The sequence below is a fragment of the Platalea leucorodia genome (genome assembly GCF_965183815.1).
Source record: "Platalea leucorodia genome assembly, chromosome: 18".
NCBI classification, from domain to species: Eukaryota; Metazoa; Chordata; class Aves; order Pelecaniformes; family Threskiornithidae; genus Platalea; species Platalea leucorodia.
Window position 1 is genome coordinate 2942130 of NC_138840.1, and position 71837 is coordinate 3013966.

A 71837-nucleotide genomic window follows, 5' to 3' on the forward strand; every position below is an offset into this window, starting at 1 on the left:
CAAGAGCACTTAAAAACTGTTTCAGCTCTAACACACAGTTACAGATGCTTGCAGCATCCTGCCAGCTGAACTTGTTACCAGTATTTCACCAGCTTGAGACTTGCTGGGAAAAGCAGAGCTGCTGCTCCCGGAGGGCTGCACGTTTGGTTCTTGGGGACACTGTTGCCTTGCTCTTCTGAGGATGTTCCTTGTCACAGAACCTTGAGCCAAGGCCAGAGCTGGATCCCCTTGTCCCTTTGCTGGCTCTGGAGGAGGTGCTGGCTGCTCCTCTTGTCCAGCATGACATGCTCGGGGGCTGCTTTCTGCACACACTGCTGAGACCATCGTTTTCAGCTGGAGCAGTTTTCTTTGCAACAGAAAAAGTCACCAGGCGACAGCCTGTGCTTTGCTGGAGCTTTGCCATAATTTAACACATTGCTCGTCCCTGGTGGAGGGAGGATACCAGGGATTAGCAATGCATTTGTCCAAGTCTCTATGCCACTGCAGACTGATTAGACTTGTGCCCACTTAATTACAGCATTTTACCCACCCCTGCTAGAGCAGGGATGGACCAGCACAGTCAGTTGGGGACCTCACAGGGGAGAGAGAAGAAATAATAATTTAGGGCAGAAATGTCAGCTTTTTTCTCAGCCAACATCCGTGGATCTACACTTTCTATTCAAGCTGATGACACAATCTCTGTTTTTTGGCCCCATGCTGGCCCTGCTGGCACCTGGTGCAAACCTTCAGACTTTCCCCAGCACTACTGCTCAGCTGGTTGTCCACGGCAGCCTGAACTCTATCAGTGCTCTGTTGTGCTCTGTGATGAAGCCTCTTGAGCATCACTCTTCTCTTCTTTTTCTTCTTGTTCTTTGCCAATCAAAGCAGTGTCTTGTGGACACATCCATTCTCCATGGACCCCCAAGGGTCTTGCAGAGGAACTCAGAGCAGGGAACCTCTGTGCTGACCACTTCACCTTGGCTTGAATGCCCCCCCCAGGATTACAGCTAAGGGTCTTCAGAAAATCCCCTCCTTTCCAGGTCTCCATGCTCCACAAACAGCAGCAGTAGAGCTGGGTCTTGCCCCTCACTCTCTTGCTGGGACATAGGAAATCGCAGCACCTATTGGGTTCATCAGGACTCTGGTGGGTGACTGAGACGTGGGGCAGGGACTGCAGGAAGGTGGCAGATGTGTGTGCACACTCCTCCCTGGCAGTAGGATACTTGCGGTTGTCATAGTTTTTTGGTCACGGCTCTGCCTTCCCTGGTGCTTTTAATAGTCCTCTTGAAAATACTGGCATTTGTGTGCCCATGGGTGTGCACATGCCCCTGTGCCTGCACGAGTGATGCTTTTCTGTGTGGGGATGCCATCCTCTGGACTTGATGGCCATCTGTGTTTCAGCACCAGTGAGCGTCCTGGTGTGTCTCTATGGATGGCTGATGTGTCAGACCACATTTGGCTGTGTCTGTCTTCACTGCAGTTATGCCCGAGGGCTGTCTTGCATGTGGGCTGGGAGGTTGATCCTCTTCTGTGTCCTGAACCCTGCCCACCTCCCCAGTAACAATTCCAGGTCCCTGCCATTTGCTGCTGGAATAAGAAATGGACCCATCAATGGCTAGGGCAGAGGCTGGAGGAGAAGATGATCTCTGCCACCATCTACTGAGAAATCAGAGGCACACCTTTGGGTGTTCAGGTGGCAGAGAAGGACTGATCTTACCAGCTGTCCGACAGATAGCAGTGATAATTCATATGTCTGAGCAAAGAGTTCACCATATTCCTGTCCCAGTTGGTTTCCTTGGGACCTGGAGCTGTGAAGTTAACAGGCAAATGGGAAAAGAAGAGAGCTTTTATCTCAAAGGAAGGTTCCTCACTCTTTGCAAGGGCTCTGTTTACACATGCCCCTGTTTCTGCACTCATCTGTAATGGGTGCAGATCGTAAGGGGCCTCTGATAGCGTACCTCTGTCCCTGCCAGCCTTGGTGCCAAGGGGCTGCAGCCAGAGCGAGGGCAGAAGAGAGGTGAGAAGGGGAGGGTTAGCGTGGCAGGTACTGGACAAGGGTGTCTGCTCACACGAGGAAACTCTTGCCTAATTCACTGCTGCCCTCTCTCACCACATGCTCTGCTGTTGTGTTGCCGTCTCCATGCATATTCTGTCTGCTTTTGCAAATATCCCAAGGCAAGCACAGCTGGGGACTGGGGATCTGCTCCAGAAAGGAGCTGGTCAATCCCGCTCCATGGGTTAACAGCTCACCACTGAGGTGCTCTGCTCTGTACAGCACCAGGCACAGGGGACGGCTGACTGCCCTACCTCCCATCTGGCTGTTCCCACCTCTCACCTCTGATCTTCAGAGGGAGCATCTCCTGACCGCAGAAACGCTCTACAGAGACCACAGGACTCCAGCTCAGGGGCCTCAGTAGCCAAGGACAGTACCCGGGTGGCCTCTCCTTCTTTGGAGACTGTAGTGGCTGCTCTGTGGAGTGCCTAAACTCTTGTCTATTTAGGGAAATGAGTGGTTTTCCTTCTTTTGTCCTTTAAGTTTCTGCCCTGTCTGCTTAACCCAAGAACTTCCTGGGCTTCCCTGGTCCAGCTCCATTCACCACCATGTTCACATGTGTGGAAACAGAGAACTCCAGTTTGGTGTCTCATGTGCCAGTGGAAATGAGAGAGGACAGAGAAGAATGAGCAGGGTCTCTGGAGAGCTGAAAAACAGGAATCACCACCCGGAATTCCCCTGTTTGTCAGAAAGGTGCCATGCACCCTATTGCTGCCCTCATCTTTCTCCTTATTAATAACGGCGATGGTGGTAGGTCTTTCCACTTTCCATCCTCACCACTTCCAGGTGTCTGCCCTGTGAGCTCAGCACCCCAGACCTGTAGGGAAGCCCCAGCCTGGCTCTGCCCACCAAGAGAGGAGACCCTGGGACACCCACACCTGTCTGTGCTCCTGCTTCTCCCATGATCTTTCTGGTTGTATTTTGGCATTGATTCTCCCCCAGGATCTACAGTAGTGGGTCACAACCACAGCCCTCATTTTCTCTGATGTCCTGGTCAGAGGACAATGTCCCAAAATGCCTTCCCATTATTGTACTTCCCTCGGCAGGGTACACCCATGTTCCTGGCACTGCCGGCTCCCACGGGGGGTGGTTTGGCTGTCGGCTCCTGACGAGGGGCACCACCCATCAGACAGCAGCCCAGCTGGTGCCAGCTCGACATGGCTGGGTCAGATTTAGGCATGGATTCAAGGCTACAAGATGCTCTCCCACTCCGTGTGACATGCTGGTTGTCAGAGGATGCAGGAAAAGGTCTTCCAGGTAGTGGTCCACAGGGAGGCAGGAGGCCAGGTGGTATTTTTGGGAGCTGCCCTTCCTGGGGACTCTTGAGGATGGTTTCACTGTTGTGTAAATACAAAATATTGAAAATCTGGAGACAGCCTCCCCAACAGAGGGTCAAGACGCTGTAAAGAAGGTGCTGTAAACTAATCAGAGCCGACATAAAGCTGCCAAGACCCAAGTTAAGCCTGCGGTGGATTTGGATTCACACTGGAGATAAAGAGGCAGCTCTCAGAGAGCTGGCCTCTGGAGCTGGTTCAGATTAACCCGGATTTTCAGCATCATTTCTTGCTATTCCAGTCCACAAATCCCAGCTGCTCTGCCAGCGCATGCTGGGATGGACCACAAAGCCCTGGAGACACATGTGGCTCTGCCACCCCTCTGCCAGCCCAGCCCAGCCTTGCCTGCCCAGCACCGAGTGCTTGCACTGCGAGCTGGTGCTGCTCTACCAAGCCACGGAGCCTTTTTCCTCCTGCCCTCTTGGCAGAAGCAGGATGGATGAGGCAGGTAGACTAAGGAGACCCGTAAGCTACGAGCCTCAAGGAAGGAGCAACACCCAGTCCCCAGACACAGCCTCCACGGGTGCGTGCAAAGGGCCAACAGCCTGCAGCAGCACTTTACAGCGTGAATCACATCCCTGCATCCCTCCGCAGCCCAGTCTCTGCCATCACCTCTGTTGTGCAGCAGCCTCTCTGCAGGGCTGGCCCTGCCCCTGCTAATATATCCCCCACGGAGAGGAAAAACCTGCAGCAGCTTTCCTGCCAGTGCCCTCCTGGCATCGTCAGAGAGACGAGGTCCCATGTGGGTAGGGGCCTGTACACACAGCGAGGCTGGCATTGACCCCAGCCCTGACGTGCTCCCTCCTGGCTGCCTGACTATGGCACCCCATGGCCATGGCACTTCTGGGGCTGCTGGAGGTGTCACAGCAGGGCTGGGACTGAGGTGAGACTGTCTCTAATTGGGAGGCTGGCACGAGGCGCCTGCCTTATGAATACCCACCCTGGCTCCCAGCTGAGCAGAAGGAGCAGATTAGTCATCCTTTCCCCCGGTGCCGAGCTGGCTCCGGGCTCCCGCACGCTGCTGCTAATGCATTGGCTCCACTTGGGCAGGCTGGGAAATCCCGATTCTGCAGCCTTTAGGCAGCCAAGAGCTGTGTGAGCCATGGGTTGTGTGTGATATAACACCTGTACCTCGGAGATGTCCCCTGGCTTTGGCCTTTCTCCTCAGGTTTGTACTGTGATACCAAAATATGATGTGAACCTGAAGAGCAAGGTGGGGAAGTACGTGGATTTGTGAAAGGGGGAACAGGAGCAGAAACAGGCTGGAGAGTGTCATGGGGGACAGGAGGGTCGCCACGTCCCAAGTATTTCTGGATGCCAGTGAAAGTGGGCTTCCTTTTCCCTGCATCCCTGTGTAGGTACCACCCTGGGGGGGGGTTACTGTGCGTCCCCAGCTGTCTCTGGAGGGAGCCTCCCCTTCCAAAATAGCCTCTGCTACTGCTGAGCTACTCAAGAAACTCCTGGCCAGAAGCATCGGGCCTCTTGGCTGAGGGCAGCTCGCAGGGCTGGAGCAGGGCATCCCTGCAATAGTGAAGCCCTGCAGCAAAAGATGCTGGGCAAACGCCTTGCTCCAGCCCTGCCCTGGGACTGGGAGATGCCCTTCCCACCTCCACCTCCTTGCTGAGGAGACACAGAGGAAGGAGACACCCTTAAAGCTTTTGGAAAGGGGAAGACAGAGGCCCAACAAGGCTGGGCAGTTGTAGGGCATGGAGATGGCTATGGCATCCATAGGTTTCACTCTGCTTCAGCATGCCTGTCCTGGAGCAAAGGCATGCTCCAGGACATGCGAAGGAGCTTCTCTGGCAGGAAGCACTGGCTAAGAGGGACCATGCCATGGCAGACTGTGTCCCAGGAGCGCTGCAACAGGATGGCTCTTGCTGTGACAGGCGACCTGCTAGAAAACCACCTTAAAATAGACTTCAGGAGGGCTTTGTCTCAGAGCCTATTATCTGCACTGAATGCCAGATTAGTGAGCAAAGCCCTCCTTGGGCTTTGAAAATGCTCTGCTAAGGAGGGATAATCATGTCATAGAGGCCTTCCAGGAGCCACCACGGAGGAGCTGGGGACAGCAGTGACCTCAGCTTTATGTAAGGGGGATCAGGGGAGAGGGGGCATGGCACCTCAGTTCAAAGATTGCTTTCCATGGCCACCCTCACCAAGGATCATCTATTTTTCCACATCCTGAGCAGCCACCACTTGTCAGAGCTGTGTGCAGGCTGGCAACACACCCCGGCATCTCCCACCCTCCCTCCCAGCTCCACAAAGCACTGCTAATTTGGCAGCGGTAAGGCAGGACGGGCATCAGCAAGGCAGGACATGCCCCCAGCAGGTAGAATTGCAGCAGTCCCCCATGGCACATCTTTCCTGTGGGCAGAAGAGACAGAGAGTGAAGTGCCCCCCTTCAGCAAACCCACACAGACCCCCAGGTCTCCCACTGCATCCCTGAGCAACTCAGGGCTGCTCTCTCCTTCAGCCCCTGGCTCTGCCCGTACCTCTCGGGGGCTGCCTCCTTCCCTCATCACAGTGTGCTGGCAGGAGACCAGCCCACTCCATGCACTGCTTGGCCAGAGCACTTTCACTCCCACTGCCAGTCGATTATCAAGTCCATTAAGGGAAGGAGAAAGCAGCGTGGCTCCTGGTGCACTCTTCTTCCCCATCTCCCCCTTGGTTTCTAGTGCCAGCCTCAGGCTGACTTGTTTAGCCCAATCGTAACATCAGCACATTCCCTTAATGCTGTGGAATAAGCAGAGCAATGACTTGTGGACAGGTGGCTTTATTTCAAGTACAGGAGATCCCCCCAGTCAGATCACATAAGATGTGAGCAAGTTAGAGACAAGCTTCCACTGGGCCTTGCTAAAACCATTACTCATAACGTGCACCTAATCATGGGATATTCCTGGGCTTTTTGGATTAGGTCTCCATGCTGCATCAGGAGCGCGTGCTGGGATTTACTAGATGTTTTACAGGTTACAAGGAGGAAAAGAAGAAGCCTTTACTCTTTATGGGACAGCTTTTATGCTCTGCAGTTTCCCTACCACGTTTTTACTGCCTGCAATCCTAAGCTCCATCAATCCAGAGCGAGCACCGAGGGAAAGACTCAGGGGCTTGATGGTAGCAGGCAGCGAGCAGCAGGCACCAGGCTGCTGTGCAGGGGCACGGGGCACAGGGAGCAGAGGCTGCTCTGCATCAGGGCCTGGGAGACTGGGAAAGGGGGTTCACTGGGGTAGGGTGTGCTTGGGGGGGGCGAGGGATTCCCAACCAGAGAGTTCCCCCCCAGCACATCTGCATTGCTATTCTGCTGCTGCTTTGTAGCGTCCAGCCAGAGCTCGCTCCGGGCTCCTCAGCAGCACCAGCAACACTGCATATTGCTGTCTTGAAGAGGGAACAGGGTGTCCCAGCCCAGAGAAAGGTGAGAAAGAGTATGTAGGGAGGATGTGGAGACCCGGACTGGCTCCTCCTGCTACCCCCAATCCCACCATACATAGCTGGGCACCTCTTCAGCTGCCAGCCCACCTTTTCAGGGCTCTGGCATAGGCAAAGCTGTCAGCCTGTGCTGCCTGGCTGCTGCCACAGGCAATTACATGTTTGTGCCTGGAGCCTGCTCTGTGAATGACAGGAGGAATCCAAAGTCCAGCTGCTGGCACTCAGGGATGTTCCCAGAGAAGTGCTTTGGACAGTAAGTGACTCCACATCAGGGCCTTTGGAAGGGAGCAATATTGCTCTTCATCACCAGTCATTAATGATTAATTGCATGTATTGCAGTGAAATCTGGGGACATGGCCAGAGCAAGGGCTCCTGGGGGAGGTACCGTGCAAGCACTGTGCTGTGGTCAGTCTCCAACCCAAGGGAATTGTCCCCAGCTAAAATCCCTGTTTCACCAGCCTAGCATATCCCCCATGTCTTTCTATAGCCTTAGCTGTGGGCAGCAGATGGTTTCATGCACATCATAACATGTTGCTTCTCAGATCAGATAATTTGCTCTGCAACCTCAATGCACATATCTTATAATATTTTGTCACCCTTTATCACTGCAATTTCATTGCTATCATGGCCTAGTGAATCATTATTGATAAACTCTTAATATCAGTGCTATTCCTTCAGAGGCATGTATTTTAATGAATTTTCTTCTTACCCAGCAGTACAGCTGCACTCCGATATGGTTCAAGGGGTAGGGCTGTAGCTGTAAAGCTGAGTACATCCCACATGGTGTAGAGGTGACCGTGCTGAGCTGCCCTGTGCTTTATTATCTGGCACAGTGTGTGACTCCCTCAGTCTGGCTGCGATGTAGGGACACGCTCATGATGCTCAGGAACTCTCACGTCTGGGGATGCCTGAGTTTCCACTGCAGCTCCACACCAGCTCAGCATTGGCTGTTGGAGGGTTTTCTTTGACGTGTTTTCATGTTCTGTTTTCCTTTTCAAAGAATGAACAACTCCAGGACATTCAAAGCAGGAGGTTTGCTCCGCAATGCTTTCCTTTCACGCCCTTATTTTCTGGTGTTGCCCCTGAAATATCTCTGTAGATGCAAAGCGTATCATTGCCCGATCGACTGAGCCACCTTGACCTGTTACAGGGCAGCCACACTGACCCAGGAAGGCAACAGGAGAGGCAGAACCAGCTACAGCCACGTTTCTGACCTGAAGCTGTAGAATTGATGGATGGCTCAGCCAAGAAAAGCAGAGTTTTAGGCATGCACTTTGCTGGGACAGCAGTTCTTTGGACATGTCTGTGGAGATGTCCTCTCTGCAGAAGTCAAGGGAGCCTCCCTGGGCAGTCTGCAGCCCTGGGTCCACGGTGTGTGCTGCCAGCGAGCAGAGGGCAGCTGGTCTGCATGTATAATTCCTGGCCTGGTTTCAACTCCAGTATAAGCTGAGCTCATCCTCCTGCTTGCTATGCCCCAAGCCCCCGGTTCAGAAGGCAGGGTGCTGAGCCCTGTCTGTCTCGCAACTTGTAAAGTGGCTGTCACTCTGAGATGGTGACAGCTCGACGGGCTGGATGCACACAGCCTCTGTCTGCTCAGGAGAGCAGGGCTGGGGGCTGGATTGCAGTGACAGCTATGGAAATACAGAGGGTTAGGAGGCAGGCAGTCCCCAGCAGAGCCAGGTTTGCAGCTTTCCCTATTGTGGGACCTCCTGAGCCCAGCTCAGTATTTCTTCCCTTGCAATGCAAACTTGTCTTAGGCCAGAGCAAAGCAGTTGCTTCCTTTTGTCATATTTGCTCATAAAGAAGTCACTGAAGTGCCTGGCTCCGTGCATCTGCTGTGTGGAAATGGCTGAGGGACATGGGAAGGGATGAAGCAAAGGGTCCATCCTCGCAGCCCGAGTGGGGACCTCTGCATCTGTGCGGCACTGGAATGAGCCGTTGTATTGCTTAAAGGGTTGTGCTATAGGGCACGAATCAATGTGAGCAGGAACATGACCTCCTTGGAGCTCGGCCACGGTGCCAGGAATAAAAGGAGCCAAGAAAACACAAGTCAAGTCAACAGCCCCTCAGAGCTGAAGCCCTCCAGAAAGGTGGAGGGCAGCTGGACAAAGTTAAACAGTGCTTTGCTCTGTCTGCCAGCCAAAAGGGAGGCACTCGGGAGGTAACCCTATTCTCTAACAATAACTGGCTCTGAAGCACTTGATGGTCTTAATAGTGTTCTGCAAACTCGAGCAGAGGTGATTGTGAAACCACAGCACCAGCTCCTGCGGAGAGCTGCACTTCACGTGATAATGAACCTGTGAAAGAGATGTTTGTCACAAAGAACACAAAAAGGGAGTGAATGCAGAGAGGAGCTGTGACTAACCTAGCCTGAGTTCTGCAATTTTGGGGATGGTAAATGTGTCCTCCATGGGATGCTGGGCTGTGATGGGGAGCCAGGACACAATGTTGGGATAGACCACCCCAGACTCAGAATGAGCTCTTGAGAAATCAATTTGAGTTCACCAAGGAGAGCAAACCAGCCAGGGCAGCCAGCACTGTCGGAGGATGCGTGATGCTCAGGAGGGGGAGGTCGTGGTGAGAGTCCATGGCACACGAAGGACCTGGAGCTGATGGGTCTGGGTGTGAGACAGGGTGTGAGATATCATCCACACAAGCATGCGGTCCAGAGCTATTCCCCTCTCCCACAGCAGAGGTGAAGGTGGGCTTATTGCTCTGCTTAGCCCTGCATACACAGGCAGACTGACAGAGTGAAGATACTTGCTAAACACCATTGGAGAAAAAAAAAAAAAGACTCAATTATTCTCATGCATATAGACACAAATTAATTAACTGAGTATGTCACAGGGGGACATTTCCCATGACCTGCAGAGAAGAGTTTCAGGGAGAAATGGCTGATGATTAATGCTCTTCTGTTCGTGCTGCATCAACAGGATCCTGGGAAGGGCTGTTTGAAAAAGAGAAGGCTTTATACACCTTCAGCATGCCCGTTGGAAGACTCTATGTATTTAGGCAATTGTTTGCTGCTAGTTTTTGCCAGAATTTCACAACAATTTCTGATGGCACCGAGGCTGGCATAACCGATGTTTTCATCTGTGGAGAAACGGCAGAAAGTGTGACCAGAGTGTGAAGAAGTTTTAGAAAGAGTCAGAGCAAATCCAGCTACTGTGTTACAGCTAAGCAAGCCAAAATGCCAGCTCCTATTCTGCAAATAACCTGTCTAGAAATAAATTAACACCACAGAGGATGGGGGAAGGTGATAGCTGGGTTAAGCCCCTCACTACTGTTCTTATGTGGTGGTTTAAAGAGTTGAAAAATCAGCACAGCTAATTGATACTTCACAGACACACAGTACTATAATGATAAATGTAAAAAAGGCTTGTCTCCGCTTGCTTTTAAAGGGAATATCAGGGCAGTTCACTTACCACCAGGCATCCAGTCAGGAGTCCAGCAGCTCGTGTGTTGCAGAATGAACTAAAGAAAAGATGTGAACACACTACAACAGAAATGAAGTTCATGGCCATGGTAACTGGTATTAAAAATTTCGTATTTAATCATGATGAGCAGTGCCAGCTGAAAGCAAGGATTGCTAGAGGATAGTGTCAAATACTCCCCACACACAGAATGCACAGATTATTTTTTTTTATTTCAGCTACAAAATGCAAGATTTAGAAATTGAATGCTCACCTGGAGACAACCATTGGCTGTGGGGATCTTCCAGAGCATTAGGCAGAGCTCAGGAGAGCAAAGGCCAGGGACAGGTTTTGTACATGCCACTTTGATAGGAAAAAATCTGTCTACTCTCCCCAAAACATGGACTCTGATTGACAGTGCTGCTGCTTTGGATGAGACCCTGCAAACAGGTCGTCAGCTGTTGCCGAGTGGCTTGTACAGCATGTTCCCACCTCCTGGTCCCAATATGGGGAAAGTTCTGAGTTAATAGTTCAGGTTCTGTGTAACAGTTACATGAAAGTCACTTTTAAATTAAAATATCTAAGAGAAAGGACCAGATTGTATTACACTGGTCTCAAATGAACAGTGTCACTGAGAAGGGTGTGATGGCTTGTGCCAAAATTATATCTGTGTTTGGTGAAAAGGAAAAACAAAGCTTTGGAGAAGATGATTGGAAAAACGTCCAGCACTTGTTCATTCTTGCCTTCCTGGGGTCAGATTTACTAGGTGACACTACTGCTAGAGAGGTAACCATGCCCAACCAACCCATCTTTGCTAGGCAAGGTACACCTGAATGAATGCTGTCCTACAACAGGTGAGAGTTTATTGGACATGGATTTAACCAGTGCAAAATGAAGCCTGAGTAAGGACATGTTGTCATTGCACACTGGACGATGTAATGCAGTGGGTCTGTACCAAATAGTGCCAAAATTGAAACTAGTTCCTAAATCTAAACATGGTGTCAGGCTCTGATCCGTTTTTAACTCTGTTAAATTACAGAACAGCACCAATGAAGCATGTGTTGTCACCTGCTGACATTTTATTTAACAGATATATGAAAACAAGGATGCCTTCAGCGTTGGAAGCTGCTGTCAGAGTCACTGGGGACTTGGAGATGCATAAAGAGACAGACAAGGCAAAACAAACAGCTCAATCTGCCTCACAGCCCCAGGAGCTGGCGGTGCTCTGGGAGAGTGCCATTGTGCTCGGTGCAGCGAGGAGCCAGGATCCCCACGGCAGAGACTGCCCCAGCCATGGCACCGGGGCTGCCAGACCAGAGGTGGGCTGGCGTGTGTCTCCCTGCCTGGAAAAGATGGCCTTGAAAGCTCATGTGGGTCTAAGCTCTCTCCTCTCCCGTTGCAACCAACAGAGAAGAGCTGATGCCTCCAGAGCATCTCTCAGCACCTCTTCCAGCAGGCGCTGTAGGGGCAGGTCACTTTTCAGAGGTCCTGTTGTCTCTCCACTGTCTGTAGAGAGGGTAGTCAGCTTCATTTCTGACTTTGAATTCTAACCTAGACATTCACGCGAAGGGAGGGGAACCCACTTCCATGGAGGATGTGTAGCAGCACAAAGGACTAATTACACTGGGAATTACATGCGGGAAGCTAACACGCAGCAGGTGAGAGTGCCAGCTTGTCCTCGCTGCAGCCTCAGGGACTGAGGAGGTGTATCCACACCTCTGAGAGAGCCGTGGTGACAACTCGTGTCTCTGCGTGACCTGCCTCTGCCTGACTTCACCTGCCTTGCAACTCCTCTCTGGGGCTTTCCCTTCAGGAGCATGTTTCTGTTCTGCATGGGATGCACGTTCACGGTGTGAGAGCCCCTTCCTCCACCCAGGAACCTCCTGCTCCCAGCTCAGGTTCCTCAGTCCTATCCAACGAGGTCCTTGGAAAATGCAGCGTCCTCCTCTGTGTCCTTCTGGCCACCTTTTCCTCCATTTAACCTCAAATCCTGGTGCCAGGACCCTCCTCCGGGCTCAGGGGTGGATGTGGCCAAGGCAATGCCCCACTGGCCTGACCCTGGAGGATTTGCTGGGTTAATCACCAATGCTTTGGAGCACAGAGTGAAAACAAAAGTAAATATTTTCAAAGGTCCTATGTGAATTAGGGGCCTCTCAGCTTACCAACAGCTAGCTGTGGACAGTCATGCAGCTTCTTTTGGCTGAATAGTTTATTCACCAGAAGAAAAAAAAAAGATATTTTGCTGTGACTGAATCAGTTTTCAAAGTTCTGTAAAGTAACAAAAAAGTTGAATCATTTTAGCAACAGGAAATTCTAAAAAGTAATGAGGTTTTCATTTCCCATTTTAAATCCTAGTGTTTTCTTTTCAAAATCATTCACATTCAATAAAAAGAAAAGGTAAATAAGCTCACCTGTTCTCAGCAAAAGAAGTGTTTGGTCAACCAGTTTGTCATACTCTCAGTAATTCTTAATTCCTTTTTCAGTTTAACTAATGAAGTGAAGAATCAATTACTCTCACAGCTTCCAATCTGCAAAGATATTAAGGTAATCTGGGGCCAGATTCACAGAAGTATTAATGTGCCTGACACTGTAGAGAGGCATTTGACAGAAACCACCAAATGCGTTTTGCAGATTGTATTGTTTTGCACTTTTCTAAAGACGCTTTTCTAAAGTCTGCGAGACTCATGCTCAGACAAGGCCAGGTCCTTCCAGAAAATGTGACATACACTCTTAGTTAGACTGAGGACCTCTGGAAATCTTACGATGGGCCATACTGACAACTGTCCCTAATCATGTGCACAACAAACTCTTTTGTAGGTGCTGTTTGCTGTAACCAGAAGGCAACCAGCTTGAATCCAGACTAGGAGAGAGATCAAGCTTCTTGTCCCCTTGGTGCTGAGATCTCTGCTGCTTTCTTCACACAGAGTACTACTGCGAATTGGGATACAGGATGGGGGTGCAGACTTCATACTGGACTGTGAGAAACCACAGCTTACTGGAGTACAGCACTGGGGGAGCTCATCGGTGTTCTGGAGCATGGCATGGACTTTACTGGTGTAAGAATGCAGCATTGCATGGACTTTACCGGTATAAATATGGAGCATTGCATGGACTTTACTTTAGCACCTGGTTATGGGCTCCTCTGTTTAGATCTAGAAATGAAGAAAGGTGCATTTCTTCCTAACGCAAAGCTATCCGTTTATTATCGTCAGGGCAAGCTCTTTGCAGAAACTCAAAATCAAAAAGTGTTTATTGGCATGGTGGATGTTGCACTTGGGTTTGGATTCAGCATCATTTCCCTGCTTGTGTATTCAGAGCAGCTCTGCTGGAGCCATCTCCGTAAATCACTGTAGGTACATGGAGTAAGGGTGCAGGCAGCCAAATGGGAACTGCTTGACTGGTGAGCATGTGGGCAGGTAAAGCAGGCAGGTAACGTGTTTAACTGCAATGTATAGAAATGCGATCCTGAGTGGGAATTAGTGAGAATGCTATGGACCAGCAAAAAAAACAGATGGGGGTTTGAACTCAGATCCTGGTTCTCCAGGCCACCCTCTGACAAGCTCTTCCAGAAGGAGGTTCAGATGTTCTGCAAGGAGCATCACACAGTCACCCCCACCCACCCATGCTCATGTCCATACCTGAGCCCTTTGCACAATTTTCACACTAGTTCGGAGCCTCGTTTCCCAGGGGCTCACTTACCTGGGCCCTGCTGGCCTGCTCTCCTGAGCCCAGCCTGAGTCTGAGTTCTCCTGTAGCATAGACCCAACGGAGGGCCGTTGCCCTGAGGGAATATGGGGTCCCTGCAGATGCTGGACTTCCTGGAAGGTAAAACATAAAACCTGCCTAAAGGATGCTGAAATCAGTTCACAGAGGTTTGGCGAAGCAAATACATGTTGTGGTGTTTACCCCATGGGCAGAAACAGCCCTGCTCAGATTCTGGCTATCCTAGAAATCACTGAGAAGACCTCAACTCTTTTCTGGTCCTCACTAGCTTTAGGGGAGGTTATCCAAATGCCATTGCTATACTAGCTAGAGCCACTGAGAGGGGAAAACCCACCTGTCACCTCTGTCCCCATGTCCCTATCTATCTTGTCCTTCTCCCAGCCTTTGGGGACCCCCAGGGCAGAAGGCTTGGCTGGGGTGGTGGCTCTCCCCATGGAGCCTGTCAGGGCTTGTTATGGCTGCCGAAAGATCATCACTGACCGTGCCCCCAGTGACATTTGTGCCTGTGTGTCATTTCAGTCTCCTAAATGAAGCTGTAAAGGGGAATGGATGAGGGATGAGAAGGAGATTGCCTCCAGCCTCTGCTCCCTGCCTCTTCCCCGGCGGGCATGATGGATGGCAGGAGCGGGGAGTGGAGGCTGAGTCAGCTCCCAGGTGACCTTCGCAGAATCCCTCCCAGTCCCCATCTCCCTCGCTGTTGCGCGGGGCCGCTGAGCCTGGGCAGATTGATGGCAGCTCACGCTCAATTTCTCTGATGCACTTTTGCTGAGAGACACTCGTACATCTTCCCCACGTCGTCTCTCCATATCTGAGGTCAGGCTTTCAACAGGCAAGAAATGTTCTGAAATAAATCACCACTGTCCCTCACCCAGGGCTCTGCCAGCTCCGGGGGAGTGGGGCGAGGAGGAGAGCGAGTGGGAGAGCTGGCGTGGGGAGACCAGCATGTGCAGACCTGCACATGGGTCCAAGTGCACTCACTTCATGGGCCTTCTGCCTTGGGGGTAAGCCCACAGCAGGCAGCAGGCAGCAAAGGTGCCATTGCCCAAGGATTTCTCCAGGCTACCTATGTTTCCTCTCCCTGCATTTCTTGCACTGGGGCTCAGCATCTCTCAGCTAGGGACCCACTTGTTCTGCACATCTTTGCATGCACTGAGCATATCGGACGAGAGATGGGGTGCACCGAGCAGCACATCCTTCCCTGTGGCAGGAGGAAAAGGTATCCCAAAACTCATACACTGGGGTGGCCTGGAGAAATCCTCAGAGAGGCAAGGACTCAGCCAGGATTTGCCCCATGCCTCCTTCACTTTCCCATGCCAGGCCTGAATCTGTCCTGGGGTATGGCCTGTGTCCCCAGAGCTTCAATTTGGGGAACCCTTTGATGCTTTTGGGGTTTTGTTCCTAACACCTGGAGCTGTGCTGTTGCTGGAGGGTTGAGGGGAGCACTCCCCTTCCCAGTTCCCTGCTGCCTGCCTGCTGCCTAGGGTTTCTGCTGACAGAGATCAGCACCTCCAGGAGCTGAGCGAGAGGGTGAGAGCCTCACAGCAGTGGATCAGGGCACTTTGCTGCTGTTCTGAGCCACAGATGTGCTGGACAGGTTGCACACAGACAGACACATCTGGCCCTGCAGCTCCATCCCCTCACCTTGCTGCCTTAGCCCTAGCCTTGTTCACACACTGGGTGACAAGGAGCTTTGAAGAAACCCAAGAAATGTGTCTGTGTTGTCTCTGCACTGCAGTTCTGCTTCTTTCCAGCTTGATAATTATTTAGAAATGGGGGTGAGGGAAATAAATGGCCTTTGCTTTGCTCCAGGACCTGTGAGAGAGCCTTGAGACTGTGCAAATACAGACAGCGGTGCACACCCTCCTCTTGCTCCAGCGCTGCTGCGAAGTGAGGTGGTAAAGAGGGAAAGGTGCAATTACTCTGCACTTAAAAGTCCTTGTTTAGATCTCAAATGGTGCAGGAGGATACATCAGTGGCCTCATTTAATAGATGGGGAAACTGAGGCATGCAGAGGACAGGGAATTTCCTAGGCATTGAGGTCAGCTCCAAAACCTTTGCCCTGTCCTTCCCTCATGAGTCACAATGGCTCAGCGTGTTGCTGAGCTTCACTCCTGACATCTTGGCATGGACATGATAGAGGCAGCTCTGAAGGCTCTTCCAGAGAAGTTTGAAGCTTCATGAAGCCTCAGCCCTCCATTTTTTGGCCACCCAGAGGTGCTGCTGATGGTGGTGTCTCTGGGCCTACAGCATGACTGAGGGAGGGCATCCCCTGCTGCTCCCCTAGCTGGTATCTTCCAGCTCGTCCTCTGCTGAAGGCTGCTGAGAGTGGTTGGGATGCTGGGGTCCTTGTTGTTGGTTGGCTGTGGTCCTAAGGCAAATTGCCTGCTTAAGGGCAGAGCAGGAAACCCAGGCATACACATGGCGTGGTGTCACCTATGCATGCTGTGTGCTGGGAACTCAGCACCAACTTTACCAGCGCATGCAAAGCTGGTGGATGCAGCACACCATCCCCACCCCTGGTGCCCTGGGTATTTTGGCATCACTGAAGCCCTCTGCTCCCCTGTCTCGCTGCCTTTGGTAAAATCCCAATTTCCCGGGCAGGCATGGCACTAAGCAGCTCTGGGGGCAGCAGCAGCCCTTGCTGGTGGTATGGGTCTTGCCCATTCTGCACGGTGCCCTGGGGCATGGTGCCCAGAACAGCTCTTGCTCCTTGTCCCCAGCCATGAGGATCAGCTGCCAGCAGTTATCCTTTACACACTTGGCACCCCAGGCAGTGTGGCCATCCCTTGCCCCAATATCTGTACACCTTTCTCTGGAGATTGCACTTCTGTGCCCCCAAAATGCCTCTCAGAGCTCAGCAGATGTGCAGTGGGGCCTGGGAGTCCCCACAGGACTCTGCAGCCCCTCCCCGGACACCTTCATGCTCAAGGTCCTGTACAGGCTCCAGCAACACATCAGCCTCCCCTTCCACATCCCTGCTTCGAAAGCCCAGGTACTCAGTGGCCTCATCCCGCTCTTCCAAATGACTTCTCTTCTGCGGACAAAGTGGTGGCCATGATGGAAACTGCCCACAGCAAAGACCCTTCTACTGGGAGCAGCAAGCTGCAGTGGGGCAGGTAGGGGATACCACAGGCTGGCTGCACAGCTCAGCCTCAGAGGACGCGGAGTCTCACTGTGAACTGGCTCTGGCTTTTCCCAGGGGATCCCACCTTCCTGGGAGTTTGATGTTGCCAGTCTGCTGTTTTGAAAGCCAAGCTACTGAGCTTAGGGAGAACAGGACTTTTCTTTAATGAGAAGCCACATTCTGGCCTTTCTGATGGTGTGCAGCCAAGTTGGAAATAGAGACTGAGACTGTGCCAGAGACTCTGAACCGGAAAACAAAAGTCAGCCTTGAGCTGTGCAAGCTCTATCAGTTTTTCCAGTCATCTCAAAGCTGGGGATGGATGAGTTTTCCTCAGTCCGTCCCCAGCATAACTGTGGGTCCTAGGCCATGTAGGACTTCTAAAAATGTAGTTAAGAAGTGCTAAGGTTTATTTCACTGCCTCTTGAACATTTCCCAATTTGTAGTGCAACTGCTGGACAGAAACAATCACAGAGGGAGTAAGACTGCTTCTGGTCTGTGCTGCACTGGAGAGACATCCCAGCTGCGTTTTTGCCTCTTCTGCAAAACACAAGTGACCACTGCAGGTTGTGCAGGCTCGAGCTCTGATGGAGGCTCAGACCAGAACAACGGTGCTTTCATCACACTGTCCCTCTGCTTGGATCGTCAAATACCATCAGAGCAATGCCTTACCTGCTCCAGTGCATTTATTGTTATTTGTGTTAAACCAAGAGAGATCTGAGCCTCACAGCACCGTGTGCTGTATGACACAGTGGGAAATAGGTCCTGAATCATACTCTAAGGTCCAGTGGTTGAACTGACCAGGTTCGGTGGAGACTGACCATGATGGGAACATGGACACCCAGCTCAGCTCTTGGCATCTGCCAGGAAGGTCACTTACAGCTATGTGTGCAGAAGTCAGTGGCAAGGCTGGTATTGGGGGAAATTGTCTCCAGAACAGCAAGTGAATGCACAAGATCCCTCTTGTAATATTTTGGAATTCCAATTCAGTTCTGGAATCCAAAAAAAGCAAGTGGCAGGAGGGGAGCAAGCAGCTGTCTAGGAAGCAGAAAGCTGCAGGGCCAAACTTCATCAGCCTGCACTTGCGTTGCACACAAATCCAAGCAAGTCGAGGACATGCTGAGGAGAGTGGTACACGATATACTTCTGTGCCTGGAGCTCTTCAGAGAAGGAAGAAAGGTCAGTTGGGAGGAGGGAACATCCCTTGCTGCTCTTGAAAATCATCTCTGAACCTCTGTCAGGACAATGACTATGTCCTGAGCTGGAGTTTCAAGTTTTCCCTGCTTTGCTGGCCATTGCAGGGCTCCAGCATAGCCCTCAGAGCCCTCCCAAACCCCTGCGACAAGTCCTCCCTTTTCGCAGGAGGGAGCAGCGCCAGGCAGCGGAGCTCGTCATTGTCCCTTGAAGAGGGGACCCCGGGTGCCACAGGGTCATATGGCTCCTCAGGCAAGATGAGGCATTACCCTGAGCTGATTCTCTGTGAGAAGTCAAAGCGGAGAGACTTGATGAGTTTTTCCCAGGGGAAAGCAGGGGTAAAGCAGTGAAGGTCTCCTTCAGGAGTCTGGACAGTGCTATGCAGGAGCAGAAACACTCAGCTGGCTGCAGGGCCCTACAGATGCTGAGGCATTATCACAATGGGAGAGGTAAGGCTGGAAGGAAGCTGCTCCAAGTTCTTATCTTTGCTTTGCCAGTGACTACATATTGTATTTTCCCATCTGTAAAACAGAGAAGAAACCCATCCTCCCTTCCCTCCCAGAGTCTCTGTGAGGATTCATTCATTTATGTCAAAGTAAAAACATGCAAAGTGCTGTGGAGCTGCAAAGTCAAGCCTGATCTCCTGGCTCCTGCCATGATGCCTTTTCAAATCATGGGGCATTCCTGCTTCTTCCAAAAGTGAGAACAAGTAGGAGTGGGAAGGGATTGGGGAAGGGTCTCCCCCACCCTCCTAATGGTTTGGATCTGGGTATTTGAAAGGGTGTGACTGGCCTCAAGCTCATTTCCAGTATTGGCTTTCAAAGGGGTTTTCCAAAAACCCCAGACACTCTGTTGTTATTTTTCTGCTCCCACCCAGTGCTGAGGTGCCAGGGTGCCCACTGTGCTGTGCCTGGGCACCGCACCAACCTCATAGCACATTGCACCATAGGCAAGCAGGGCAGGGCTGTCCCTGGGCACAGCAAGGCTTCATAGGAGCTGCCAGCTGCTGCCCCACTGCGCAGGACACCACCAGTCCCGGGGAGCCCCATGCACAGCCCAGCATGTCCTTGCATGTCTCCAGCACCAGCCAGCCCTGAGCTGCACAACCAGTGTGTCCACGGGCAGCCACCACCCTCTGCTGGGTGGACGAGGACCGGTGCAGGACGGGCCCCATGCCATCGCAATCTCATGTCCAGAGCTTGGCTCGGGCAGGTCGGATAGTGGCAGTCCCTGAGCGAGCAGAGCTGGACGCTGGCACACCCCCAGGGAAAGCTCCCCAGCTCCGTCTGCCCTCCCGCACGCTCCCATCTTCGACAGCATCTCCACGGAAGCAGCCAACAGATGTGACAAACACGCTGCCTGCACGATCCTCTCCCACATCCCCTGGAGCCTGGGCTCTGCCTGCTGAGACCCCTTCACAGCCCATTAGGCAATTCAGGTTCGGGAACACGCTTCGCTCTCCCGGCGGCTGCAGGAGACGGCGGCTGCCTCCGGACCCCTCCTGTGCCTGCTGAGGGGACCGTGGCTCCCGATCACTTCCAGCTGCTTAGCTCTGCGCTGGCTGGCAGAGCCTGTGGGGAGCAGCCGGTCGATCTCCCGTGGGTCACCTGGTGACAACAGGGGGGAGAGGGAGGGGATCAGCCATTCTGTGGGGCTGCCTGCACCATGCGGAGGAGGCCAGGCTTCCACCAAGCCTTTAAGCAAGGTGGGAAGGAAAATTAATTAATTGCGCAGAGGAGGCCCTCCACGCTGCCCCAGTTTCCCAGTCCAAGGCGGTGGTGGCTGACCCGCTGTGGGCAGCGGCTGGGGTCTCTGGAGGGTCTGCCCTCAGCAGGCGAGAGGCACCAGGCACCCCGGAGCCAGATCCCATCCTCCAGAATTTCAACCAGTTGGAGGAGGGTTTTGAAGTTAGTTCAGTGAGACGCTGTGTCTCAGACCTTCTCTCAGGGCCTTATTAAAATGCAGACTGCAAATTCAGATACTGTAAACAAGGTCACTGGAGAATGAAGATCAACAGAGTGCAAGCACAAGGAATGCAGAGCATTAATATTCTGATGTGTGAGCCCGTCCTAAATATTTTATCAGGCTAAGCTTTTTTGTATTGAGGCATCCTTCCCCTGCTCTTCCTCCTCCTCTTCTGCCTGCTTCACGTCCTTTTCTCTTGCGTTCACAAAAAGCACTTTGTATTTCGGCTGAGGCTTGAAATGTATGCAAACCTTCCTCTTCCCCTCCTCTCCCCCCCCTGAATAAAACCCTCGCCCTCTTCCAGGCGGAGGGGGAGAGATTTCCTAACGGGGTTTCTTTTGTTTCTGTCAACGTCTCACTTAGGCAGCGGGTTCTGAGACTTATTGAATGCTGCCAGTGTCTTATCACCCACGTCTCCCCCTCTGCAGAAATGCAGGGATTCCCTCCCACCTCCAGCGCTCTGCAAAGCGGAGAGTAGCGTGGCAGCCGGTACGTTGTGCACACCTGTGTGCGATGTGCAATCGTCCTGTCGATTGCTCGTGAGCCGCTTCCTACAGTGGATGGTTTTGGCTTGGGGAGATGACCCAGAGGTACTTGATCTGGTGTCAGAGCAGCCATCGCAGGGTCATTGGCTTTTGCCCTGTGCCGAGAGTGGCTGAAAACCTTGTAGTCAGTGAAAAATGAACTGAAATCCAGCCTATCCTCAGCTGGTGGTGAAAAGGTGCTTCCTCTCCCCAAGAAACATGTCCCCATGCCCTGAGGCATAAGATTTGATTTTCCTTATCAAGATGCTCTCTGGCACAACTGCATATGCATCACACAGCGCTGAAAGGATCTGTGCCTTTATAAATCCATAACTGTTTTTTTTTTTTTAATTTTTACATTAGGGCCACACAATCCTGAAAGGATCCATATCATTACAAATCCCAAAATAGTATTTTTTTCCTTTTACTCCGGGTCAAGCTGGGAAATTTGGACCTTGCTATCAAGTCACCCCTCCTGCAGTCATTGCATGACATGGGAAAACCGTGCTTCAGAGAGGACTCACACCGTGGCTCTCCTGGCCCAGGTGTGGGCAGCTGTGTTTGCTGAATGTGGTAATTCAAATTAAAACTAGAGATTCAGGGAAATGTTTGCTGATCCTGAAATTTCCCAGATCTAAGTATTTATCCACATTGCCAACTGGTGGTTGCATGCTTTCCTCTGTGCTACCCACTGACCCTAAATTTATCTTGTTTGAAAAACTACAGTCATCCAATTAGCAATAATACCCAGCAAGTGGAGTGGCCAACCACACATCTCAAGTCGTACATAGCGGAGGATGGAAGTGAACAGTTTGGGAATAGTCAATTGAATGGGAATTATTCATGCAAATCGTATCACAGTCTCTTACAAATACCGAATGCACTCCAGAAAATGAGGGCATTTATGTAATGACATCTCATTAAAAAAATAATCATAAGAAATTGATTATTAATAAAATATTGAGAGATAATTAGCATTTTTTCTCAGCAGAAGATTCCAGAAAAGGGGCCACTTCTCCTTTTCAACTTCAACTCTGGCTTCCAAAGGACTTGAAAGAAAATCATGTGCATTAACCAGAGGAATCTGGCCTAAAATGAACATTTAAATGCAACATGAATTAATGGGTGAGCTTTTTAGTAGGTGAAATGTTGGAGTCTATACAAATTGACATTTTTTGATCATAAATAATAGTCTAGATCTGAAACTGCTGTATAATTAGCAGTTCTTGGATCTGCAACCATTTTGCAATTGCACAGAGTAGATTTTTTTTTTTTTTTAACTATAATGTTAGTAACACCAGCAATATTGCCCAGCTCTAAGCAGGATAATAGACAGTAAGGAGTGGATGTGTTCATGCACTAGCAACGGTGGCTGGAGGCATCATTCGGCACCTTCCCTGCACTGTCGAGAGATTTTGCTTTAACTGTGCTGACCCCTGAGAGCTGATCCCCTGGCTGCCGAGCGCCGGCGGTGGCAGATGAGAGCCCCTGCGTGGGTATGAACAGACAGGCGTGACAGCGGTAGGAAATGAAAGAAGAAAATCTGACTGTACTACACGCGTTATCTGAGCCAGAACAAGTTTCTGCCAGGAAGAACTGACGGCCCTGCTCTGCCCGGGCTCGGGTGCCGGTTCCCAGCCTTGTCCCCAGGGCCAGGGAGATGCTTCATCCCAGGATGCTCACCCGGCTGAGCCCACAGCTCCTGTGCACTCAGGTCCCAGGCAGGACATGGGGTGGTTGGGGTCTGCCCTGGGGTGTAGGGTCTTGTTGTGTAGGTGCAGCCACAGCCGGTGCCCAGGACGCTTTCCAGGCTAAGCTGTAGGGGCAAAGGATGGAGGGGGATACGGACTCTGGAGAAAGGATGGCCCAGATCCACAAATGCACATGTACCCCAAGGTCCCTAACACCTGGAGACCTTGTGAAAAGGATAGATGCTCCAACAGCTTAGACATAAATGCAGGTGAGGTCCTCACTTCTTTTCCAGAGCATGAAGCTGCTATAACTGAGCATCACACCTTGGGTCAAGCACTACACCCACATGCACAGAGCCGCACATCCACTGGACCAAGGCAAGGGAAAAGTGAAATGTGGGATTCGAGCTGCTGCAAATGATCCAACCTGCACAGCAGAACGGGACACTGAACTGTTTGGCCCCGTGTCTTGGGCATGTTTGGTTACCAAGAGCGCAGGTGCCCCCCTGCAGGCCAGCCATCGGGCTGGTTCAGTGCGCAGCTGCTGTTGAGGATCTTGGCAGCATCAGGACACAGGGAAAACCCTGACATGTTTTCACTCGCTTCTTGGCACAGCTCACTGGAAAGGCCTGAGCACGTCTCCTCTCCCTCGGTGACTGTGTGCTACGGCTCTCCAGTCCAGCCGGGGGGACCCCGGGGAATGAAGACATTTATACTGCACATTGACTGGCCTGTGCTCTCTTCTCCTTTGAAATATAGCAGCTTATTGATTTATATTTAAAAGGGATGAATGCAGCATATATCAGTATATTAGACACACTCCACACAAACAGAAAGGGCACCACTGCCTTCCCACTTGAGCAATTCATCACCTACCATAGCTCTCCCAGGGTAACAACTGAGCAGATCAAGGGGGGAGAGAGGATTTCTCGCTTGTGCAGGCTTCCCAAGCAAATTCCCCGGCATGGAAGAGAACTAATGTGGAAGCCCCCTCTCCAAAACGCATGCACTTCTGTATTGTTACCCTCTGCAAAGGTCTTTCCCTCCTGGCCTCTGGAACATCATAGTGCAGAGCTGCCATCCATGTCATGGCTTGGGGAAACTGAGGCACGCAAAAGCAACTTGCTTCTGTGCGTTGCACATTGCAAGACTGAAAAGAAATAAATATGTGAACTCAGGTCTCCTAAGCATTAAAGAAGTGGCCTGGCTGACAAACAGCTTCCCTCCAAGGGGTCCTTAGGTGGGATTCAAGCTACTGCTGCAAATCATGCAGCACAGCAGGAACGGGCACTGAGCTAGTCCAGCCCTCAGACCTTGGGCAGATTTTGTTACAAATAGCACAAACCTCCTGCCGGTGCTGATGGGCTGATTTGGAGCGTACACAACACCTTGGGCACTTGGCTCAGGGTGCTGTCATGGACAGGACAGCAAATGTCTGCCCAAAGGGTCACATTCATGCTCCAGCCCTTGGCTGTTAGGGGCTTTGCAAAGCCTCCTTGTGCCTTGGCATTATGGTGTCTGTGAAGAGAAAGGAAAGAAAGAGGTTCGCCCTCCCCAACCAGCTACAACGGGAGGGACAGGTGTCCTGCTAGAAGGCAATTCTTCATCTCCCAGGGATGGCAGGGGATGAAAGCAAGCAAAGCCCCAGAGCTCCTCAAGTGCCAGAGGCAAAGGGAACTTCCTCAGACCCCCTAACAGAGCAAGAACTCATCCTGGTAACACCACACACAAAAGTCCTCCTCCCTTCGCTTTGCCACAGGAGGCAAAGGACTACAAGCACCTTTTCCTCTCTCTTACCAGCCAGCCTGGGGCTCAGGGAAAGGGGCTGTTTCTTGGCTCCAGGCTGAGTCCCAGCAGAGCATGCTCCCCACCATGCTCACATGCATGCACCGAGCTGCAACAGCTACAGATGAAGCCCCTCTCCTTCTCAATCAGAGAGAGGGAGGCAGGGATTTCAGGTACAAAAGTGAAAATTACAGCATCTCTTTTGACTTACGAGTATTTCTGTTGGCTCTTGCTTGTGCTGGGTTTCCACTAGCAGCACGAGCGGGGTAGTTCATCTATCACATGTACCAGCTACAGAAATGACATCGGGGCAATACAAATATATTCTGGTGCATTAGCATTCGGGATAGATAAGGGCAGTAGCAATCCACCAAGAGGGCAGCTAAGTGCACCAGATAGAAGGGAAGAGGCGTAGACATGCCATGCTCACTGAGCACTTGATATCTGAGTCAAATCCAGGCTGCTGTCTTCATACAGGGGAGCATGCCTTTGATATAATATCCCCCTGAGATATGATATACACCTGTGATTATCCTGACTTGCAATTCCATGTCCCTGTGCTGCCCTGAGCCAGCTCTGCAAGCTGCAGCGTTATTTATCTGGCAATAAACGGCCTTCTGTCTGCAAAATGAGGGCTTCAGCTGGGAAAGTAATGGGCAGTTTCAGCTCAGCTGGAGATGTGCCCAGAGGTGAAATCTGATTGGGAAGGAACATTGTCCTCCCAGCTGAGCGAGATATCCCAGTGACCGGCTTTCCAAGGTGGCCAGACAAGGGCAGCCTGGGGAAGGGGAGCTGCTTCCGCCTGCCAGCGAGCTGTGCAGCCACCGCAGAGAGAAGGAGCCCATGGAGCTGAGCATGGTGGCTTTCCCTCAGCGACTGTCCCTCAGGAGGATGCTTCTCTTCATGGCTGATTAACAGGAAAGAAGAGCATATCCATGCCCAGGAAGGGTTAAAAGGACTTAGCTCCTCTGCACATTGCTGCTTCTGATGGCCACCCTCCTGCCCCAAGACATGCATCCTGATAATGCCTTCCCTGCCAGCTCCAGTCTTGCACTAGAGGGACAGATCCTGCCTGTCTTGTTTCATCCTGCAGTGAGAACTTTGCACCAAGACTGAAGAGAGGACCCCCACTGATGAGTTGCCAGTGTCCTGTCCATGGGGTGCTTCCTCCTCATTGATGGGCTTGGGCCTTATCTCTGGGAAAGGAAGGGTTAATAAATCGTCTGTGATGGGGCCAAAGGGAGAGTGAGACTTGTCTCCACCAACATGATCCATCTGGAAGTGGAGCAGCACATAGAAGGAAGGAGTGTAAAGTCCTTCAACGTCAGGGAAAGAAGGTGGATGGTGCCAGCCCTGCTAGCAAGCATCTCAGAGACTTGGTCCCCTCAGGGGACAACAGAGGCAGTTGGCAGCTGCCTCACGCAAAGACAGCTCAAGTCTGGCTCTCAGCTGCATGGCTTTTGTGATAGCCCAGCCTGTGCAAGAGGAGTGACAACAGCAACTCCACTTATAACGTGCTTTGGGATCCGTCTGTGCAGGATGCTGCAGGGAAACCAGGCACAGAAATATTATCGTTAGCATCATTATTATTATTATTATCAGTATTGCCCTGCAGCTGGTGGTGGCTGCACAGCAAAACCATCCAGAGCTGCTCTGGTGGCATTTCCCTCCACCCACCCCAACTCCCCATTGCTTTGACTAGACAGAAATTGCCCCCAAGAACAGCTCTCTTTTCTGAATGTTGGTTTCTGTTTAGTTAATTAAATGCTTTTAGTTCTAGTTTTCAGTTTTCTGCACTTTCAGTGCAAAAAGCCAGTCAATTGTAGGGGAACAAAATTATGTTCTTCCACAATTCTCAGGGAAGAGAAGTCTACGTTTTAAGTAGGTCCACAGCCATAATGACCTGTTTCCAATGCACCCACTGCCACGCTGTGGGAAAAGAGGCAGCACTGGCCCCAAATCCCCACTCACTGCCACTTTTGGTGTCACCTTCCCCCTCCAGGCAGCAAGGCTGATAATTACCTCCCATGGCATGGCAAGGGTTAATTAGCCAGCAATTGTTCAGTGCTGTGAATAGGTAAAATGCTGTCTAAGTGCAGAGCATTATGATTAATAATATCCAGCCTGCTAAAGCAAAGTGCTTAGAAGGATTCAGAAAGGATTATTCATTTATATGAATACAGAGGATATCTACAGTTACATTAAATGGGATAAAAATCTGCAGGGGACCTAAACCCTCACGCTTCAGGACATAAACCAGCCATTAGCAGCTTGGGTTGGGAAGGACGATCTCTCCGAATGCTTTAGCATAGTGTCACAGTGCTCAGCAGGAGACCCTCATTCTTCCTCGCAAGCATCTAGGACCAGCTCCTCAGCCCGATCTTGCAGAGATGAGACCAAGCCTGAGTCTATCTGGCAGTTCACAGCTTCTAGTGTTGCTCCAGTGCTATATTTTCTGGCTGCCCTGCCTGCGCTAGCCCTATGTTAACCTTGTGCCACCACTTGCTGACGCCTCACTTGCGTCCTGGACCCAACTTGGAGAGCACCCAGCCCCTGCTTTGCTCCACAACCACTGCAGCCAGCGCAGTGGGATCAATGTGGCACAGAGAGAGATGACACTGGTTTTACCACTTCACGCTCCTCTATTAAAGTTAAGGAAAGGAGGGAACCTGCGTGGTGGTATGTGATGCTGAGAGCTGGAGGGGGTGAGCTGTCTATAGAGCTGGGTGCTTGGTCATTGCTGGCTCTCTCGACCGGTCGCAGGGACCTGCACCTGGTGCTCATGCTCTGAGCTGCTACAAGCACTGGGCTCAGGGTTGCACTGAGGCAGCTACACACGCTCCAGGCTGGTGCTGGCTGCTGCTCACCTCGCTGGGGCATGGGCTATGCAGAGCCCTCTATCACAGACCACAGGACAAGTCTTGCCTCTGCTGGGCACATCTTCCACCTATACCTTGGACCTAGACTTCATCTCACAGGAGCAGTGTGAGGATAACAACCAGAAAGTGAAATGGAAACAGCTGCAGATTGAAGAGACCTCTTACAACTCAAGCAGCCCTGTTGGTGCTGATTCCCCCCAGCACCTCTGACTCCCTCCAGCAAAGAAACACAGGTTCTCGCAGTGTGTATCTGCTCAAAACACTCCCCCGCCACCAATTTATTTATTTTCTTGCTCAAACAGGAACATCTTGAGCTGAAACTCCAATTTTGCACCCACCTTCAGAAGCTGATCTGCTGTGCTTTGCTTAGGAGCTTGAAATATTTTTTCACTTTTTTTTTCTTTTTGTTGGGGCAAAAAACCTGCTAAAGGTGCAAATGGCAAAATATTGCTTAAGAATTGCTGGTTATGTGGTATTTTTGGTCTCAGTGGTAAGAAGAAAATACCCCAGATTTGATCATGGAGCATGATGAGAAGATAAGGATCACAAGAAATTAAACTCAGGAAATGCAGAAAATCATAATGCAGGAAATTAAAAGGCAGTAAATTCAAAACCGATACAAGTTTTTATACAGTGTGTGGTTAATCTGTGGAGCTTATTACCACAAGATATTAAAACAGGTTGGATGTGCATATGAACAATATCATCTGCAGTTACTATAAACACAGCAAACATTAAGCACTTTAACCCTCTTTCTACACAGCATAGACTGACCACTCTTGTGCTTGTGGTTAGCAAAGAGCTTCTTCAAGAGGAATTAGAGGGCAGTGCTGACTGACTGCGTTAGAATTAATGAAATCCTCTACCCAATATCTGCCCCTCCAGATACGGTGCTCCCATGTCTCTGCTGGGGATCCAGGCAGGAGTGCTAGAGGAGAGATGCTCTGTGCATGTCCTCTGCCCATTTGCCCAGAGGAGCTCGGTGGATCTGCAGGATCCCGGACAATGGGCCAAGGCAGCAGTAGGATGGGGTGACGAGTAGCAGCCCTTGGGTTGAACAACCTGAAAACACAGTCCTCTGGAGCTCATCTCGTTCAGACTCTGCTGAGGCTTGGCTTCACTGTCTTTGATCTTCAACAACAATCCTCTGCAACCCTGCAAGGTCTCCCACTTCATGAAGAACTGACCTCATGCCCAAGCCCACGTGCCAAAACCAGTTATATTCTGGGATGCCTTGTTTTCCTCAGACAACCAGGCCCCTGTAAATGACTCAATGCATCCCTCATCAACAGGGTTAGGTCAAGGCATTTGGGATGGCCCTCAAGACCTGGGTGAACTATGAGCCCTTCTGCTGTAGGCGGCGGCAAGGGGTTGCCCAAGCAGCACTTCCATCCCATTTTGCAGGTTAAAAGGGTCAGCAGCAGCATGCGACTTGTTCTGGGCTGGGTGCCTGAGCCCAGAGGGCTCCCTTAGACAGGAGATTACATGGACGCCCATGTATTTCTTTCTTGCTGTGCTCATTACGATAACTGAGGCCCCTTCATTTGCTGAGAAAGAGCCAAACCCAATTTGTGTCATCTCATAATGTGTACTCTAATACGTTACATTGGATCCAATTAGGTAATGGCAGCCCCAGCAGCAGAAAAGGGGGGGTCAGACTTCATCTTGGTTTGGGCTGTGCTGTCGACATTGATCCTAATGAACGCCAGGCAGAGGGGTGTCCCCCTGAGCCACTCTTTGTGATGCTGGAGCAGTTCAGGACTGGTTAATGTGCACTTAACACAAAGCGTTACCTGAAAAAGATGCTCAGCAAGAGGGAGCCGACACGGTGCAGTGTAATTTATGCCTTTAGAATAGGATCCTCCATGGGCATTACAACAACACACTCGGAAAGGACTCAGCTGCATGCTGGAGAAGAAAGGAAGGCTTTAAGTGAAGATTTAAAGAAGGGGATGGAGCATCTACAAAGAAGGGGAACACACGCCCTCCAGCTGTGGAAGAAGGCAGAAGGGAGACTGAGATAAAAGGGGAGCTTTGATCTTCCTCGATCCATCGGGCTTCGATCAGCCGTGTCCTGCTGTGCCGGGGCTGGCTGAGGGCTGGTGTGTGACTGTCTCGGTGCTGAGCTGGCTGTCATGAAAGGCACGTTCATCGCTCCCCTGGCCTGTCCCTGGGCTGGGCTCCCTCTGCTCAGCCGGGTGCTGCTCTGCCCTGAGACCCCCCCGCAGGGTCCTGCCGCCGCTCACCAGCTGTTCCCACCGGCTGTGTTGGAGCTTTGCTGCAGAAGGGTAAAAGCAACAATTTTCCCGTGCCAGAAGCTCACACTGGGCTAGCTGGGTGTCCTCATTGCTGGTTTGCAAGTATTTAAATGCACTCACTTTTCCATCTATATGCTGTTGTCAGATCCACAGGAGTTCAAGGCCATAGGAGAGGCAAAACTTACCCTGAATCCCAGGGCTTCTGCTGCCAGGGTTTTAAGAAAGACAGCAGAGTGCATGAGAATTGATGAAATGGTGGGTTTGGGCATTGCTCAAACAATACAGAAAACCTCACACGCATATTCAGATGCCCAGTGTAATACAAACCTGCCTCAGGCTCATGTTCCTACTTTGGCAGCTTGTGATGAGCTCAGGGCAAAATCTATCACTGACATGTAAGGGAGAGAGCCAGATCTCCCATTATCACAGCCTCCCAACCCAAGATGCTTGTAGCACTGGCACCTATCCATTGGACTGCAAAATCTCCTTAGTGGTAAAGAAATGAGAGCCCTGGTTTGAGCAGTGGGGGTGTCCCACTGCTCCAAGGAAGCCATTGGGAAGCTTCAAGGCCAATGGATAACCCATGATTCAGGCATCAGAAGCACATGCAAGAGAGCAAGTGACCAAAGGCGTTTTGGAATTTCTTTACAATGTTTTAATTGACCTATAGTGATGCAGGTCCTGTCCACCCAAGTGACACAATGTGCAGATGACACCAAACCCGCAGATGCTGTTCAGTGCCCGTGGGTGGCATGTTCATAGCAGAGCAGGGAACAGATGCACAAAAATCTGCCTCGAGAAGAGAGGGTCTTGCACCCACTCAGACACCTTGCCTTAATCAGGGCAAGACCATGATGCTCCCATGACACCCTTTTATCTGTATTGGTCATTTACCGCACACCAAGAAGAGGATTGAGACGCTGCTTGTCCAGCCCGCTTGCCCCAGGCACAGCAGCACTGGCAGTTTGCTGGGTCCCAGCGCTCTCTGCTGTCCCGCTGCTCCCCTGTCCTCCCCACCTGGCACAAAGTGCCTGCCTCGTGTCGCTGCCAGAGCAGCTCAGTTACACTTATAAATCCTCTTTGCAATTTCATTAATTTCAAAGCTCCCTGTTACCAGCTCCAGCCCTTAATCTCACACTCCATAAATCAATCAGCAAGGGAGCTGGGGTGCAGAGGAAATCGGCTCCATTTGCCCTAGCTGGGCAGAGTTGGGCAGCTCGTGATGAGGGACGTGGGGCTGGTGGGGAGTCTCTGTCCCCTGCCACAACGTGTCCCTTGTGCAAGCCAAGAGGCGCTGGCAGGAGCCCAGGGGGAGAAAGCAGGAACGCGTTACTGGAGAGCAGGCGTGGGTAACTCCCATGCCCAGAGCTAGCCTTGCGTTGATGTGTGGAGACTAATTAACCTCAGACTTGCAGCATTAATATTTGGAGGGTGCTTAGTCGCATCTCGTACAAACCCCATCTCACCCAGGAGTGCAGCAACGAGCGTTGCTGCAGCCAGTGAGCAGAGCTGAGCATGGCAGAGCCTTTTCAGCCTAAAGAGCCAACCCTTGGAGTTTGACACTCACCGTGGTGATGGATTTGCTCCGAAGGAAAATGCCCCTTCGGCGACCATTAAGCAGACACATTGTTTAGATTTGTGCCGAGGTGTTTTTACGTCTCATCTGAGGCTTTCAGTGAAATGAGGCCGGTGGACTCCACACAGCTCCCAGCCAGGAAGGGAAGGGCAATTATCCGCAGTGATAAACGGAGGGGATGCTGCCCAGTTCAAACCACTGCAGACCAGTGGAGACCTAAACAGTCTCCTTCCAGAAGGCAGGTGAGCAGGGCAGAAATCACACACTGCCTGCTGGCTCTGCGTGTTGTGTGCCATACATGCTGATTGGGTGAGCTGCAATTTATCAACAAAAATTAGGAGTGGGAATGCTGTTTATCTGGAGAGTGAATGAATTCATTTTTTCCTGGGAATTCCAGTGTCTGGAAGAACCTTGGAGGTCTTTTTCCCCTGTATGCCACACTGGGAGTGGAGATTAATGAATTTTGTTTCATGCAACTTTTCTACGGTGGGAACACAAGTTTGTCAACTCTGAAGTATTTTGCAAAATTATGATGATTTTGCCCAATTTTGTTTATTGGAGAAAAAACATGTGAAAACATTTAAAATGGCCAGTTTTGACATGTTCAGAATGAAATGTTTTGATTTTTTGGGTCTGAAACATTCCTCAGTTTAAAAACTCCCTTTCATTTAATTTTGAAAAATCCAAAAGCTTGATTGAAGCAAAGTATTCCGATACTGTCAAATGAAATGTTGACTCCAAACCCTTTAAAAATCAATTTGACAATAATTTGGAAAACCTTTATCTTTGTTCGAAGCTTGAATAACATTAAAAACAAACAAACAAATGCACAGTTTGCAAATGAACTAAAAGGAATCTCTTTTCCATGCAGCTCTTGTTGTAAAAAACATTTCATTTTCTAGGTTTTCAAAAAAGGCCAAAAGCTCCTTCCAAATCTGAGGAACAATCTGGCCCTTACAAAGTGAGGTGACTGTATCCTACAAAGTAAAAGCCTTGAAATGGATGTTGTGGTTAATGAACAAACCAGAAGCCACTGTGATGCGGCTGCCAGACCTGAAACAGCTCTTGGCTCCATAAGCAGGGAAATATCAGTTTGCAGCAGGGACATGGCATCACCTTTGGACATGGCTCACCGAGGCAGCCACTCAAATCCCTGCCTATGCCAGAGGTCCACATTTTTAGAAGTATGCTGGCAAATTTGGAAATCATCAGAAAATAACTCAAGGGATGGTCTGAGGTGTTGGAAACCTGTTGTGCAATGCGAGAGGAAAGAAGTGCAAGGTATTAACATCACTGTTAAATCCAAGGCAACGTTAATATTTGACTCATCTGAGTTTAGAAGTGCCTTTGAGAGGAGGAGATACCAAAAAGCCAACTGGCTAGCAGACAAAGGCAGAATATCAGCTAGCAGCTGGAGGGTACAGCCAGGCAAACTGGGAGAAGGAGCTGAGTGCCAGTATTAACAGTCAGAGAGATAAACCCCTTGAACAGCTTGCTCTGGCACGTGGTGGAGTCTCCATCACTCAAAGCTGTTCATTCACTTGGATATCTTGCTGCAGGATCTGCTGTGATCAAGCAGAAACCCTGGGCTCGAGAGGGGTGAAGTTCTCCCTCCTGGCCAGAAAATCAAACCACATTGTCTTTGCAGCTTTTCTTGGCCTAATCTTTGGAAAGAAGAGGCTAGGAAAGCTGTTTTCCCAGAGCACAGGAGAAGGTTCCTTCCCTGTCCAGCTTCCCAGCAGCCTCAAATGGGAACCACAAAGAAAAGCAAGCACACATGCAATCTCTGGTTCATTCCCAGTCCCCATGCAACTATGCCAGCCAAATCCTTCTTCCCAGGGATGTCAGTGCCCCTGACACGACACCATCCATCCCGCAGGCGTGACCCAGAGCTCTGAACAGCCTGTCTCCAGCACAGCCGCACACATAGATTGCGAGGATGAGTTCAAGGCTGCACCAGGCATCCTTCTCTGTGCACCAGCCCTGCCTTTCACCAGCACATGACTGAGCTGATGGTTCACAGACCCCCATCAGTCAGGTCACTACAGGTCCTCCAGTCAGGCTGTCTGCAGGGCAGTCAGACTATCTGTTAGGGCAATGAAAGAGGGAGAAAAAGTGGAGGAGAACGAGAGAGAAGGGGGATTGCTCTGGGGAGTTAAGGCAGGGGACTGGGAAGAGGGATGGGACTGGGAAAAGGGATGGGGAGACCCAGGGTGGCGTTCCTTCCACATCCTCACCAGGAAGCTCTGGGTGGTCCCACGCCTGACCCTGCTCACTCCTCTCTTGGTGATGTTACCATTGGTACCCCCAAAAGAAACTATTCCCTTGAGCAGTGAATACATCAGTCTGCTGCCTGGTGTCTTGCCCCATGCCCTTTGCATGCCCCCTCATGACCCAACTAGTTCACTGCAGGCAGATGTATGGGATGGGGTTGGTTTAACCCAGCTGGGAGCAAACCTGCTCTTCTGCACCCACTAACCCTGCCCAGTGGTACCAGGGAGACCCTCTGCTCCTGCTGCGGTGGTAAGAGTGAGGAGCATCCCTCAGCTTGTGCTGGGCATTGTGGCACCAAGCTGCAGCAGCACCATGGCATCTCCCATTGCTGCCACGCTCTGCTGCTCTTGGAGATGATGTCTGCAGAGAGGAGCCCCAGGGCAAACCTCCTTTCTGGGACTGCAGTCCTGACACCGCTGGTGCAGAAACAAGACTGTCGCTGTTTGTGCTCTGTGTCTCCAGCTCATTCCCAAAGCCGGCACCAGCGGCTATGGAGGAAAGTGAAGGCCAAACCTCCAGTCCTGCAGCTTCCTCCTTGTCCCAAGCAGCCCTGGGCCAAACCAGAGGAGAGAGCAGGGTAGTCCCTTCCCATGTCCACCATAACAGACAGCAGACAGGGTGCTGCCGCATGCTCTGCTGCCTGCGCTGTCCTCAGAGCCTCAAAGGTATGGAATAAAATCTGCTGCTGACCCAACATGTCAAAGAAGAGTTTCTAGAGACACATTCTCTTCATCCTGCTTTATCTATCCTGCAAGTGCTTTGGCTCCAGCAGGGTTTTCCTGCTCAGTTCCCTGCATTTGTGGGAGCCAAGTGATTTCTCACATATATGGTTGGAATTGAATAGCCTGGAGAGAGCGAAGCTTTCTGGACACCCATGATATAAGTGGTTTTAGCCTGTCTGCAGAGCTGTACCGCATGACCACCTCATTGGTCTGATTGGGCCCTGCTCTGTCTCTGTCCAGATGCCCTCTCGTCACCCACATGTGAGTGATTCTCTGTGGTGGCACCATGGGCTGTGGTACCAAGGGAAGCCATGACGCCAGCATAAAAGGAAAATCCAGCCCTGCCCCAAGGTGCTTAGGGTCAAACACACAGCACAAATGCCTGTTCCTCACCGCACTGCCCATGTCGTTGGATAACCTCTGCAGAAAATCATGTTCCCACATGCTGCAGAGTGGGTCAGGGTTTTGCACCCTGCAGGTATGAATTACTGGTGATGATCCAGCAAGTCACTTCAATCCCCCATGCCGAGTGCAAGCAAAAATAACAGTCTCTATTTCATCTTCCCCTTACCTCCACCTCCAGCTCCCTGCGCTTCCCTCTGCTCAGCTCCAGCCCTCCCGGGTTTATCAGGAAGCTTTCCTGGGACCATGTGTCCATGCAGCAGCACCTTGGAAGTCTCAGGGGCCCAAACTCAGGAAGAAAGCTGGGGGTGAGGGGGAGGTCCATGGCTAGCCAGGCTAGTCGGAGCCTCAGGGGCTCTGCATAGAGCCAGACGCTGCCCCTCTGCCACTGCCAGAGCCCTGATCCTTGCCCGGATGGGTCTAAGGTGGAGAGAAGTGGTTCAACCTGGATACTGCAAGCTCTGTGTCCCATTGAGGATAACGTAGAGGTTTGTTCTCATCTCCCTTCTGAAGCTGACCTCGTTTAGCCAAAGGCCGTCACAGATGGCTTATTAGCATCAATTTTCTTTCTTGCAATAATACCTACAGCTGAGAACTGGAGATACTGAATTTTTTTGGTAGTAAGGACAAGGGCCAATTGTGAAGGGCTGCAGAAAGACTTTGTGATATCAAGTGACTGGTGACAAAATGGCAGATAGAATTCAACGTAGACAAATGGAATCTAATGTACATGGCAAAATACAGTCCTAACTTTATGAATTAAATAAAGCACCATGAGCTGCCTGTCATTGCTGAAGAACAAGATCTTGGTGTTATAATACATGCGTCTTTGAAAATGTCATCTCTGTACTTGGCAGTGGTTAGAAAAAGCAAATCAAATGTTAGGAATTATTAGGAGAGGAATAAAGACCAGAAGTATAAAGACCAGAAGCTGTCAGTCTATCCCCGTGTAAGTCCTGGGTGGACTCTGCCTTCAAGCCTGGGCAATTCTGGCCTCATTTCTGGATGGAGACTCCGGAGTGTGACCAGAGTCAGTAAAACCATGCGTGGCCCTGAGAGGGTGGGCTACTGTTGGCGCTTCTCTCTTTCTATCACAAGGACCAGGGAACTTCCCACAGAGCTGATGGATACCACATTCATGTTAAACAGAAGGAGGTGGCACTTCACACAGTACGTAGTGAAGATATGCAAGTCCACAGACACATTTACAAGAGGAAAATTCATTAAGAGATGTTAGATTCAAAGACACCTTTGGGTTAAAAGCCTTTTGGCTGGACATCAGGAGAGGATTGCTATGTGCTCGCCCTATTCTTACATACTACACTAAGCATCTGCTGTTGCTCTAGGAGTAAAGAAACTGGTGGTCCTGGCCTCAGGGAGCTGACAGTCTGAAGCAACAGGACAGATGCTGGGAGACTACAAGTTTTAATACAAAAGGAAGAGAAATTCAAGTCGCTGCTCTCACAAACTGAAAAATAGCAATGGGATCTTATCCAGAGTATTAGATCACAGAGAATCCCCATGCAGAAGTCCACTTAAGACTCTCCAGCCTTCAGGATGCTTCGATGACATCTCATTCTCCAAGAGATGAAGCCAGAGAAAAGCATGTGTCATGGCTCCACTGCTCACAGAAAAACTCATTTTAGCTTGGCTAATTTAGGAAGAAATCAGCAAAATGGAGAAAAACTGGTGAGGCCAGAGAGGCAGGGAGGAGCTGGAAGGGGCAGCAGGAGGGGCTGGAGGCTGTTAAGGCGCAGAAAGGATGGAGCAAGAAGGTGTTTGGTGCAGGGCAGGAGGAGAACACCCTGGTCCTGGGTCTCTGGGTGGCCGAGCAGCCAGCAGGCCATGCACACTCTCTAGGGAGGATCTCCAGTGCCCTCAGCTCACAGTTAGGTCCCACTTTGATCCTTTATCTCTAACACTTCTCCACTTCTCTGTCTAGTCTAATGGTTATGTATTGCACAGAGATGGAGGAGCTGATTAAAATAAAAAATTAGGGGAATAGTTTTTGAGATGTTTTAGGATGTACTAGCCCAGCAGCATCCCTGGCTGCAGGCTGGTGAGCTCCGGATACCCACACCTCCAGTGCCATGGGGACAACCTTGGCAATGCGTGGACTCCAGCAGTGTTTCGTGAATCTGTGCTTTTTAATTCCTTTCCTTTCTAGGAAGGTTTGTGGTGGGTTTAGCTGCAAGGCTGGAAGTACCATGGTGCTTCCCCACCCTCCCCACACGCCGTGGGCTGTGGCCAGGCTCTGCACGTCAGCAGTGCTGCCAACAGGAGATTCCCACGGCCCAGGGCTGCCTTTGCTGCCCGAGGGCAGCTGCAGAGCCCGGCTCATCGCTCACAAAAGGCTGCGGTCCTTGGGGCTCTGGTGCCTCCGGGGCGCTCAGCAGTCTCTCTTGCTTGTAATAACCAGCTGTGCATCAGCTCCATGCTTTCTCTTTGCCCATGGCTCATCTCTCAGCCACATGGCTCCAGTCTGCACCCAGGAGGGATTTCAAGTGCAAAAAACCTCTTTGGGTGTTTTTTTTAAAAGGTTTTCTTTCCAGTCACCTTTCTTTATTCCAAAGCACTTAAACACCCCTCTTTTGAAATCCTTATTACCTTGACTCAGAGACTCAGCTTTAAGTAGTGCTTTGAATTAAGGTTCTCAAATATGCATTCAATTTCAGTTTAAAAGGGGTAGTTAACGTATGTTACATAAATAGTTATTATTAAATACGTTCACTGAAGATTAACAACTGCTGTGCATAATGGATACATGTCTAACTACTATGATATATACTGAATTTCCCTATTATATAGCTGCTGGATGCGTGTCTGCTAGAACAGAGCAAAAATTCACAGTGAATAATTTAGTAGATGAATTTAGCCTCTCTTTCTGTCTGTGAAACCGCGTGGCATCCTCCAATGTATTCATCACTCCGGTCTGATTCTGCCTGTTTCTCCCACATGGGCTCAGCTGAGCTCGCTGGGACGCAGGTGGCTTGTGCAGCTATTCCCGGGGGGCAGCTGAGGATTGCAGCCGCCTGCATGCACTGCCCGCGTCCCAGCCCCGGGGATGCTGTGGCTGGCGCTGCTTTACGAGACCAAAGGTGGCCGGGCAGCAGAAGCCCTTGCTCTGAACTCTGCAGCCCTGAACGCCCTCAAGACTGTGCCAGTAGCCACTCCTGGGCAGCAGCAAGCAGCTACTGCAGTTGCGTTTTGATCTGATCATGCTCCCAGAGCTGGAGAGCCAGAGGAAACTTGTCCTATCAGGGTCTCTTCCGGTTCTTAAAGAAAATTTCCTCTTGGTACCTGAATCCCTTTTTCTATTTCTGTGTCTAGACAAGCTGGTTGGCAGGCCATTTGCTTGGACAAAAAACAACTTTGTGGGGGGAAGACAAAGTCCATGCTGGTAAGCAGAGGGCTGTGTACAGGGAATTGCCCTCCCAGGGCATGTCTATGTGGAGAAGATGATGGATGTGATCTTCCCTGAAGATTTACTGAAATATATCTCTGGGCATGTGCTCTTGAACTGGGATCTGGACAGCAGAAGGTGCAGGTAGTACCAGTGAGGGGATTGCTGTGTTGGCACGCATCCCACATCCACCCCCTCTTGCTGCTGATGCCAGCAGAGCTCCCCTTCTGCAGGCAGGGAACCAGTACCTGCCACAAGACCTCTCAGTGCATCCAGGTGAGCCAGCTCCTTTCTCCAGCATTGAATACTGCATGCAAATGGGCAACATTGTCCGCAGGGGTGACACCATAAACACAGCTGGAAAGCAGACTGGTCACAGGCAGAAATTCTGCAGAGACACAAGGAACCTGCTGCTGCTGTGGCTGGACCACATGCCTTGCTCATTTTGCACAGTGTCCCCAGCGCACAAGACAGGATCAATCCATTGAATCTCCGCTACCCTAGAGAGATCCAGATGCATCAGGTCTGCAGCAGACAGGTGGGGGGAACAACTATCATCGATTCCGAGGAAGGGCACCCTTCCTTCCACTTATGGCAACTGCAAACAGCCAGTTCTGCCTGCTAAGCTCCTCGTCGACAGCAGCAGGTGCTGCAGGGCCCTTGTGGGCTGATTTAGCAGAGAAATCAGCTCCTTTTCTTGCTCAGCACATCCTCGTATTATTGCTCCCTCTTGATGCTGTGTAGTTTTTCTCTTTCCTGCACTTCCCGGCTAGCTTAGTCCCATCTAAAGCTCATCAAAGTGTGGCAGGGGGGGTAGGCAGGTTGGGAAGTTGTCTGACACTTTCTAAAAGCATCTCATAGAGATGCCACAGCTTCTTACTGGGAACATAATATGCCCACCAGGTCTGTGTTGTTCCTTCCACGTGGTGTAGGGGAAATAAAGTACCCTTCCCTAGCCCAGTTCCCAAAATAAAATGAAAACAGAAAAAAAGGATTTAGGATGAAAATAACTAGCTGAGGCATGTCCTCTGTGCTAGGAAGATCAAGTGCTAATGATGGTTCTGGCACGTTGGTGACAGTTTTGTCTGTTGTATGTATATATATTTTAACTGTGAGACCACATGGGAGGCTCTTTATGCAGTCGAAGTGCCTTTGACAGCCGCTGAGAACACATTGGCTCCTTTCTGCTGGCGAAAGACTCATCCCATTAAAGGCTGTCGATAAAGGGAAGGGAAATGACAAGGGTGCTTGGGAGGGAGCGAGGCAGCAGGAGGAGACAGGAGCTGCCACCACCAATGTCATTACCAAGAATGAGAAGGAGCTTTTGCATAAATGCACCATGTGTTTTCATTAGCGGTGGCGGGGAATGTGCTGTTCTGAAGAGAGCATTTATACCATTGAAGGGAAAACAGATACTCTGCGACTGTCACATGAGCACCCATGGTGCTGACGGCTTCGGCATGTGAGCATCCTTCATCCCCCGCCTTCGCCGGCTGTCAGCACAGTGCTACCCCGAGCCAGGGAGCCCCGCATCCCTGCAGGCACCAGAGGGCCAGGAGCGCGGCCGCGTGTGCCTCTGGAGCAAGCGTGTCTGCCCAGCCGTGGATGGGTCCTTGTAAGTGCACATGTATACAAGAGTGACGGTGTACATGCGGATGCAGCACCTGTGGGTGTGTGTTGTGAGGACCACCCTACATGGGGCTGTGTGGAGCCTCTGGGTGTTTCCCAGGGTGTGAGGGGACAGCCAAGTGACAGTGTTTCTGTGCAGTGCCACCCGCGCAGGTGCTGTTTCCTAACTCTGCTCAGGGACCATTCTTCTCGTAGGTCAATTTCCAGCAGCATTGTGTTGCCATTACTGTGATGATAGTAAAATCTTATTTAAACATTAAAACATTGTTGTACCTGTTGGTTAGAAAAAAGTCAGTATGCTCTGGTGAGGCTCTGGTTATCCCACCCAGTCACTCCCTGGCATGGCTGAGTCCCGATATGATGGTGAGGAGATTTTTCCTCCTGGGTATAAAAAGTGCAGTACAAACCACTGAGCCCTTTTTGCTCAATGACAGGAGGTGGTGTGAAAGGCTAGGGCCTTCCTGAGTCATAGCAAGGTCTGCTGCTCAGCAACCATGTAACCTGAAGGAAAATGTGATATAGCCTAGGGCATGACAAGCAACACCCAGACAGAAGCAGGTCGATGACGAGAACCACCTATTCAAGAAATCTTCACCTGCTTGGAGGGTCACCTGGGAGGAGATACCTGTGGCTAGGTAGGAGGAGAAGAGAACCTCACTATACCTGTGTATACTTGCAGTGTCCATGCACACACTTGGGTTGTTGGCTGATCTCCATCTTTCCTCAGTGCACATTGTGCCCCTTTGCTTGTGTCTTAAAAGAACTTTTCTTATACTCTACGCGTGTCCATGCTATGTCTGTGCTAGCGACCCAGGGGTAAACACGCATTTTGGGGCAGTGCTGGTAGTCAGTTATATTGGGTTTATTTTGGGCTTAAACCCTTTTGCTGATTTCACCATACAGCAAGAGAGAGAGTTGCACTATTCTTAATAGAAACATCTGGTGATCATATTCAACACCTGATCATCCCAGACTCAACCTCTGTCCAGAGCTGATCCAGAGCTGTTGGGTCTCACTCTCAGAGCTCCTGCTCCAGCTGCTCCTGTTACACTTCCCAAAAACTTGTGAAAACATGAGGCAATGGCTTGCGTCAATGAGTCTGCAAATCCCAGCACTGCAATGGTTTGAGAGGACAGAGCAGGATGGAGAATTGGTGCTGCAGGGATTGCTGAGGAGTCAGATGGAAGGTTGGCATACAACATCCTACGCTGTCTAGCCATGGCCATACTTAAGGTGCTTTTTGATTTATAAATCATGGACTGTGCATACTGCCAGGAGGGTACCTGGCACCTGCAAGGGTAGGGTCTTTCTTCATGGATGTACTGACCTCACTGCAGTGAGAGCAACACTCTGCTTTGCATCTTTGAGCTCACTTGGTACCCTCAGACCCTCAGAGCCTGGCACCTTCAGTCATGCTGCTTGGTAGCATGAGGCTGGTGCATGCATCTAAGCCCACGTCCCTCCCAACACAAAGTCAAAGTCAGCCTCACAGTCAGGAGCATTTGGACCACCAGTCTGCAAATTCTCTGCTCTCCCAAGGCTTCCTAAGAGCAGAGCTTAAATTTCAGTTTCTCCTATGACTACCCAGTTATCCATACCCTGGAACTGGTCCCACATCGCCTGATGCTTTTTCCTGTTGAGTAAGTACATGCGTATGAGCCTCTAACCACAGCTTGTTTGGCTGTGGTAATTCTGAGTCTCCTATAGTGTAGGAGATGGCTCCATACTCCTTTGCTGTGACTGCACCTACAGGACCAGAAACCCGAGGTGTGGTTGTCCATATTAGATATCCTAATGCCTCATACCGCACTAAGCTTCATTAGGGCAGCAGAAGTACACAGAGCATGAGTGACTTGCCTGGCAGCAGAAAGTCAGTCCAGGCCAGGACCGTGCGAAGAACTGCATCACTCAAACCTCTGGACCGTGTCCCTGAGACAGGCTTCATCATGCTGTCAGGGCTTTTGTCACTAGTCACTGATGGAATGAGTTACACATGAGGTGTTGCTAACGCCCACTGACCATTTTAAGCCTTCAGGCATGATGATACATGCTCAGCTTCTGTTCAGCCAGATTAGCACCCAGGGGTCCTGAAAAGTCTTAAAGGACTTGTATGATCATTATTGTACCTCTTGTCCCTCTGGTTTGTAACTAACTAACTCCCATGCCCTCACAAATCACCCAGGTGGAGCTTGGCATAAGGACTGTTTGGGCATATGGGGACCATGCTGGGGTGCGGGGGCTCATATAGCAGGAGGGGGAGAGCTGGGGGTTGTCCCAGGCCCCCTCGCAGCAACTTGTGCTGAGACCTCTGCTCCAGGGTGCAGGCTGCAAAGAACAAGCCCCAGAGTGCCATTGCAACCGGACTGATGGAGAAGAGGCTAAGTGAGGGGGGAGACACGCCTGCTCCACACATAGCCCCCAAACTGCATTGCCCCTTGTCCAAAAGTGGTGCAAGAGAGAGAAACTCGGTCCCTAATCTGCAGCTGTGCCAACACACAGCCTGCAGTCCCTCCACACTGCAGCAAGGAGCCAGTGCACCTCTTGTGCAGCCCTGCACACCGAGCAGAAATGCCCCAAAATCCCTGGGCTTCCCAGAGTCTGCACTTCTGCTGCCTGTGGCCTTCCAGGGACTGGGAGAAACCACCTTTTTGGCTCAGCATCTCTGTTTTCCCCCATGAAAAAAGGAACAAGAACAGTCTAATGTGCTTTGAAATCACTTTTCATTAGCAGCGTTTTTTCTTCTCCATCCCTGGATGTGGCTCACGATTGCCCCTCCTGGAAGCAGAGTGGGGCTGCACAGGGGCAGGAAGGTCTCCAGGACTTCAGAGCCAGATTCCCCAGGGAGACACAGACCAGCATCGCCATGTGGTTCTCAGCAGCACCACCAATTTACACCTCCTCTGGATGTGGCTTCCTAATTTCTAAGGCACCTCGGAAACTGTGAGTTGCCTCCTCCAAACCTTTATTGCAGCCCCTCCTCCACACTGATCAGCTGTAATTTCCGAAGCCAGCCAGCTGATTAGAGAAGGCAAATGAATTCTTTCATTAGGAGAAGCATTGTTATAATTAGGGTAGAAATTTGGTACTGATGCCTTTTAGAAAAGGAGAAGAGAGAAAAGCCATCCCTGTTTGATACTGTTTTAAGGCCTCGTTATTTAAAAAAAAAGTAATGTATGTATATTTTCTTGAGGTTTTTTGTATATTTGCTGGCCATGCTGAGCTACTGCAGTGTGTTAATATAAATAAAAATGATCATTATCATAATTCATTGCAAAAAGATTCAAGAGGTCACGGAGATATTTTGGGAGATGTTGGTGAATCAAAACAAATTGCATTTTCAGCAGCTGGCATTTCCAGCTCCTGCACAGTACCGAGCGATAGGCTGGAAGAAGAAATAAATAGAGGCAGAAAGATAAATTGAGAGCACCAGATAGACGGGTTTATGTAGCATTTTCATGTATCATTGTTGGGTGACATGGTGTGAGTTATCTCTGTAATTACAGCCCTCCCGCTCCCCAGCAGCTTGCTCCCAGGACCCACGGAGAGCACCTGCCAGGAGCTGCCTGTCCCTGCTGGAGATGAAGGCAGAGGGCAGCAGCCTCACGTCGGGCTGGAGGCTCCCCGCATGCAGGCTCCCACACAGCTGTTAGGATGGCTGGCAGGGGCTGCCTCTGTCCTGGGGACTTCAGTGGCAGAGGGGGATCACGGCAGCATCCAGCCGTCACATCTGGTTCTCCTCTTTGTCCTGGCTCAGTACACGGGACTCTCTGGCAGGGGATTAGTCTGCATGTCCAGGGGCGCGTGTCCAGCTATACAGGGGATGAAGCATGGGGAGAAGGTCTTTGGATGGTAGTATTCCTTGAAGCAGGCTTTTTCCCAATGGTGTTACAGGAGCTGCAGGGTGGTACAGACTCCTCCCAATCTGGTGCAAGCCCTAAGATGGGATCAGAACAGCAAGAACTAAATCTCTAAACCAGTTATACAGAAAAACCTGTGAATTTATGGCAGGAACTACTCAGAGAGAGATGTGGGGTTTAGGACTGAATATCTTGCTTCATCGGTACATAATGATGCACTCAGCACATGCTGTGAAGACGAGTTCTCCCATGGCCAAGGGCAGACTGGGTGACGAAGCAATACGGATGGGAGTTTGCAAGGAAACAACTGCATCTTGCTCCAGCTCTGTCTAGATGAGAGGGAAATCATGGCTTTGAAACCCCTAGGGACTGCTGCAATTATTAAGGCTTCTGTCCCTCTGCTCTTTAGAGAGGTCTGAGGCCAGGACTTCATCTAAAGACTGTTTCTCTCTCTTCAAAACCTATAAATTGATTTCTGTCAGGGCATTTGAAAATGAGTTTTCTGCCCTCCTTCAAGACAGCACCAGAGCTAGGCTGTTGCTGAAAGCTTCCCTTTGCTCATACATCTGTACGAGTTGGTGTTGCTGCTGTTAAGCTGGTTTGTTTCAATGTTTTGGTGGATGAGATGTACCAAGGACCCCTGATAATTTCTGATTGTTCTTGGTACTAGGCAGCATATTATTGCTTATGGAGGCATCAGCACTGGGACCCTGGGGATGTTCTGACAGACAAGCTTTACTGAATCTGTCTCACCTATATGTGAAAGAGACAACTATGAACTTTCTGCACTTTGTACGGTTTAAACTTTGTGATTTATCATGTTTTCTCTGTCCAGGAAACATGGGCAGAGTCATTGTCCACAAACTGTGTCTTTCATAAAAGCATTACAGTGCTTTCCATGGCCCAGTGTTAATTTTGCCTACCTGGGAGACACAAGAAACATTTTCCTTTCCTATCCATCCTCTTCATTCTTGGCACTGTGATGTGGTCAGGTCCACCATGGATGCTTCCTGAAGGGACGGGCACTTCGAGGGATGCAGACTCTGGACTGTGCTCCATCTCCCTCCATGGGACAGGGCAGTGTGGTCAGGAAGAAGCAATGCAGGCAGATGCCAGCAGCTTGGACCATCCATAACTTTTGTTATGCTCTTATAAATAGGTGCAGGGAAATACCCAGATATCAAGGGGGCAATAATAGAAGTGACGCAGCAACAGGTTTTGGAGCTAAGACTAACCTTCATTGCTCCGAGCTAATCAGACCTATGTCCGAAGACGCAGAATAACATCTGCCTGGTCTCCAGCTGTGCACCTCACAGCTGTGTATGTCACTGCCGCCCTGGGGAACTCCTCCCTCAGAGCTACCCAGGGACCTAGATCCATGAAACAAAGAGAAGAGGTGACTTTCTCTCCTGCTCCTGGGCTCTGCAAAGTTAACGGGATGTTTTTGCTGTCTGAACTGCTGAGACATTCCCGGGATTTCTGTGGGGCTGGGGAGACAAAACTCACTCCCTGAGAAGGTGCTGGTTACAGCTCTTTTGCCAGGCCACCAAGCCAAGCAGTAAGTCTGCTTGGCGTGAAGCACTGGAGATTTCTCCCACAGCTCAGCACCCACCCACTTCCCAGGCAAGTCCAGAGAAGCCTTCTTGGCTCTGAGCAAGCCTGCAAACCCCTGAACCTTGGCTGGTCCCACAGCGCTAATGTTGCATAAATGCCTAATGCGATACGGTGTCACATTCTCCATCCTGTCTGTTTTTTATCTCAGGCTGGCGAGGCAGCCAGGGCAGACTATCTGCACCACTCTTCCTCCTTGCCCTCCGCCCTCTTCCCCTGCGTGCTTTCTCTTGGGGGTTAAACACCTCCTCCTCTGCACTGGAGTACTGCTCTGCCCATCTGACCCTCCTGCAAGCCAGGAGCCTCCACAGCTGCTTCCAAGGATGGAAAGGCAAAGAGCTCCCAGCTCCTGCTGGCTGTCGCTCCGCTGAGCCTCCAGCCAGCAGCCGTTCAGAGAAGGAGTGCTGCCATCACAGTCAGCAGCCAGAGGGTCAAATCCTTCCAGGAAAATGTAATCACTTCCAATGAGCACAAATGCAATTTAGAGGAGAGCTTTGTGGCTAGAGATTATAAAGCCCAGAGGCCATGTGTGCTCAGCAGCTCTTCCCAGTCTGGAACAGAGCAGGGAAGCTGGAAGCTCCCACCCGTCCTGCTGCTTGTCCGGAGCTGCTGCAGGCCAGGAGAAGAGCATGGACCATCCTCTGCTGACACAGCCAAGCCAGGCTGTGCACAGATCTGCTGCCCATCGACTCTCCCAATTCTCAGCCTGTGAGGGCTGCCTGCTCCTGGCCAGCAGCTGGAGACTGAGGGGAGAAGCCTGGATCTGTGCAGCCCCAAAAAAAGCTGCTAAAGTTTTCAGACGAAGTGTTCAGCTAGAGACACCCTCACACCACCTTTGCACTTCAGGTTCACAGTCTGCCCATTTCCCAAGAGACAAGATGCAATAAGTGGGGCTTTTGTTGTCCCACTGCGCACCAGTCACTCACAGGTGGAAACCGAAGAGCCAGCAGCACAAAGGAGCATCTCGCACCCGACAGGTTCCAGTGGGACCTCGGTACCAAATATTTTTTGATTTTGAGCTTCAAAAAACTTTTTTTATGATCTTCTGTGTTGAAGCTGGGAGCTAACTTCAGCTGTCCAAATCCCTGGACCATCAACTGCAGTTGGCTCCTTGGGTGAGGCTGCACCTTGTGTGCGATGGAGGGGGGTGGTCTCCTTCCGTTCTGCAAAGCAGGGTCTGCTCAGGATGGGGTCAGCAGCCAACAGGATCATCTGAAAAGTCATCTTTTTGGGAGCTGCGTGTCCCATGAGTGCCATCAGAGCTGTCTGCCCATCGCTGTCAGCTGCAGTCGTCACGATTCAACTGCTCTGGGCCATCTGCTGTGAACCTGAAAAGAGGAAAAGCTTTTGCACTGTTGGCTGAGAGATGACGCCAGCTCGCAGGACGAGGCTGCGTTTTCTCGTGTGTCATCCTAAGTCAAGGTGAGGGAAGTGCCGAAGTCTCAGATTTCACAGAGGATTCCACCATAGCTTATCCTGAAAAGTCAAAATCTTAAAGTCATTCATGAGCTGAGTCTCCCTTCCAAGTCTGATTTCAAAGTATGCATTTTTTTGAAATGTTTAATTATAATTAGCTTAAATTTCAAAACAAGAGGTCATCTGAACTGGAAAATAGATTATTTTTTTCTCCTTTGAGAATGTCAAAACACTTCATTTTGACAAATTCAGAACTTCTTCCAAATTTTTTTCTGACTCAATAAATTAAGCAAAACCGACCTTCTCTTAAAATGTCAGTTTTGAGAAAATCAGCATTTTCCTGTGGAAAAAAACACAATTCACCCAAAAATTCCTACCGTGCTTTCATCCTGACTTCTTGTCTATGTTCCTCTCCTATGCTGAGTTCCCAGCAACTATGATCCTAGCTGGATTAATTAAAATGGGCAATGAGACGGTCAGGAACAGCTTCAGCCTGAGTGGGAAACTTTTTTTCAGATTCAGCGATGTGTTGACAACATTCCTCTTTTTCTTTATTTCTACAAGTCTGAGGCTGAGCAGCCTTCAAGGTGCCATGTCCACAGGGAGAGTTTTCTTTGCTGCAACCTGTGACCCTTGAAATCCCCACCTTTCCACCCAGCGTGGGTTCTCTGTTCATTCACATTTCTCCTAAAAACAAGCTTCAGCTACCGAACCTATAAACATAAATTTATTGCTGATGCAATCCAGGAGGTGCTTAAAAAAATCCTCACACCTCACTGAGACTTCACTTGAGAAATTCAGCTGGGAGCACACGCTGATCCAAGATACACACGTGTCAGTCTGGAGTAACTTCACTGCCCCTATTCTCAGCGGGCATGTAATGGCATATTGAAAGTGGAGTCTATAGAAAAGCTCTGGTTTCTGTAGGATTTGTTTACACCGAAGAGACTGAGAGGGAAATTAGGACACTGATACAAGCAAGCAAAACTCTGCGGCAAGCTCTGTGCAATGCCATTGATGGGACTAGCTGGTGTGATGATTGCTGAGCTTTGATCTGCGATGATCTTTCTTCTGTGGCATCTTCTCACACCATAGAGTGGCACAGTGCAGATACACGCAACCCAAAGGGAGGAGTTTAAAGCTACCTTGAGCTAGTGCCAGGGGCTTGCCTGGGACGTGCTACCTAGGCCAGTGCAGCAGCAGACAGACGAGAGCTCAGCAATCTAGGTACCGAGGGGACGTAGTGCCCTTCCCCAAGCACACCGTGCATCCAAGCAGCTCTTTCCTCCAAAACAAGGTGGCCTCACCCATGCCTCCTGCAAGGAAAGAGCCTCCTGCAAGCTGCACTGTGGGAGGATGCCACCTGGATCCAGGCAAAACCATGCAGGGGTTAGACCCACAATTTAACCTGCAGCCCATGCCCACGCCCTGTTTATTTTACCTGCATAAACTGTGTGACCGCAGAGGTTTGTGGCAGCTGGACAGAGGTTTTATGGTTGCCAGTGGCACTGAAACATAAGAATTATTTATTTCCTCTGTGAATCCAGTGCCCTGTGTAAGTCAGCCCAGTGTGGGACGGCAGTGATTTACTAGGAAAATATGTCTGCTCCGGCTCTCTATGATGCTAATATAAAGCAGACCCTGTAATTTCTGTGAGTGCCTTAGGACTGCCATAGGTATAAGCAAGAGAACCAGCATGGCTGGGGTGGCAAAACACGAGTAGCACAGCGCAGGGTTCAGCTGTGTTGCCTCAGGTGGGATCATGGGCCTGATCCTGCTCTCAGTCTGGCAATGCTCTACCACCAGCCTGGAGTGACAATTTGTTTTCCCTGGGTGTCTGAAGAAAGCAAGGGCCGAGCTCTTTGCTAGGATTCAAGACCAATTTGCTAATGCCTGCAAGATGCTGGCTGGGACAGTGATGGAGAGGAGAGCCCGCCATCGCTGCAGTGTGCTCTGCCACAGTGTAGGGTCTCCTGGGACCATGGGTAGTAGGTCCCTGGACCAAAGGGGACTTGTCTGCTTCAGACCTCTGCCCCCCAGGAGTGCCACCTGTCACCACTTTAAATGAAACCCCTCGTGCAAACAAGCCCAAATTCCCAAAGGACTCCCACCTTCGCCCGTCTCCTCCAATCAGCTCCCTGAAACACAATTTCTGACACAGCCACCACGCACGCCACCTTTGAATGAAGTTGCCATAGTTACTGGTGCCTCACAGCAGCAGGCTGAGCTCATTAAAATGATTTGAATGGCTACCCTATAATCAAGCCACTCGGGGAGGGGAGGTCTGGCGGGGAGGAGAGCCCCAGGACGTGATGGGCTCCAGCCCCTGCTGTGGAAGGACTGTCGGAGAGCGGCTCCAGAGCCCACATGGCTCCGTGCACAAGAGAGAGAGAGGCATGGGAACAGTGCAGAGCTGGGGCAACCCGGAGGGCTGGCAGTGCACGCTCCCCACACCGCACTGGTCCCTCTTGGAGGCAGAGCTGGGCATCAGGCTCCTCTGCCAGGGTCTCCTTCACTGCAGTGAACACCAGCATTTTCCCCTGCAGCATAGCTGAAGCTGTAGTCACAGCCTCCCCCTTACACCATGTCCCCACATCTTCAGCAATGATGGTTTCCCATGCTCTCTAGCAGTCCAGTAGCCAGTTCTGGGGGGGGTTGGCTTCCCAGAGAAGTTGTTTGAAACATGAACTGGAGCCTTCCTCCTCTTTCAATCCATATTTTACAAATTACTCTTTAACAAAAAAGCCATCATTTTTTTGATTCACCCAGAATGTTCAGCCAAAATAAGGTTTCATCCTCTTTTTTTTTTTCACCAAGACAAGGCTGAGAAGAACAAGTATTTTGGGATTTAGCTTAAACCAAAGCAGAATTAAGAAAAAAAGGTATTAAAAATATCATGGAGTACTACAGGAAAAAAATCCCCAAAGATGTTGAAAATATCATGCTAAAAAAACCCCACAGGTCTTTTTGGAGCACTTCTGCTCCAGGGAGTAGGTCACTGTGGCATCCTCAAGCAGGTGCTGTTCGTGGCTGCAAGACAGCGTGGGTGAGGCCACCGCCAGCTGTATGCGGATGAGGATACCTGCGGGAGGAGAAGGCATGGTGCTCCCAGGTGGCTGGTTGCTGGGAGATGAGGGATTCCCGGTTCCCTCAGCCTATCAACCTGAGCTTCTCTACAAGGAGAGAGCCTTCCCTCTGCTAAGCCTGACCAGCTGCTCCTTGCAGTTTGGCTTGGGCTGTGCAGTGCCCTGTTGCCCAAGCTGGGCTGTGCGAGCATCCCAGCCCATCCCTGCCTGGCTGAGCAAGCGCCTGCACCCAGAGCAAGCCCAGGCCAGGTATTTCTTTATTTTGTGTGTGCGTGCTCACTCGGGCAAGCCCAGCCTGACACGTGGAGGGGTGTGCGGGCCTTTGAGCATCCCCATGCCATGATGCGCCTATGAAATGGGTAGTGTTGCTGAGAAGACTCCTGAGCACCTCCTGGGCTCCGGGGTGGATACTGCGGTGGCATTTGGGAGCTGCCCGCCCCAGACCAGCCACAGCAACATCAAAACCCTACTCCTGCTGGGACTGATGAGCTAGCTGGTCCATGGCTGGTTGCCATCCCATGGAGCTGGGCTGTGTAGGGCAGCCAAGGCTGTCCTTCCTCACACAGAGGATGCTGTGTTGTGCTGGGCCACATCGAGGTCCCCTGGGTTATGTGGGCTTTTTTAAGCAGCAATGGCAGCTCTGCAGGTCTTCCACTGGTGTTTCCCCAGAGAACAGCCACCATCAGCAGTCGTTCCTAGGTGACGGAGATGGTTCCTCTGCTCCCCACAGCCCCAGAGCTCACTGCACTACCCTCCCCATGGCAGGCACAGGCCTGTGCCCCTTGCTGTGCAGAGAGCTATCAGGGTACACGGATAATCTTTTACTCTTCAGTACAAATAATTTATTACATTAAAATAACGTTTTTAAAAAATGAGTACTTTGGGAATAATTCAGGCTCGCCTGCGGAGGCATTTTTCAAAGTGCCATAATAGGCACTTAGAAATGGGTGGTTATTTTTATTCTCTGAGCCTGTCAAGAAGCTGATGGATCGAATTGGCTGATGACAAGGCAGCTGAGTGCTCATAGACGGAGACCACAGCGTGAACGCGGAGCCCGTTACAAATGAGCAGCCAGCTCAGGTTGGAGCTCTTGCCAAAGCACTGGCACCTCTGCAGCAGGGTCCTGCTCCTGCGGGGGTGATGGTGACCTGGGGCAGTGCTGTCCGAATGGGCTGCAGGCAGAGAGCAGGCAGCTCTTGCCCAGGTCCCGCCAGCAAACGCCCCTCTTCTCTACAGCTCTGTCCCAGCAGACAGGAGCCACATCACCCGCCTCCCTTCTCCATCCCGGTCTAGTTGAAATACATCTTCCTGTACCCCCTATCCCTTTGCCAGGAGGACAGGTGTCCCAGGGATGGCATGTGCCCGTTCCTCTCCCACCCCCCTGCCTTGCTCACTCCCCTCAAGGGCCTCCCCAGTGCCTCATCTTGGAGGTTACATCCTGCGCAGGGGATAAACCTCCTCCCTCTCCAGAGCCTTTCTGGTTAGCACTGACCCGTGTGCATGTGGCCAAGATCAGACAGACATGGGAGAGGGGAAGGGGATAGCCGTGCTGGCAGGACCTCCAGTCGTGAGAAGCCACCAGCCTCTTCCAGCAGGGTCAGAGCACGACCCATCTGGGGCGGATGCCCAGACTTATCTCCCGTTGACATGGCCCTCTTCATATCACATTTTTCTCCCTTCTCACCCTTCTTACCACAGCCAAAAATAAAACCTCTTCCTCTGTCTTGCCCCAGTACTGGCAAGGCTGCTATGAACATTGCAACCAGAGACTTCTGCTGTGTCAAGGAGGCTGGCAGAGCAAGGGATGGAGTCTGGAGATGCGTGCCCAGAGACTGGCAAGCATCGCCTGTCTCCCGGAGCAAGGCTGGCGTGGCTGGGAGCATCCCAGCTTGCACATGGCTGACTCTTGGGTGAACGGATTTGCCACACGTCAATTAAACTCACAGCCTCACTGCGTCTGCTGGCTCCTCATTATCCCATTTCACACATGCAAACCTGATTTCCAGGGAGCTAGAAGGCAAATGCCTAGTGCAGACTCAAAAAGGGCCCTGATCACTTTGGCACCCCAGCTCCTCGCCCCCCACATCCCTCGATCCCCCCGGCGCATCTGCTGGGGAAACACAGCTCCTCAGTCATGTCGCATCGTGGCCATCGCACCAGCGGGAACACACCTTTTGCGGTCCTCCATCAATAACACACACCCCCATGTCTGAGCTAACAGCAATCCTCCCTGTCTTCTGCCAGTGCAGGGACACAAAACGCAGCCACGCAAAGGTGGTGCCACCCTCAGCAGCACACGATACACACACACATGCAATGCAGAGGCCTGTGTATGATACATGCAAAGAGGGAAATGAATAATACACTCCATTCTCAACACCTTGGCTCCACAGCCATTGTATGACAATTCTTCATGACAGGAGAAATTGAAACTCCCTGTACCCACATCCCAGATAGGAGACAGGTCTCATCTAGGTCGAGCAAGTAACAGGGCAAGGGGGCAGAAGGGGCTGGGTGCATCTGAAGCTACTGCCCTGCACCCCCCACAGGCACTGATCCTGCTCTGCTACCAGGAAAGCACTTTGCAGGAGCATTCGTGGCACAGTTCATCTACCAGTTCCTCACTGCAACCAAGGATCCCTGCTCCAGGGAGGCCACCCTGCGAGGCTGGGGGTTGCATCCTTCCCTGGTCTCGGCCTGCAATTACTCATGATTTCAAAGCAGGGCAGATGTCTCCGGGAAAGAGCCTGGCCTTTCCCCAACCCTACTGCCTCGCAGCAAGGAGCAGAGCCTTTGCTAGCACAAGGTCCCATAACTCTGCGCTGCAGATCGGCCAACAAGTTGGCCTACAGCGCAGCTTACTCCAGCTCTTTCCCAGCCTGTGGGCATGCTGCATGCCTCAGGTGTCTTCCTGAGACATCTTCTGAAATCAGCTCTGGTGTGAAAAAGCCAGCTAATCATATTATGTCAGAGAGCTTGGAGAGCGAGGAGAGGTGAGGGAGAGAGAGCTGCAGGCGGACCCGCTGAGCCTTTGAGCTGTGTGAATAATTGATAAGGCCATTCAGAAGGGCTCACGCTGCAGTGCCCAGGCATCAGCCAGCCCGGCCTTATTCCCTACTGCTTGCATTTTCCCATGCTCAGAGACCGTTGGAGCCTGAGCAGGACCAGCCTGGGTACCGGGGCAGAGACTTGCTGGGGAAGCATCACCAGCAGCAGCTCTCCTGTGGCTGGCAGAGTAACCCCACTCTATCTGGCTGAGTCAGAGTCCTTCCTGCACTTTGCAGACGCTTGGAAGGGGAGATACAGACCGGGTACTGAGTGTAAGGCAAATCCATCCAGTGTTATGGCCAATTTCATTAAGAGTTTAATTTGTACAGAGCCATATATTCCTGCTTGAGGTTGACAGATCCCTGACCCAGGCTGCAGCATGGGGAACATTTGGGAATGCTGAGAACCTGCTATGATTGCTAAGGGGTTCCCAGAAGACCTGGGGAGTGCAGGAGGGAAGGCTGGAGCGTGATGGATATTCTGGGGGAAGCTGTGAGACCCGAGCTCCTTCAGTCCTGTTTTTTACCCTGCTGAACAGGGTGGACATGCAGTCCCACCAGCAGCTTGAGATCTCTAGAGAGGGCAGTGGAAGCACATGGTGATGGCTGCCTCATGTGGGACTGCTCAGACTGCACCAGTCCTGCTGGCAGCTGCAGCTCCTGCCCAGCTGGTTCAGCTCTTTCAAGCTCTTCCAGGCCAAACTCCAGTCCCTGACTGGAGAGGGGTCCCAGTTGTGGAGCAGCACCTCTGTGCAGCTTAGGCTGCCCTCTTCCCTGGTACTTCAGCCTGTCAAAGCCTGGCATGCTATGGGAGAAATGAAAAGGAACTTCTCTTTGAATTTCAGAGCCCAAAAGTTGCAGCATCTTCCTCTCTCACAGCCTCCTATCTGCAGTTTCAAAGCTCTCCCAATGCTCATGAATTGATCCTCTGTTCCTGGGAGGCAAGGAAGGTTTACAGGCTCATCTCTACTATGCTGTGACACAGAGCTGGCAGGACACATGCCCAGGGTGGTATCCAGAGCCAGAGGCAGAGCTGTCAACTGAGTAAGTCTGTTATTATTCCTCCCACTCCAGACTTCGAAAGTATCAGCTTCCTCAGGAGCAATGGGTCAGGTTAATGTGGGTAAAAAATACAACTGCTAGTGTATCTGCTGGGATTTTCCTACCAATCTCGCTTTCCTTGGGAAAGGATTTAGGGCTCTGAGAGACTTGTTCCCCTGCAGTGCAGCCTGGGTGACGCATTTGCCTGGCCCTGCTACCCTACAGAGTCAGGGAGGCGATGCAGGGAGCACACTCAATCTGCTGTTCCTGACCCGAAGTCTTTATCTCACCTCCATCGCCCTGATATCAGGGCATGTCCAATTAGAAGCGACAATCACCTTTGGCTTTTTTTTTGGTTTGAAAAGCCTCATTATGTTGGATTTTTGCTGTTTTGGATTCTCTCCACCTCTTGTGTTTAGCGTGTCCGTGCTGTGAAGGCTGGAAGTGTCACCATACGATGTGCAGTGGTGCTCAGCGGGGATGGGGCAGAGCTACTGCATTGTGCGAGACTAACCGCTTTGCTACAGTGGGGGCAAGTAAGTAAGTTGCACACCAAAGCATTCCTGCTTTGTGCAAGTATCCTACATAAGAGGTACTTCTGCAACAAGCTGTGTGTAAGCCAGCACACTGCTGTCCATCCTGTCTCCCCCAAATGAAGAGACCCTCTGAACAGGATCACAGACAGAAAAGCAGTTCTGCTGAGTGATGAACACAGCGGCTACTGCTCAGTGAAAAACCTCAACTAAAGGCAGGAAGCCGAGTAGCAGTGTTTATCTGTAGTTTACTCCAGAATCCTGTTGTGGTTACTTGGATGAGCAGTCCTGATCGATGATGGTGTGGCCTCCACTTGCAAATCCATGAGAACAGCATATTCTTGGACAAAGGGTAGTAAAACATCCCTAGAGCAGAGCTGGGTCATGGGTTTGCAGACTCAGAGGAGCCATGGGCAGAGCTAAGATGTGTCCCCCCATCGTCACCCAGATATGGTGACAGCCCACAGAGCACACAGCCTCACCCAGAGACAGGCAGCCCATGCTTCAGCTGTGCCGTGATGCTCTGCACAGATATCAAATCCCAGCAGATCCAGGGGGCACCAGCATAGCCCAGGACATCCGCAAGGAGCAATCCCAGATCCTCACTCTCTTATTATAGTTGGGAAGAAGTCAGAGGGGTCATTCCCAAACCCTTGTTGCAGGCTCCTTCATCTTACGCAGTCTGAGATGTTCCTCTGCTCTGGCTCAGTCAGTGCATAAAGATCTCTCTGTTCACTCGCAGATGGAGCATGTTGTCATTTTTTTGTGATTTAGTACGATTAAGAAACACTAGACTGTAGTCTGCAGTGAGTGTATTAACACACAATGCCTCAAGGCATTCCCATGAACAGATGCAGGCGCATGGCCTCAGACCCCCATTTTTTCAGCTAGCAAGTGGAGAGAGAACAGTTCATGGGCTATGGTTCAAACAGGATCTGAAATATTCTCCTAGCAAAAAATTTTCGAGAAAAAATGAGATGTCTAAAGACTGGACGCAAGGGAAGACTTAACACATGGAAGAGCTGCAACCAGGCATACTGTGATGCCTGTGCCCAAAGAAAGAAGCACTGCTGCGACTTTGCCCTAGAGCACCAGTCACCTCCTCTTCTTAGAGCTTCAGTGGATCAGGGAAGTGGAGTCTCACACCCTTTGCCACATGCTTTGCAATGAGGGAAGGGGAATTTCTTTCTCCAAGCACCTTGATAAGGGTATTCCCAGCAAAGGCATCACTTACGGGATTCTCACAGCTCCAAGAAGGGTTTACTATAACGCAGTGATTTGTTCCTGACCAGACCCATGTTGCTGTCTCTCTCTGCTCCAGTCTAGACCTATTCTGTTGTTCAAATGATAGATGACTGCTCTGCAGGCATCTCCAGGCAAGTGTTCAGTGGTTTCAATTCCCGGCTCTGTTTTCTGTCTTTGCCATTGCCAGGTTGTTATTCTGGACTTCCAGGGAGACTGGAGACCCTTCAGAGGATAATCTGGCTCATGGGATGGCTGGGAGCAGAGGCAGAAGCAGGACTAGTTAAAAGCATGTGATCTTGCATTTATATAGTGGATTTGGGGCTGCATCAGGTTGGGGCTGTGGAGATTCAGACCTTTTCAGTCATCTGTTTGTGAAGGGCTGATTTCTGGATGTTTGATGCATTGTCAGCTGCAGACCCTGGGCAAAGTTTTCTTGTTCCCAAGCTGTATGGTGGAAACCCTTTGGAGAGCAGGCCTCCTGGAGCCAAATGCGTCCCCATGATATGCTACCACCCATGAGATGGAGTCCCTGGACACAGCCCAGTGGAGCTGAGCATCCATCACTAGCTCCAGTGTCTGTTCCCTTCAGCCAGGATGGTTTTTCCTGTCCTCAGTGTCTGTGTAGGCTTTCTAGCAGCTCACAGGTGTGGGGTGTCCTAGACCCCAGCCACTGGGCATCTGGTATCTCAGCTAACGTCAGGCTTTCACACTCCCCCACATCTGCCTCTGCCCCACACAGGAAGAAACTGCCCCAGAGGATGTCCAGGACAGCCCTCCCAGATCAGAAAGCTCATGCCCTGGGTCTCTTCTGTTGTGGAGATGGTGAAAGCGCCTTCTCCAGGAAGACCGCACCCGTGAGAAAAGCAGAAACAGATATCAAAACTTCTAATTTCAGCACTTTTGCAGAAGAGGTATGAAACACCTTCGAGCTACCAGTCACACGTCCAGTGAGACCTGACCAAAACAGGCTCCTGCCATGAGTCCCGTCCCCAACCTCTCTGCTCCAGGTGGGAAGATTTACTCCACCAGAGCTAGCATGTGTTGCCCTACAACCTCTATTTTTTTCCACTGACCTGACCCCTGAATGCCAAAATGGCCTTTTGGCGGACTGGGGGAGTCTTGGTCCCATCATCCAGGTGCCTGGTGGTACCACCAGCAGGCTGACAGGCTAAAAGTCGTTTATCCCCCCCTGAGCCAGGTATGGCTGGGTGAGACGACTCCCTTCTAGAAATCACCCAGGATTAGGGGGCAGATGAGGGGGGTACTTTGGGGTCTATATATCTCAGCGCTGTCCAGTGTGCCTCAGTTCCCCATTCGTCAGATGCTCTTTCCTCTTGTCATAAGCTGAATCTGAGGGATGGGGAGATGGAGGTGGTGTGGGCGCTGGGTGGTTTAGGAAGAAACGTATTCAAAGGTAAATAAGTTGCTAAAGGTTAACTGCACAGCATCTTCATGGGCTTGGGAAGAGGATGTTTCTTCCTGAAAATATAAAACCAGATTGGAAAAGACACTTGCTAGCCCAGCTGCATGCTGCTGGGTGCATGGCCAGAGATGCTGGGGGGAAGCCTCCACCCTGACAGGTAGCCAGTGTAGCTGAGATGAGGGCCTGAGTGGGCACTGGGAACTATGCTGGACCAAAAATGAAAGTAGGGAAATAACCTCCTTGGTTTAGCACCTTCAGCCTGGAGGACAGTCACATCCCCGGGGGTAGGGAGTGGAAAGCTTGGCAGGTTGTTGTGCTGTGTACCCAAATATGCACCAAAACCTGACTGGGGACCTCAGTGTATGAGAGCAGTCATCCCTCAAGGTATCTGTGTCCCTTTCCCCACCCCCAAGGAGCTGACCTTTTTTTGCCAGGACCCTTGGCTCCAGCCTGGGCAAGGCTCTGGGACAAGGACAGGGGAATTGGTTCTTTGCTCTTCTCCATCCTTGGACACCAAGCTGGCCCATTCAGGCTCAGCTAAGCCTCACAGCTCACCCTCTTTATAATGCCAGGGAGCAGCCCTCAGCTGGGAAAGCCCCCATGAGGTTTGCCCCATTTTAATTATGTGCTAAACGTGTGTTTAATTACATGATAAAGCAGAGAGACACATCGTTGCTCCCAGGGAGCCTCCAGGCCATGGTGAGATCCCAGTAACTCCTTCTGGGGAACCAAGAAGGACTTGGACAATTCAGAGATAGCTGATTGCATTTGCACTCCTGCCGGCTCAGCCAGACCTGCCCAGGACATATGAGAGGTAGCTCACAAAGCAGCAGCACCCTAGGAGATTACTCTTTCTGTCCCCATACCTGCAGCTCCTTTTCTTTTGTTGACAGTTCTCAGGCTCTCCATCTCCATCCTCCAAAGCCATTAGTGTGAGCGGCTTCATACTTCCCTCTAGTGGTCCCAGCTCCCCCTCCAGAATCACTGCTGTCTCCAACACCTCTCGATCCCACTGCACACCGTGTTCATCTCCCTGTCCCACCCGTGTCCCCAGTGCTCTGGTCAGAGCAGTCATGTGAGCAGAGATACTCTGAGTAGGCTGGCCTTGAGGATGGGTCATAGCATGGCTGCTTGGGAAAGAATAGCCCGGCTTGATGCTAGTCCTCAGCTATGAACACAGGAGCTGTGAAACACCGTGATTTGTGAGTGGGTCTTTCATCGCCTTGCAGGGGTTTCATGCCTCGGGGGTGTTTGAAGGTCCTTGTCCGTTAGCAGGGTGCCGCAGACCTTGCTACAGAACAAAATCCTGAGGTTTGGTGTTTAAAATTTTTTCATCTCTCAGGGGAATTTTTTCCTCCTTGTTCCCCTGAAAGATTTTGCAGTCTTTTCCAAAATGCTGACTCAGCTTAATTTCTGTACTGGGTCCCCAAAATCTGTCTTGTGCTTGGAGACTGAGCCAGGAAGGTTCCTGTTTTCCTGTTTAAGGATTGCCCAGTTGAGCCAATTCTCTCAGACCAAAGCCTTGGCTGAGCAAGTCCAGCTTTTTTAAGTTAAGAGTCTTACTGTTATATACTGTCTGGGATGGTGAGCTCAGGGCTTTGCTGGCACAGTAGGTACTGACTTAAAGAAACCTCAGTATCTTCTAGAGATCTGTTTGGGCTGTCAGCTTCATTGCTGTGATGCACTGAAGATACATGGAACGGGCCCCACTGCGGAGGGATGTATTCAGCTTCAGAGGTAAAAAGTGATAAGATGAGAACAGGACAGACTGCTGCTCCAAAAAAGCACATCACTGGGCTTGCTGGAATAAGAAAGGAAAGAAAAATCACATCTTTGTCAGACTGATGACTTTCTTGTCTTGCACCAACAGTATGATCTCACCAGCCACCTCCATGGAGGAAGAGATTTCTCATTCCTGCAGGTGCAGTGCAAGGGAAACAGCCTGGCAACTCCTGAATGCACAGCCAGGGAGGACCAGGTCGGGTTTAGTGTCACAGTGTGCACTTACAAGTGCACGGGGCAGGTGCCAATGAAGTTCTGACTTTCCCTTCCAATAGGCCAGTGGATCTTTTACATGGTTGCCTCAGTAAAATGAAGCAATCTAAGCAAAATGGGAAAACTCCCAGTTTCTGGCACAAACAGTTAGTTCTTCTTTAGCCCCACAGGTGCTGTTCAGCCCAACCCAGCTACACAGCCAGGTTGAGGCACCTGGTGGCTGCTCGTGTGCCACTTGGCTCTTGCAAATAAAAGGGGCCACACTTCCCAAACGCTTGTGCGCATCACAAGATAATTTTAGCATGGAAGTATCTTGTGCACTTACATCCCTCTGAGGAGCTGCACCCTGATAGATACCATTCATTTCTCCATCACCATCATGATAAAAAGCAAGTGAGAAAACGTTGCTCAAGGCCTGGGAAGTTTTTAGTAAGGCCAATCACGCCTGATAATTAACATTGAGAGCACTGAGCTCATCCACTTCTCTTCATCTCAGCATTGTCCTTGTCTTGCTACATTACTTTTTGGCAGTGGCCCAGCCAGCACATGAGAGATATTGAACTGACCTTACAGCAAGGCAATAAAGCACATGCAAAGCATCAACACCCATCCCAAACAAACAGACCCACAGAAGTCAGCCAAAAGACTCTTGTCAACTTTGTTGACCTCCACATCTATCCAGAGCCCTGAATGAGAAAGCCTGCAAGAGGAGGAGCAGGGCAGACCCCTGGGCAGGACTGCAGCCACCACTTGGTGTTGGCTCTTTAGGTGGAACAAAAATGCTTGGGTGTTTATGGAAGTTTTTGATGTCTGGTCTCTGCTTATGAACTTGCAAGATGACAGCATACATTGCACTATCTCCAGCCTTGACTTTCTCTCTCTGTAGGAAGAAACCTCCGTATTGTAGTTGTGCCCCTATATTTACATCCACTATTCAAATCAACATGGTTTAGTGATGTGCGTTGGATAGCATTAATTTCCCCAACATGAGAAGCAATTGTGTTCAAGAGCCTGATGGGTTTTTATTTTGAAAGAAATTAGCAAAGTAACAAGAAATAACAACCAAAGCCCTAAAGAAAACAAAAATAATGTTTGCACAGGACAGTAGTGCATGTGCATGTCTATGTCTCAGCTGTACCTGTAGCAGCTGCCAAAATAGACCGCAGGATGGCCAGGAAAGGAAGCGTGGCTCCCATGCCACGCAGTGGGAAGAAGCAGGACATACAGAGTGATGTTCTGACCCTGTACGAACCCTAAAGCATCAACTCTGTCACGCTCTGTGTGGCTGCATATCAGCTAGCATTGTCAGTCAGACCATTACCAAGTCCTTACTCTGTCCTCCGATGCCGGATACCTTCTGCAGCAGGAGTATTCCCTTTGATCTCGTTCCAGTCTAGCAGACGTTAATGGGATGGCGTGCCTCAGCCAAGCCGTCTCGCAGATGGATAGTCTCCTCTGATGCCTGTCATATCAAGCGCTGTTGCCATGTAATCTGCTCCTCGGAGTGCACGGTTGTGCCTGACCCACCAGACCTGATGCCACTCTGCTTGGCTCACTCTTTGCTGGCCTTCTTTCATTCATGCCCCACCATACACTTACACTGATCTTCTCTGCCCTGCCTTCAGATTTGCCACCTCTTGGCCTTCAAATTGCTTTCCTGACTCTCAGTGGACTTAGATATGTCCTTTCATTCTTGTCTCTGTAATCTCACTTCAGGACTTTGTTTTGCCTCACTTTCACTTCACCATGGAGGAACAAAACTTAGCCTGCTGCTGGCTCACAGGTGCTCAAATAATGAGGAATCAGAAGACCTGAGTCTTAATTTATTTTCCTGTATGATCCCAGCACATGAACCCCACCCTGCATGTTGAGAGAGGTCCATCTGGCCAGTGGAAGAGCTCTTTCTTTTTGCCTTGACAAGCAGTTTTTGTGTTACCTGACAGTCAAGACTTCAGTCAGCCGAGTAGGCACGGTCCTTCTCTAAGTGGTACCCAGCTCTAAACATGTAAGGTCAGCTGCTAATTTACTTTGGAAGGATACAAATGCATCCTCTCCTTTCATGGACCACCACACCATGGTGTACGCTGTGGTGGCAGAGTGAGGCCAACACAAGGTGAGGCTGAGGGTCAAAATGGTGTCACTCAGGTTTCACTTCATGTCATGCAAAGAAGAGGAATGAGAATTACCTTGGCAGCAAGTGTGCTCCCTAAAGACTGTTTCAAAAAGGAGAAAACAGAGCCCAGGCTGCATCTGGGCACAGCTCAGCTGCAGCTGCTTGAGACAGATGCTTCCAGGACAGCCTGGGAGGGCAGAGGTGGATCTGGCGTGTGAAGGTTTTGCGGGAATGCAAGATTGGCAACTTGTTGCCCAATTCTTCAGTCCAAACTAGTATGGAGACTCTGATGTCCCATGTGACTTATGGGCCACTGACTCTTCGCTGATGCTGGTGATAGTCAGGAGTCCCTGTCAGGACATGTTCTGCCCTGGAAACACAGAACAGCTGAAAAGCTGGGTGTTCAAACCCCACCATGATAATTGCAGTATGTGGCCCGAAATCGACAGTCAGGAGGTGACACACCAGCCCAGGACCTCCTCTCCCACATATCCCTGCACCAGTGCAGCTCTTGAGATGTCAGAGACAGTGCTCTGACATCCTGGTGTCAGTGTTAAAGAGGGATCAGTGTTACCTGGTGCTCAAGCAGCCTGAACATCCCTGTGACACCAACAAAGCTTTTCAAAGTGTCCGGCTCAGCACGCAGTTTGTCTGGTGTCAAATCTGGAAGCATCCAATCTGTGTGTTTAATGAGCTGGTGATTACTGGTCCAGATGGTAGAGGTCAGAGCTGGGTCAGGACCCTACCGGACTCGCTTGTGTGAGCAGCACTTAATGCATTCACTTGACAGGGGCCAAAGAAATTTGCATCTGCTGGATTTGAGCCCTGCAGGTTGTGCTGTAAATAACTGCAAGCGTTTGGGAACATGGGAGCAGTCAGATTCCTGCCTGTGGACAGGACACGTCTCCAGTGCTAACCACCAACCATGTGCTGGTCCCCTTTCATCCTGGAGCAGCTTTTAGCTCCTCGACCAGAGAAGTGGTTCCCACTAACAGAGCTCAGTATGGCCGAGTCCCCCAGGGAGTCCATTGGCTCCTTTACATTGTGTCAGGGACATCAGCCATAAAATTACTGCCGGTGTAACTATCCAGTGGCTCCAGTAACAACCTGGGCCTCCAGTTGTGTCCCCTGAAAACATTTCATGGGACCAGCTCAGAGAGGGAGGTCCCACCCCATGTTGGGAAGATAATATCCATGCAATGAGAAAACCAGGGCCTGACCGTCCATCTCACTATGGAAATGGAGGTGACGCTTATGGTTTATGAGGACACTTGTTGTTCTTGACATCATTTCTGAGGAGGGTCCATGGTGTGAAGAACACCAGAGCTCCATCTCCTGCTAGTGTGCCTCCGCCATCGTACCTGGGAGAGAGGAGATGACGTGAGCAAAGACTGGTGCTCTCACCCTCACCTTGCTCTGGGAAGGCTCCTGGCAGTGTCCTTTTTGGCAAACAGAGCCATGCCAGCCAGAAGGCACCCTCTCCCTGAAGATCTCTTCTTGGGTTTCCTGCCTCTGCTGTTCTCCCCAATTCGCAAAAAGCACCAGAGGTTTAATTTTTCACCACAGACAAAGACTAATATATCCTCTACCCCCAGACTGAGTTATTCTGTGAGATGGTGTCTCTGCCCTTGGCAGGGGGGTTGGAACCAGATGATCTTTAAGGTCCCTTCCAACCCAAACCATTCCATGATTCTATGGGATTTCCACCTCTAGCCGTGCGTCAGGCTCAAATAGTTCAGTTCTTAAATGATCTGGCTCCTTCCTTACGCATTTTGATCCTTTAGAAACAATTCAGTGCCCCACAAATTATTGTCATTGGCCAATAGAACGATATTTTGGGAGCCTCAGCATTGCTTTTGCATCTGAAAAAAGGAAGATGCTATTGCCAGTTATAAGTACAAAACCAAATACAGGCTGTGTGAGCAAGAGCAGATATGCAGCTACTTCACTCCACATGAAACTCTATCCTCTACCGGCCACTGTCCCAAAAGCAGCCTGCAGGACTGCAGGACTGGGCCTTGCATCAGACCCATGCGGCGCAAGGTTGCACTCAGACTCAGGTGGGATGGAGGAACCATGAGCCTCCTCACACCTTTCCGGTCTGTAGCACATCACTCACGTGCTGGGCTCGTTCCCAAGACAAAGGACCTAGCTGGGATTCCTAAACCTCACTGAAAACATGGACAGACACTATCAAATCCTCTAAGTACCTCATTGTTTCAAAGATTTTGAGGCCAGGAGGCTTCAGTGAAGGTTTTGGGTAACCCGCACTCAGAATATCCTCCAGGGACTCTCTTGCTGAACCCAGTCATTTGCTTTTGACTTAAGAAAGTCTTCAGGAAAACAAGCCTGCTTTTATCTTTTTTTTTTTTTTTAATGGATCAATTCACTGCAACTTCACTGGCAAAGAATAGCTCTTGCTCATGTGTAAGATGTGTATGCTATTGTCCTATTATAAAGCCATTGTCATGTTGTTATAGTTATATTGTCATTTCATAAAATGACTGAAAACATGAAGGTTTTATGGGAAATGCCTAATCTTGGATACTTGGGATTATTAACTGAAAAGGACTTACAGCACCATTTTATGTTATTTTTATTTATGCAGCCACCCAGACCTTTCTTCTCTAAGCTCACAATAGCAGATATCATTTCACAGCATTATCACAGCTGAGAACACCAGTGTTTACACAGACACTGCTTTTGTATTATTATTTGTGGCTGTTTGTTTCGCATTTATTTGGGCCAAGACAAAAAATTCTGCATTTTCAGCCCTTCCTGGTAGAGCAGAGGGTCACACCACCGGTTCCACTGGTCTCCCTTGCCAGGCTCCTCACCAGTGAGAAACCTGGAGGCACGCAGGGACAAAGCCATTTTGTCCCTGTTGAAGAGGGACAAATGCGAAACGAGGCAGGAACTGACAAGAAAAGTCTGGGGTGAAAAACAACGATCTGGTAGCAGTTCTGCAGCAAAAGACCTGTCTTGATTGGGGTGACCAGCTTGCTGGCAAGAAGGTGACCAGCATAATGAGGTGTGCAAACATTGCCTGCAGGAACCTGCTCAGGACCTCTACTTCAAGAAAGATGTGAAGCCGTTGGAAAGCACCCAGAGCACAGCAATAAGAATGATCAGAGGCCTGGAAACACATCCTCCAAAAATGACAGGAAGAGGTGGCATGTTTAGCTTAGAGAAAGCAAGGCACGGTATTAGTATTGGTCTGCAAGAATGTAAAGGATTGCTACAGAAAAGAGAATAATGTGTTCTCCATGCCTGGGGTGGATAAGGCAGGAAGAAATGAACTTAAGTTGCACAAGAAAGATTCACGGTAGCACCTGGAAAGCCCGTCTAGCAGGATGGATAAGGAAGCACTGGCAGAGATTGCCTGGGGAAGATGTGGAGTTTCCATCACTGGGAGTCTTAGAAGTTAAGGAAACATCTCTCAGGGATATGAGTAGCACCCCTCCTGCACTGGTAACTACATTTGTCATGGCTGTCTGGCGCAGGATGAACTCACTGCCTTCCCACCGAGGTGCACCAGAAGCAGGACCTGGCTGAGGTACCATCCACCAGCCAGAACGGGGACTGCTGCTGGAAGGGAAGAGCTCAATGTCCCTCCTTTGCTCACTGGCCAGCAAGCCAAGAGAAGTAGAAAGGAATAAGCACAAGAACAGAGAGTTTGTGGGCAGAACCACTGAGAATAAAATCCATGGAATAAAAGACGGTAAAAAGACTCCCTGCCTCCAGCCTGGGGAAAACAAGAGTGCAAAGAGCACATTATTGAAGCTCGGCTTTGATTGCACCTCCTCCAAATGGGCAGATATAGCATGGGCAGATCCCTCCTTGCTGTCCTGCTTCCCTCACAGGCAGTAGACTCAAGCCCACCACTTGCTGTCCTAGGTATCTCTTCCAGGACCATCAGGCCAAAAATGACCAAGTGTCTGTGGCGTGTAGTTTTTTTTTATGTAATGAAAGATGCCTACAGCCCATGCCAGTCACAAAAATGCCCGAAATGTTCTGCTATTTGCAAGAACATGCAGTGAAATGGTCCTAACTCACTGCAGCCTGGAGGTTACAAAAGGGCCAGATTCCCCCCTCTTTCCCAAGCATCTGAGCGGGTTGACTGCAATGGCAGCTCTGGAGGGAGCCTCAGAAACCCTTGAAGAGAGCAAGGCACTGCCTTTGCCAGGCTGGGTTTGTGGGAATCCCAGAATGCCCTCTAGTGGCCTTGCTCCCAAAATGTCCCTCCAGCTCCGGGCACGAAGCTGCAGGGTGGGTTGGGAAAGAGGAATGATTTGCCAGAGCTGTTGAGGACACGCAGCTGGGGCCGAAGTTAACGGGAGGTGCATCTGCTTAGCTCTGCTTAAAATCCCCTTCCTTCACAAGGGGACTTAATACCACTCATATTTGCACAGTTCATTGTGTTTGGTACCCAGCTGAGCTGCTGCTTCTTCTCCTTCCTCCTCCCGCCGCCGGTGGTGGTTTGGCTGTGGTGGCTCTGAGGAGCTTCAATTAGCTGTGGCCAAAGAGGGGTCTTGGAGGGCTGGGAGCAGTGAGGGGATCATCTGCAGCAGCAGGAAAAGGGAATTATTTTGCAGCTCAGGCAACCTTCCCTTTCCCTCCCGGCATTTATTGAAGTTTGACTGAAGTTAGACATCTTCCTACCGCAGGAGACCGATGATGTCTCAGATCCACCCACCCCCACTCTCCAGTGATGTAACTGTGTAATTCGAAAGCAGCTGCACTCAGACTAAAGGCCAATTATCTAATAGCGAGATTACAATTAATTCTGCTAAAGGGAAACAATTACCCTTTCGGATCTAAATGGAGGATAAAAAGGCAGAGCATTTACAGACGGAGGGAGAGGGCACACGCTTCCTGAGGGCTACTCTGTGCTGCATGACCTGGCAGCATCTGTGGGCTGAATGTGTCGGGCTGAACAGCCCTGCCCTGCAGACTTGTGGGGTAGGAAATCACCTCCTTTCCAGGTGGGCTTTCCCAGCCCCTTGACTCTCAGCCTGCTGTGGCTCCATGCACTCCAGCCCCAGCCAAACACCTCTGCCTTCCCAGCACGGCTGCCCAGAGCAGCCCCTCCGCCGGTGCCTGCGCAGCCGGAACCCCTGCGCAGCCACATGTACCCCGTCCCCGTGACACCTGCTGCAGAGACATGGACGAGCATCACTGGCAATGATGCAACGGTCCCCTGGAAGGAAAGGGTTAAATGATACAACTTGCCTTTTCCCTGTGACTAGATTTTGCTCTGCTTTGCCTGCAATACTGTTTATCGGCAATTGCAGGCTTTAAAATCCGTACTTTACAAGTGCAGCATAACCTGCCAGTTATAATTGGTTGAATTATACCTCATCCCTGATGCAACTCTTGATGACTCTCCGCCTCAGCCAGAAAACTGATAGGAGACAAGTTTATAGGTCTCTTGGAAAACACAATTATAAATTGCATCCCTGCCACAAGCCCTGGAAAAGGTTAACTCTTTCACTGCAGTTCTCAAGCCAAGTGGGTTTCACAGCCATTTCTTTCCCTGTGTAGGAAGGGAAAAGAGGAGAGACAACTCAGAGAAGTTCAAAGAGAACCAGTAAAAAGTAATGGAGAAGAAAAGAGTGATGTACTGGCCTCGTTCCTATTTACACCAGGGGTTCCTGTGTATTTTGAAAACACAGGAATGGGCCCAAGTGTCTATAAGCAGGAGAGCTGCACGTCAAGGAACGGTCTCAGGAGGTCCACTACATTTGGCCGCCTAGTGCTCTGACAGCCTTGCAGGGGCCAGGTTATGCCACAATCCCAGCCCTGCTGAAGCCGCCCTGGTCCCAAATCCTTCACTGGGATGGGTGGCCTGCTCAGAGCTGGTCTTTATGCTATTCCCCTTCAGCTCTACAGAACCAGAATTAGGAAGCAAATATCACCAGGACTGAAATCCCAGTGCAGACAGAGCCCACAACCAGAACAACTCAGAGGGTGCAGCATCTCCCATGGTCCAAAAGACCATGGGCTTTGGGGTATCATGATGAGGACCAGATGTGATCAATTAACTGCAGCATACCAGCCCAGCACAGATAAATCACTCCTCAGAGCACCTGGGTCATAGTGCCTACAGGCACTTCTTCACAACCGTATGGGGTGTCTCAGAGTCTCTCACTCTGCTGCCCAGGATTTGTGTTTGAGGTGCAGCAGGACCAACTAACAGCAGACCTGCTTCGTCAGCACTTAACACAAAGGCATCCTGATCTGCACTTGAACTGTGCCCAGCCCCAGTAAGGGGTTAAGTCCTGCACCAAGGTCAGGCCAAGCCTATCACTAATCCTTGCATCCCCAAGGGCTGTCTGGATTTCGTGCTGCTTCTCTCGAGGCAATATAACAGGGAGCAGAGGGCGCAAACCCCAGGCAGCTGCAGCCAGACACTGCCAGGCATTCTGCCAGAGGCATTTCAAAACTGCCTCTCTTGCCTTCAAAGACAGGATTAGCTCCCTTTCAGAAATAGAGAAGAAAGAAATGTGTCTTGACTTCACTTGAGTCATTTGAAATGGAACTAGAAGCAGCTGCCTGTCCTGGTCATGTCCTCTGGCCCGGGAAGCACAGCTCTTCTGCAGAAGACCACTAGAAAATCCCAACAAAAGCACCGGGTCTCCTGGTAAATAAGTGGGATCTTTAATAAAGCATTTTAGGAATAAATCTAATTTCAGGAATAAATCTGATCTGTGCTGTGGGGTGTATGGGCCCACCTCAGCCATAAATCCTTCTTATGACACTGTTTAGAGTTTGCTCTGCAAATGGTTCGTAATTAAGCCTGGGATGGAGCTACCCTTGCATCCTGGAAAATGTTACATCCTTCTCCCACTAATCCCCAGACTGGTTGCACTGAGCCTCCTTTGGCACTTGCAAAACCTTGATGAACCCAAGCAGCTTGAGAGTAAAGCTGTGGAAAGCCGCCCGGTGGTCCTGCCTCTGATGGTCTCTGGCTACCTTGGCAGCATGTCAGATAAAACTTTCCGAAGGTACAAGCTGCTGACCCAGAGTCCAGTGTACGCAGAGCAGCCTGGGCTCCCGGCACACAGGGAGGGCCAGCCTGACAGCACCGACAGACCAGAGGCCATGGAGCCTCACCTGGTGCAGGAGTGGCTGTGCATGTAGGGTTTCTGGATGGGTGCTGGGTCACTGGGCAAAGCAATTGGATTGGTGCTCCTGGGGATGTCCTCAGGAGAAGATATGGCCAATGGCCATACCCTAAACATCAGTTCCCAGCACGGTCCACCTCCAACACAGCCTCCTCCAGCCATAGCCACAGCACCTTCTTTCGTTCTAATCTGCACCCCAGGCAGAGGACATACAGAGCAGTGTCTTGCTCTGTCGGTTGCCCACCAAGGTGTTTGCACGGGGACAGCCAATTGCTCAGTCAAGCATCTTGCTCACTCCAGGGTTTTCACCTTGGAGCTTTCATCAGGAAAGATTACGTTTAGTTTTCATCCCAAGGAGAAAAATCTTCAGGGATTTTCCTGAGCCTCTCTAACCCTGTCTCCCCCAGACCATGGTCCTGCCAGGCTGGGATGGGATGAGTCAATAGGAGTCTAGAGGTCACCCGTCTGGGCCACACAGCCTTGTGGCATGGCCCATCCTCCTTGCACCTTCTTCCCTCTCCTCTCAGCTCCTGCTGACTCAGGGCACAGAAGCAGCTTGCAGCCAATCAACCCCTGTCTCCTCTTTTGAAATTCTCTGAAATATGGGCCCAGGAATATTTACAGTCTCTCTGTCTGTCCCTGACCTTCAGCTTTTATTTGCATACGTAAATTTTGTTCTATTCCAGAGCTACAAGTTTCATATCAGGGCAGCTCAATCTTTATAAGGATAAAGTGTTTGCATTGCTCTTAAGCTGCTTAACGTAAGCATGTGTGTGAAAGATTAACAGCTTTATAAGTCGGAGCAGTTAAGTGACAATATAAAGAGAAAGGAAAGGGGAAAACATCATCAATCTAAAGCAGTACTAGGAATATTTGAGATGAATTACTGAAGGGAACTGGCTGCCAAGCCCAGCGGTGTCTCAGTAAGATGCACCAATGACCAATGCAGGAGTCCTCTCAGGGGAAAGGTAGAGACAGAGACGCTTGAAAGGATCTCTACAGCTCTCAAACCTGGAAGAGAAAGGAAACTCTAATTATCCTCTGATATTTATGGCCATCATTTGGTGTTCTGTTCAAAGCATACATCTGAGTGAGGAAGGAAGAAGCAGACTCTTCGCACAGCTAAATATGCGTTTTTTCAAGCCACTGTCAAGCCCTCAGAGATCAAAGCCATCCCACGGCCTGTGGGTGCCCCACAGGGCTCGGTGCCTGGCTCCCTCCCTCCCCATCGAAAGCATCTGCTGAGGACACTCACCCTTCCTGCTGCTGAGGCTGAGGAATAGTTTGCAAGTGGTCATAGCAGGTCTGATGGACACAGAGACCATCTCATCAAAGACCTAATGCTGTCCCTAAGGTATGAGATGGCAAAACAGTAGTAAGAAACTAGACGTCACGGCGTTGTTTTTTATTTGACTCTCAGCCGCTGCACCTGCATAATGGTCTGAAAACCTCTCTCAAGGGATTAGTTGCAAAGTACAGGGTTATGCAAGGACAAAGAATTTTTATGACCTCTAGCAAATCAGCTAATGTCTGTGTCCTTGGTTTTACTTACATGCAGTTAAAGGATAATTCTGCCTGTCTTCCAAGACAGGTGGCTGGTTTATTAATGAATGGTTGCAAAATGTTCTGAGATCCTCTGATGAGGCATCTCAGGAAGAGCAAAATATGACGGTGCCAATGGAAATGGGCTGTTTGGCTCCAGATTTTAATTGCATACAAAAAGAGAGCCACACATCAGAGCTTAGCCCATGAAACAGGAAACATGAGGCATCGGGAGAAACAGAGAACAGCACCGGACGTCAAGCGAACAAATGCTGGAGCCATCCTTTGCCAAAATCAGACACGATGAGTTTGTCAGTAAGAGGAGAAGGCTTCATCAAGGTTGCATTAGGATAGCTCCTAGATCAGCACCTGAGATTAGATTCACCGTGAGATTATTTGCTGTTTGTTGGATTATGGATTGCAAGATGAAGCAATGTACCTGCTGAATGCTTGGCATTCACACCCTATTTTGTCAGGGAATTTTTTCCCCTTGTTAGAGCCTGGTAGGAGGCCCGGCCCTCTTGGACCTTGCCCTGGTGCCTGGGGCTTTCACTAAGCATCTGATCTTCTCAAGACGTGTTGTGCACGAGTCATTCGTGCCTTTCTATGATCATCCATCCAAATTATCTACAGGCTAGTGACAGACATCTGCTGCCTGGAAAGCTGGGCTTGAATAATAACATCCTCTGAAGCACCATTATTAGAGTTGGGGAATGTTTGCGGATGGAGTATATCTCTCTTGGAAAATGCCTATTCATCAAAGCATAATTTTTCCTCCAGGGAAGTGCTGCTTTTGACAAACTTCAGCATTGGATAAAAAGATCGAACCAAAGTATTTCAGTGAGGTCAGAGGACTCCACTTCAGAGTTGCTGGAATTTCCTTTTATGATGAAGCACAGAATTGCAGGAGTGCCCAAACATCTAGATTACATCAAAATGGAGTATTTAGTTTATCCTGATGTGGGACCTTTTCCTGTGTTTTTGTTTTCTTTTCAATTCAGACCAGAAGAAATTCATGCCAGTAGAACAGGAAATCTGACTTCAAAGCAAATCCTGGTCAGATCACTGAAGAAATACCCCAGGTTTACAGTCATGGTTAACAGGGGTCCACAGTGATGACAGAGGGGTCACCAGGACAGAACAGTGGAGCTGGAGGTTAACAAGCTTCATAAATGTATTTCAGAGCTTGGTATGCTCCTCTGTTCCCTAAATGAAGTCCAAGCTGTTTTCAAGGGAGAATAAAACCCCCACTCCTTGCACCAAGGGAAACCTGTGCTATGCAAACAATAAAGATAACCATGAAAGATAACTTTTCAGGCTGTTGTTTTTACATCTCGGCAGGAATATAAATAAGCCCAAGCAGTTGCCTTAGAGATGGGAGAAGTCTGTGGATGGGACTGGGAATGAATGTGCCATGCAGTGAGCACTGGGCCCAAGTCAGCTCCCCACTACGCAGGCAGAAATCTATCCATCCACCTTGGCTGTTTATTTATTTCTAAGGCAACTATCACCATGGTGCCCAGGCATAGGCCTATCTCAATTTCAGGCTAGTTACTCTAGATTTGTGGCCATGTGACTGACAACAAAATTTGGCGAAATGTATTGTAGGAAAAAAAAGTCATCCAGGGTGTATACTTGAGGCAAGGGGAGATTTTCACTTAAAGGGTTGCTCCCCCTCTCACCACAGAAAAGGCAGTTTTTTGAAAATGAATCTTTCTTTGGGAAAATGCATTGGTTTCAGTGAGACCTGTAGGGACAAGGAGGAAGGCCATTTGCATCCAATGCCCTCCTGAGGCAGTTCACTTGGCCCATGTCGCTTTTCTGCCTGATTTGTTCCAGATCTGAAAAAGAAGAGACTTCAAAACTTTTTGTACAGGAGTGAATTCTCCTTTTCAGACAGTTCTCATGATCCTGGGAACAACCCAGTTCTCTAAGCTATCCTAATATATCTTTGATCGTGAACTCCATGAGAAAGGCAACCTAAAGCTTCCAACATCTGAGTACTTGATTTTGCAATATTAATGATGCTCATTCAATAAGGTCTCCCTTTCCCCTCCAGGTACGCACTCTGCTTCCTTCTGAGCCTCTCTTTCACTGCATATAAAAAGCAGAGAGAGCATACTACCTGTATGTCAAAGCAAAGATCAAGAGGTGACAATCTTGACCTTAATGTTGCTGACTACATATTTGATACTAAGGTGGAGTAAATATTTCAGAGTAGAGCACTCTGCAACACATCCAGCCCACGTAACTCAAGCTACCCTGGCTGACATGAAACTAGACAAATCCTAGCTAAAATAAGATGCAAATTTTTAGCATCTCAAGAGTAATTAACTACTGAAATAACTTCCCAGGCAATGAATTAGACATGGATTACCTGAAGGATCATGAGACTCTCCAGCTGTTTTTTCACGTTTAGGCAAATTGGAGCCAGAGTTGAAATGAACCATGTA